The sequence below is a fragment of the Hesperophylax consimilis genome, chromosome 15, assembly GCF_061612785.1.
Source record: "Hesperophylax consimilis isolate HC1 chromosome 15, BYU_Hcon_1.0, whole genome shotgun sequence".
Lineage (NCBI taxonomy): Eukaryota > Metazoa > Arthropoda > Insecta > Trichoptera > Limnephilidae > Hesperophylax > Hesperophylax consimilis.
Genome location: NC_142850.1, coordinates 31,816,882 through 31,888,970, shown reverse-complemented (window position 1 = coordinate 31,888,970; position 72,089 = coordinate 31,816,882). Strand labels below are relative to the sequence as shown.

The window sequence follows — 72,089 nt, the reverse complement described above, 5'->3', positions numbered from 1 at the left end:
GAGCAGTCCGCTCCATGCACCGAATTTTCAAGGTGCCAAGATGATGATAATATCTGACACTTAACAGTCCTAAAACATCGCCCTTGAGATTATTTTTCATAAGAACCGCGCTACACAAAAATAAAAACCATCACCTACCTAGGCGTCTACTGGTTTTGATAAGAGGAGCCAAAATTTTACTCGCGCCAGGCGCTATTAAGCTCAGGGCTGGCCCTAATCTATTGTGTACATTTAAATAAAATTAAATACCTTTCAGAATCGACACGTCGCATTGCGTGAAATCGCCATATCTATATTTTTTTTAGTAATCTGAATCACCAATAATGGTCAACAATCTTCTTCCCCGTGATGGTGATGCAAATGACCATTTGGTTTTGGGTAGTTGGGGCTCTTATGCAATATTAGAAAACACACAACCGTCATTAATATTATTTATTAAACCTATGGCTCCATTGATCCTAAGACCGTGGAGATTCTTTAATTTCAAACGGCGATGTATACATAACGTGCAAAGATTGAATAAAGAAGTGGCTAGATGTGACTAGAAGTGACTAGAAGTAACCAATAGTGAGGCAAACTGGGGAAAATTTGAGTGAAAAGTGGAAGTACATATTAAATTGGAGGAGTTTGCGATGGCCTAAGAACAGGAGAAGAATAGTAAACTAAAAAAATGTTGCGTGGGCCAAATCACACACAGAAGAATGTGATGGACCCAAAGCTTTCTGAGTGAGATAGAGACAACTATACAACATTAAAGAATGATTCACAAATTTATTATCATCACTTTTGGGTCTACAACCCCTGGTGGGTCTTGGCCTCCTCAAGAGTCTTCCTCCACTCATCTCGGTCCCGCGCCAGCTCTCTCCAGTTTCGAAGCTCCAAAACAGACAAATCTTTGAGGACGTTGTCGCTCCATCTTAACCTTGGCCTTCCCAGGCTCCTTCTCCCTATCGGTCTTGAGCTCAGCAGGGACTTTGGTTCTTGATGCTCGGTCATTTTCTCCACATGACCTAGTCACCGAAGTCTTCCCAGTTTTATGAACTTTGTGACGTATAGCTCCTTAAACAGAGTATAGAGCTCATTGTTATAACGTCTGCGCCAAAATCCATTTTCTAGAACCGGTCCGAAGATGCGCCTCAAAATGTTCCTTTCAAAAACGTCCAGTGCTCGCTTATTCTTCTTAGTTAGAACCCACGTCTCAGCTGCGTACGTAAGCACTGGTCTAATTAGTGTTTTGTACACTAATACCTTTGTGGTTCTGGAAAGCAGTCTGGATTTTATTTGTTTTTGTAGGCGGAAATAGCAGCGGTTTGCATTCACGATGCGCTTCTGGATCTCCTCTGTAGTGTTGTCATTGTTTGTTATCAGGGAGCCCAGGTATGTGAATCTTGGTGCCGTTTCAAAATTTTGGCTTCCACATGCGAGAGATGGGGTTTGATGGGTACATCCTACGGCCATGTATTTGGTCTTTTGCTGGTTTACTACAAGACCCATATTTTTGGCAGAGCTTTCAAGATTTATGAAGGCGTCTTGTAAATATTTTTCGCAACTATGTCGATATCATCAGCGTAAGCCAATAGTTGCACAGAGTTGTCAAATATCGTTCCTCTTTTCTCAATGCCTGAGTCACGAATAACTTTTTCTGAGGCTATGTTAAATAAGAGGCAGGCCAGTCCATCTCCTTGTCTCACCCCGTAGAGCGCTTCAAATGATTCGGACAGATCACTGCCAACCCTGACTCTACACGTTACTAGGGACTTTGTCAGTTTCACCAGATTGATCAGCTTACGCGGTATTCCAAACTCACTCATTGCATTATACAATGCGTTCCTATTAATACTGTCATACGCGGCCTTGAAGTCTACAAAGAGGTGATGAGTCTCGACATTGTATTCTAACGTTTTTAATTCGATTCACAAATTAGACAGAACTTAAACAAAACAACTGTTATTTTATTGAACTTGCCAAAAAGATTGTCGACTTCTGCTCTCGTTCGTTTTGTGGACTTTCCGATATGGTTTATAGCAGCCGTTTGCCGCCTTTTGTTGTGCTAGAAATTCGCACACGAAACTGCGGATAATTTAATCTATTTGGATTCTTTGTTACCTTTATTCGACTTGAAGCAATTTAATGAAGTATTGTTTACTTAAGACTGGAATTAATGGAGAACTCGTGGAATTAATTTAAATACACGGGTTTATTATTATGATCAATATGCGAGTGCTAAATAAACGCAATTGATGTTTTAATGGCTGTCGTTTGACAATGGTTTCTCGTACATTGGTTTTTAGAAAAAAACAGAGAATAACCAATTACTTAATCAAATCATTATCACCCGCGATTACGATGAGATGATATAAATATAAATGGGAAGAATAATAACTTTCGTTACTCTTGAAGTGATAGCATGCCAATTTCCTGTTAAATTATTAGGCATTCAGAATATATGGAGAAAACGTGTTCTTTTCCTAATAAATTTCATGACGGAATGCGACTATATCAGTTGTCAATATCAATATCAATTGGTTTGCAAAACGTGTTCCGCCGTCCTTATAAAACATTCACTTTAAACTATACTTTGTTAGGAACCCTGTCAAAAAGCCTGCAGTCCCGTTTTTAACAGGAAAAGGAATAATTTGACCAGATTTTTAATAAATGAACAGTATTTCATATCAGTAAGTTTTGTCCACGGCCTTTTGATAAGAATGAATGTTTCAATGCTGCATAGTTCATTGTGATATATGTTGAGTTGACCGTAACATTCTAGACAGGAATAGCTTTTTAGATTTAGATATTTCAATCGGTCTGTTAACAATGGTTTGTTAATCAGACTTATCGCCCTCCTTCGCACTTTAGAATCAAGTGGGTTTATCAAGTATTTTAGGGCTCCAGCCCAGAGGTGATTTAATTACTTCCTTTTTCGTACAGCTTGAGACTTTTTAAGACTAAAGATCTCTACTTTATTTACAGAAGCCCCATAGAAGTCATTCATTTAACTATGAATAATTTTGTTTTCCTTAGTTGGTATTTATTAGACTGATCAGATGCCACCGACCGTTAAAAGTCCAAGTTCTCATCCCCTTGCAACGGTAATATTACCCAATGAAAAGATTTATTTATTTATAATAGCGTATTACATTGGCAGAAACCACTTGTAAAACACAAAAATGTTTGTTATCAAAATAATCTGGTAAATTATTCGATTGTAGGGTATATTACAATGATAGTTTTCCCGGTCTCAGGTGAAGTTGGAAGCTTTTAAATTGAACAAATCCTTCATTCTTACGAATAACAAGCATCTCTCTCATTCCTTACAAGGAAGAGGATATTATATTATCCTTAATAGGGAATGGACTGTTAGCATATTTTAAATGAAATTATTTTTGAGAATCATAAATTAAGATAAAATAGTTAAGTACCTATTCGAATTATTATTGCATATGGCGTTAGGTACAACACAAAATTTCATAAAATTTAATGATTATCATTGGTTTTTTTAAATGCAATATTATATTTCTATCTTTCTAATAAACGGATTTTCTTTTCTATTAAGTGTCGTTATAAGCCAGAACTACACACTCCAACTAATATATATACTATTTATTTTAGAAATATATACTGTTCAATACACCAGGGCCGCGCGTCGCGTATATTTGTATACGGCTGCTTCACTTACGTCTTTAAGATTCTGGCTTTATTTTAGGGTATCGTCTCGTCTTAATACGTGTTATTCTAAAAACCTTATAGCAAATTTGTGCTCACCTATGTACCCCCCAAACGAATGTAATTCTTGCCCTGTCAATTAATTTCGGTTCTCAAATGTTTTTTAAGGGTGATAATTCAGCTTTGTTATTGAATTTGAATTCAAAGAATAGTTGAGAGCTCTAGGAAGCTTAATTTGAAATGGAGTAAATAATTCATTTTAATGCAATGCAGGAACAATAATTGCCACTTTTACAGACGTCCTTACAAATTGAAGAAGCGTACGTACAAGTGTATAGCCCCATCACTCTTTCCCAGCTTAATCGGATTAATCCCGGAACATTTAATGTTCCCGGGCACTTATAATATAATCGAATCGTGTTTAGTCGATCCCCATTTGTCCCACCCCTAGGGCGGCGCGGCAAGTTGGGGTCGGAGGCTGTTACCGTAAGGAGGTGCCAAAAAGGAAAAGCCCGGGGCGAAGGACGTAGGGCTGCGAACAAAGGCCCATTGAAGGGCCACGCGCCCGAGGAATAAGGGAGAACACAACCCAAAGTTAAGGGAAGGTTATGGTTATACCCCGCCCATGGCCCATTCAAGGTGCATGCAGAAGTGGCTACTGACTAGTGTTAGAGAAATATGCCTCAATACATCCTCGGTTACAGCATAGAGAATGAGGTAGGCACTAAGTAATTCAAAATTATTATGAACAGTTTCATGATAGCTCCAAGTAGAACGGGTACGAAGCTGTCAATACAAGTATAATAATTGAGATGAATCCTGTTAGACGTCTGTGAAGTTATGATCGTGACAATAATTAAGGATAGAATTCAAACAATTCAAACAGATTATTTAGGTTTCGGAAAATTTAAGCGTATTCCTTCGTTGAGGATTTTTTTTTCTATAAATTTGATTTTTTAAAAATATTATTTGGTAATGTGAGCCTCACTGGGTGCTAACCCGTGCTGAGGGCCCCATTTTATAATTTTATGTGACAAATTGAATATATGTCTAAAATTTTCTGTACTGTAATTATGTTAAATTAAACGAATCTCAATGAAATAATACTTATGATATAAAAATAATTAAAGTAGTTATAAAAACTATAGTTCGGTTATGTGTGATGTAGGTATATATTTTTATTCTTTTGAGATATTTTTTTGTTATATATCCTTTTTTTGTTCTTTAATCCTTTTCCTAATTTTGTTTTTGATTTTTTTTATTTTTCCTCATTTTTTGTGTCGATTGTAAGATTTTTAAATATTTTTTAAGTGTCTTTGTCTATATTTGTGTTTTTTTTTGCGCAAATCGACCTAGTTTATAATTTTTTCCATCTACGCTCGTCTAAATGTTCTGTTAGTGTTAATTTTTGTTTGTTGAAATTTTGTGTTTTTGGTCAAAAATATACTTTTTGTGTTTTTATGTATTCAATATGATGGTAGCATTTCAACATAACTCGTACATGAAATGCCTTAGGACTGTGCTTTTTAATATTTCATAACACTGAAACCCTAATCGACAAGAATTTATATAAACACATAAGTCCAAAGTTACTAGTAGTTCTGTGAACAGTAATTTTTTTCTTATAACAGAAATTTTCTCTAAAATCCTTTGATTTGTAAGTAGGAACGTACATACCTACCTACTTTACCAGTAACCATATATTTTATGTTACTTTTTTTTTAAATTTCAAATAAGGAATTATACATTTTGTACAAAGAAGCGTCACTATCTCAATAACAGGTATGTAGAATAACATTGAAGAAATGCGAATAGAAATAAACAGCCACCATCTTAAAACGGAAACGGAACGTACAAACAAATTTACAGACAGACTACATGCAAAAATGTCGAGTTAAAATAGGACTTCGCTAGGTTCAGTCAATTATTATACTTTTTGAAAATATTGATTACCAAAGCAACGCATTTCATTTAACGATACCCATATCAAATTCTCTTAGTGTAAATGCTTCCAGGTAGAAAATACTTCCATCTTTAATGGGCACTTGCCATTTCTTATCTTTGGTTTTACGTTTTATTGATTGCAAGTTTAATGGGTTAAGAATTTATATCGGTGTTACGGTTTAAAGCAACGCGTGACTTTTCTTTAAATTACATTTTGTATGCTCGCTGGAGTCGATAACATTTTTTTAACATTTCTTCCACACAGGATTTAATCTGTCATGTCATCTTAGGGGATGCTGTGTGGAGGGTATTTTTTAAGGTGATGATTATGCAATAAATTGATCCCTGGGCGGCGGTACCCGTACCCGGCTCCCACATTCATAGAAACCGATAATACTTTCAATGATAATATGGGCCTGGGAACAAAAATGGGGTTTGTATTAGTGTAAACAAAATGGAGACGGTTTCTTTTTAATTTCTAGAAAAAGGTCCAATAGTGTTCGAAGTTTTTTACTGTTCATAGACTGTTAAATTGAAAGCCGACTAGAGTTTAGGCCTTGGCGCGCAGTGTCAGTGCAGTCGCTAAGTAAACATTAGGGTTCATAGACTGTTAAATTGAAAGCCGACTAGAGTTTAGGCCTTGGCGCGCAGTGTCAGTGCAGACGCTAAGTAAACATTAGGGTTCATAGACAGTTAAATCGAAGGCCGACTAGAGTTGAGACCTTGGCGCGCAGTGTCAGTGCAGACGCTAAGTAAACATTAGGGTTCATAGACTGTTAAATCGAAGGCCGACTAGAGTTGAGACCTTGGCGCGCAGTGTCAGTGCAGTCGCTAAGTAAACATATTTGGGTTCATAGACTGCTAAACTAAAAGCCGACTAGAGTTGAGGCCTTGGCGAGCAGTGTCAGTGCAGTCGCTAAGTTAACATATTTATTTAAATTTTATTTTTTTATGAATCAAATAGAATATCAACAAAAATAGTCGCCATTTGCGTTTTTTGATGGCACTGACTTAATCACGTGAAGCTTCAAAGTCCGTCGCGTGCCCAGATATTTTCTCTAGTCGGCCTTGCTCTACTACCATTGTTTCAATTTTTTTCATTATATACTAGCCATGTTGCAAATTTTGGTGTACTGATATTTTATTCTTAGACATATTATTGAATTTTTGTTGAAGGACCGATCATCACTCAAAGAAAAGTGTTAACAATAAAGAATATTAACGCTACCTGAAACGCACCCGAAATATCCACATGATAACCACGAGTTCGGGTAACACCAGGGGACGTGACGCGGGTGGATACCGCAAGCACTTTGAAAATTGCACATGCATTTATGGCCGAATAAAATGATAACGTCGCGTACCGAGAAAATAAAGATAGAATTCATCGAGTCGGCGTTTTGCAGTATTATTCCGGATATATTCGGAGTGAATTATCCACGTTTCAAATTTATTTCATTCTTTTGCATGTTTTAGATTCATAGAAACCGAGATACCTACTGGCGTTTTACCCACGTTATTAATTAATTTACTGTCCTGAGATAATTACAAAAAATATCTTCTATAGCTTCTCCGTTCTATATGAGACTCTAAGTTATTATATCGAGGGAACGAACTTCAACTGAGCTGCCAGTTTATAGATCGGCTGTCCTCATAATCATTCGAGTACAGCCAACATGTTATCTCTGTCACGTGGATTTACAATCGCCACCTATGGAAATTTCATTAAACTACGTATCTAAACATCAATAACTGAGATCTACATATTCTACCGACATCTCTTGGGTGGTGTTGAAACTACAACTCGTGAATCGACAATGTATAAAAAAAATCTTGCATTGCACCTACTCTTAAAAGTAAATAAACTCATTGGAATCGTAATATTTACGACCGTTTACCCTATTTGATTAGTTCCAAGTGTTCCTAATTAATATTTCTCATGGCCGTTCATTCAGGCTGTTTTTCGTTTTTATTAGCCGCATGCGCAAGTGCAAATGATTAGAGCGCAAAGTGGAAAAGAAAGTGTAAAGTGATTAGTATCAAGTTAATGTTTATTAACAAGGGCGAGTGATTAGAACCGCGGCCTATTTTTGGTGAATGGTAGCCTCCCGCGCAAGCCAGTTAGTTCCCCTTCACTCGCAACGTTGCCATTACTACAACGCATCACAATCGTCAAAAAAAATAATATGGTCTGTCCTGCGTAACTCTGGTTCAATGAACTTTGGAAGTCTAGTTTTTTTAAAATTTAGGTGTCACTTTTAAGGCTGTAATTGATTGTGTGAAGAATTCAGACAATATATAAACTGCATGTAAATAAATTAGTGAGTACATAGACTAAGTCAATGATAATACATCAATGAGTGATTATAATTTTTAACATATTCTTGAAAAAAATTCTGGATCATTCTACTATTCAACAGTTGCGTTCTTTATGTAAACTTTCAGCTTCAAAAATCCTTATTTTCTAAAAAACAAGTCTGTGCTAGTAGAATTAAGAAATACAAACAATGAACCATAAAATCAATGCAAAGTTTGATGAAGGAGCAGAATTTATACCTACTCTATAATTTCAACGATCTTGCGTATCTCAATTCTTTGTATCACTTTTAAGCTAATTTTTCAACATTCGAATTTTACTCAATTTTTCATACATTTCTTAAGTTTCTGTGATCTGTAAGTATTCTACTTGTACACAAACTGTGCGCTACTGATAAATGACTAGGTAGTTGATCGTTCATTATGTAAAATGCCACCACATGAGTCACCACTACGAGATCTTCATTACACGGTCACAGCAGGACTTTCGAAGATGTGAACTCACGTTTCTGATTTCTAACTGTTGTAACTCCGGATTTGTCTCACAGTCCTTAAATACAACTCCAAGGCTAACAAAACACCTTTTGCTTCAATTGTGATAGATTAGATAGAACAATTAGCTCTAATGCAGGGCCGGCTGAGCCAAACGGCGCCTTGCGCGAGTAAACTTTTGGCGCCCCTTGTCAAAGCTTGTAGAAGCCTAGGTAGGTGATCACTGTAATCTATAATATTCGGAAGATTTTTATTTCTGTGTGGCACCGTTTTAATGAAAATTAATCTCAAGTGCGATATATTAGGACTGTTAGGTATTAGGTATTATCAACGCTAAGGCGATTCGGCGCTAGGAGCGGACTGCTCCATTTGCGCCCTCAAATTGCCGGCCCTGCTCTGATGGCTTATTTAGCAGGCGGTAGGAATTATTCCGGGCATCGACCTTAATGTTGCAATAGTGTTTATTATAGACTCAATCCTTGCATTATCGATAACTATAAGCCATCTAAGAGTAACCTAATAAACTGCTGTTTAGTGCCATCTACGAGTAACCTCTTAAACTACTCTCTAGGACATCACACTAACCATACCTGTTTCACCCAACCTTACCATCAGAAAACATTCGATAAAAGATACAAACTAAAATTCTTCGCAAAAAATAAGAATATTGTGGTCCACGAATGGATAATTTTCCGAAAATATTTTATTCGATTTTCTAAGATAAAAAAGTTTCTTTGACGGATCACTGATCCGTACCACAGCTTTTAGCGAAGCTGTGAAAATATGATGACGCTCTGGTGACGTCTTCCAGCCAAACATGGAAAGGCTTTTGACTGGGAACTAGGAGGAGTGTCTACACTCTACACGTCACCACCCCCAACCAAACACCCTACCTATACCATATTCCCCGTGGCACTCCTAACAACTCACAAGTCCTCCCAAGGATCTTTTTTCTCCGGAAAATGTATACTTTTTTAAAGTAAATCATCTATAATAATTTTATTATTGAATTCAGCAAGAATTTTACTATGTTTATTATTTTGACAGCTGTTTCGGCGTTCAAGGTCACTATTCCTCCCCCATTTTATCTTCGATCGGTGGTTAAGGATCACAGGGGCCTGTCTACATAAACATAGTTTTGAGATAACGCAAATAATGATTTGAATGCTCAAATGCCCAACTGTATGCCTAACTGATATGCCGAACTTCTTAAACAGCTGTATGTTGTGATGGTTTGAACAATCACATAAATAAACGATAAATAATAAACGAACGTGCTCCAAAAATTTTTGTCTAGACTAGCAACATGGGATAGATTACAGGCCTTAAGTAAACACATTCCCACAGGAAGGGATAAAATACGGGCAGTCAGTTCTTGAACGTGGATACGTTGACAGCTCCGAGAAATCAATACAAATCAGAAGTGTTGTGTGAAATTACAGTTAATTAGTGAATTCAAATGGTGTTAGAAAGCTTTGTTGTATATTATATTATATAGGCTGGAAGTAAATATATTATTCAAGATGCACTGCAGAGTATGTCCAGAAGCCGTCCTTTCAGACGATTCAATATTTGTGTGTGCGACGTGTAAAGGCACCTATCATTTAGCCTGTGGAGGCATAAATGAGAATACATACCGTCGATTTACTCAAGAAAGGCGTGCCCAACAGAAGTGCAAGCAGTGCAAAAAGGATACTCGCTCAGCCGCCTCAAGTGCTACTATTTTAACGGAGACCACCAGTGATACCGCAACATTGGAACCATCAAAAAAAGTGACCAACAAAGCTTCAACGCCCACCTACCAACCATCAACTAATCTAGAAGAACTGCAAGAGTTAGTCATTTATAAAACGACTAATTTGGAAAAAAAACAAAATGATATTTTGGACCAAAATAATAAAATTCTAGAAAATATCCAATTCATAAGTGCGCAGTATGAGGACTTTCTTGCCAGATTTCGTAACATGGAGCAACGGAATGATGAGCTCACGAAGAAGAACGCCGTTTTGGAAGCCAGAATTACGGTCCTGGAGAATGGTCTAGAATTTCAAGAGCGTGCCCTCAAAGCAAATAATGCCGAAATAAGAGGCATTCCTGAAATCAACGGGGAGAATTTACAAGACGTAATGTTCAACATCTGCCAGACTACAAAATCCTCGATTCAAACTAAAGATATCGACTCTATCTATCGGTCAGCTAAAAAAAATAATAAACAGAATCATCCGAGAGAAATAGTTATCAAATTAAAGACGAATCTAGCTAGAGATCAGCTGCTAGCGGATGTGAAAAATTACAATAAAAATCAACAAAATACCGAAGACAAACTTAACACATTGAACATTGGAATTGCCGGTCCTCGCTCGCCTATCTACGTTTCCGAACAACTGACCTTTCGATCAAAGCAGCTCTGGTTTAAGACACGCCAATATGCCAAGGAACGTATGTTTCGATTCGCGTGGGTTAAAGGAGGGAACATATATATTAGAAAAGAGGCGGGATCAAATGCTATTCTCATTTCCGATGAATCAAAATTGTCAACACTGTGATAAAATTGTACCAATTTCGCTCTCGAGGTATATTTCGTCTCGCTTGTTTACTATTATATTTAGTCGCTGTTCCCGCTTCATCAAGTCTATTTCTTTCCACTACCTGCTAGGAACTTGTATTATCACCAGCTTCATAGTAATTTTAGGTGTCAATAAAACTAAATTAGATATTGTATTAAAACTTATATTATGCGAAAGTTTATCACAGCACCACGTTAATCTAAAATATAATAACTATGTTACGCAATACTACACTTATTTAAAATATAATAAATATGTTTCGTTTACCATATGATAATTATAATGATTCCGATATAAATTATAACACAAATGTTATTTATGATCTAAATAATCTAAACAAATACAATTGGGTCTCATATAGCCTAAAAATCATTCATCAGAATATCAGAAGCATTTCAAAACTCGATGATTTTTTATTATTTCTTGATCAATTTAATTACTCATTCGATGTTATAATTTTGTCGGAATGTTGGATAAATAAAGAATACACCTCCAAAATTATACAAAATTACTCTGAATATCACACTAACATAAGTTTAAATAAATCAAGTGGAATCGTTGTTTACATCAGAGACGGAATACAAGCACAAGTAGATGAAATTTTATTATCACAAGCAAACTGTCTGAAAATTGTTTTGAACAACAATTTATGTATCTTTGCAATCTACAGATCACCCGCTTTCCAAAACATCGACACTTTTTTGAGCTCACTTCAAGCAATCATCAATAGTTCAAAAAAAATAGAACGTCAAATCATCATAGGCGATCTCAATATTAATACTATTCCCGAATACCATCGTCAATATAACGATTATTTATGCCTGCTTACTGAAAATGGATTCATTCAGACAATTAATAGCCCTACTCGAGAACAGGGCATGAGTAAATCTTGCCTAGACCATATCAATGTTAAAAATGTTAACCTAATCAACTCATTTGTTTTTCACACTACAATTTCAGACCACTACACCACAGCTCTCTGTCTTAAAAACAAACCTCCCACTTATGCTAAAATTAAATATGTCCCTCGAACAAATTACAATAACTTAGTCGAAGACTTGCGATCAGAAAACTGGCAAAACGTTCTAGACCAAATTGATACTGACTCAGCAATGAAAGAATTTATCACAAAATTACATTCATATATATCTAAACACACTAGTCACATACACATAACAAATAATCAAGTAAAACTCACACCTTGGATCTCCCCTGGCCTTGTCAAATCTATTCACAGAAGGAATCAATTACACGAAAAGGCGAAAAGATGTCCTGAAAATATTTTAGTACAAGCTCATTATAAAAAGTATAGGAATTTATGTAAACATTTAATTAAATCGACCAAAGAAAATTATTATAAAAAAATTATTTACGAAAATAACTGTACGCCAAAACGTCTGTGGGAAACTTTTCGTAATATATCTAAAACAAAAATTAATAAATCTTCTGAAATTAAATCGTTGTACATTAATAATATAAACTGTTCAGACCCAAAAATTATGGCAAATTTTGCCAATAATTATTTCACTTCAGTGGGAGTCACTCTTGCGAAAAAAATTCTTGATAAACTTAATACTACTGAAATTGATCTCGCTAAGTTTACTACCTCTAATTTCGGTCATAAAATAGACAATGTACAAACAACGACAAACGAAGTCATGAAAATAATTGACGATCTTAAGTCATCAAATGCTTGTGGTCCTGATAAAGTCTCATCAAATCTGTTAAAACTTATTAAATCCTCAATCGCAATACCGATCGCGTTCATTTCGAATCTAAGCCTTAAATCAGGAATATTCCCCAATCATTTAAAACATTCAGTAGTTATATTGCTTCACAAAAATGGTGACAAATCGCATGTACATAATTACCGGCCAGTTTCTTTGCTAAATTCGGTCTCGAAAATTATTGAAAAAATTGTTAAAAATCGCCTTAGCACATATCTGGAAGATAATAACATTCTTTCTAATAGACAATACGGCTTTCGACCAGGTTTAAGCACAGAAAACGCTATCGCTAACCTGACAAAAATCATCTCTAATAATATCGATGGAGGAATTAAATGTACTGCACTATTCCTGGATCTAGCCAAAGCGTTCGACACTATATCACATAAAATTCTGTTGAAAAAACTACAGTGCGTTGGAATACAGGGTCAACTATTAAAGTGGATGGTTAGTTATTTAGAAAACAGAAGCCAAAGAGTGAACATTAATGATACTCTAAGCGATTCAGCAAATATTAAATTTGGTGTACCTCAGGGAAGTACTCTAGGGCCAATTTTGTTTAATATATATATTAATGAGCTATGTAACAGTTCCCTTGCCGACCACATTATTACCTTTGCAGACGATACGGTCTTGTTATTTGAAGGTAAAAACTGGAATGAAGTTCACAGTAAAGCAGAAGCTGGTATAAACAGTGTTAAACAATGGCTTGATAATAATCTACTCACACTCAACACGGAGAAAACAAAATTCATCCGCTTCAGTGCAACTCAAGCGGGACAACCGAAAGAAACACAAAACATTATTATACACCACTGCAATAACCTAACTACTTGTAATTGTAACACCCTAGAATGCGTAGATAGTATAAAATATCTAGGAATTATGATAGACAAATTTCTGAGATGGGACCTACATATAGACTCAATTTCCACAAAAGTCAGAAAACTTACTCATCTTACGGCATTAGAAATATTCTCTGCATAAAAGATCTTAAATGTTTATATTATGCTCTGTGTAACTCATTACTTGAATATGCATCTTTGGGATGGGGCGGATGTACCAAAACAATACTGGATCCCTTAGCAAAAGCACAAAAATCACTTTTATAGTGAATACCTCACAAGAGTCCCAACTGCTCCCGTCTGGAGCCAGTGAGACTATGGCATCCCCAATTGGGGGATGTTGTGAGGCTGAAGGTAAGTGGGGAAGGGAAAGAGGAAGGTGGGGAAGTACCTGGCTATTCAGATCTAGTCACTAAACACGGCTAAAGCCATTTGGAGCAACGTTTCAATTCTGAATGGTGGTCTTACACCAGGGCGATACTGGTAGTATCTTCCACTCTGGAACGTGCCGCAAATATACTATATATTATTTTAATTAATTAATTGTGAAATAACACGAATTAATCAAATAAAATTTATTTGCGCACGCCGGGTTCGAACCCGCGACCTTCGGAATGGCAGTCCAATGCGTTACCACTGGACTATGCCGGCCGTCAACTGCTAAGGGTCATCCTAAAAAAACCATTTAGGTACCCCAGTGATGTATTATTCAAAGAGATACGAGTTCTTGATGTCAGGCAACTATACATAAAAAAAATTATATTACACACTCAAAAACAACGTCACCACTACCCTTCCATTGATCATTATCACGACACTAGACATTCAAGGAGGAATCCAGTTGTTCCACCTACTACTATGACATCCTTTGCCCAAAGACAATTCTATTACCTTGGTCCAAAATTATTCAACCTCTTACCCGATTTATGGAAATCGAAAAGCATAAGCATTCTGCGTAAATTAGTTTATTATTGGCTTCTAGACTTGGGAAGAGTCGAAAGCGAACTTATGATGACCAACAGATAAACAAAAATGTTCTGTACTCACATTTATTCATTGTTATTGGCAGTTAAATAAAAAATTCCTACCATGCATCTGATTTATACAATGCGAATGATAATTTTTGTGATTGATAATGTTTATACAATATGTTTTCATGTACCTTGTTTATATGTTTCTTGATTATGTATATTATATTATATGTACCTTGATTATGTAAATTAATACACAGCACAGTAACAGCGATCAAATTAAGAAACCCACCTAATATTTTTCTTATATTGTAACTATAAATTGAATTAATCCAATATGTTATCATGTACCCTGATACAGTGTTCCTTAATTGCATATTATTACATGTACCTTGATAAAATTTATCAGGTGTTTTCATAAAAAAAACTAATATTCGGGTGTACAAATCTGTCTGAAAAAGTTTTTATTGTGAAAGTTTTTATTTTGATTACTTTGATAAATATATATGTATATAGACTATATTACTAGCGTAACTATTAATGTAAAGTATGGAAATATAATTCATAACAGCAGCGTGTACAAATGTTAACTAAACCAGGCAATTTGGCTGTCCTAAAACGGGAAAATTTCCTAGTTGGACAGCCAAAGCTTCCTTAATATGTATGTAATTATTTGTATCTAATAAATAAATAAATAAAATAAATATTGAATTAAAGTGAAATATTATTGAACCGGTGTTGGTGTAAAGTAAAAGTGGTTGTACTCAGTGGAGATAGGAACAATTGAATAATTTTTAGAGCGCCGTTTTGTGCAAAATCACCCCAGGGGCGCTAAGAGTTGGGCGATCGCGGTTATAATATAAAATGTGTTAAATTAAACGTGACTTCGTAAATATGTAGTTCAAACTAAATTACTTGTTTTAAAAACATGAAAATAATAATAATAATGATCGCGTTGTAAAACAGAGATTAGGGAGGTACAATTGTATTTACAGAATTATTTAATGACCCTTTTATAGGCGTAGGGAGGGGACCAAAATTGAACAAGTTGCAAGGATTTCGCTGAAATGAGGAAAGAAGCCGATAGGGAGGAGATCGAAAATTAAAGTGATTTAGCTATATAGTGTAACCAGGTAAGGTTCACGCTGAGAATGAGAGATGACTAACTGGGTGAGTTTTTTAATATTATTTATTAAATTCCAGAGGACCCGTTTAAAAGACGGATACAACCGAGGTACAGGAACTAAGTTTACGACACCTGCCGCCCAAATAATGTTATCATTTAAAGGGATGTGCTAGGCGAACCATCTATCAGCTGAAAAAGGGAGACGGGCCAATGACCTTTTCATATATAGGACGAGACGCAGGTACAGTCAGTCAAAGGGGAAGTTTTGCTAGCGTATGACCGCCCGAATAGAAAGCGATCGGATGCAACCAGACAGAACAAAAATGAATACTTTTCTTCTGTTATTTGACTTTCTAATTTAATACTTTTCATCTATTGTTTGACTTTCTAAGTTACGAATTGGGATGCCCAAAAACAAATCTAGAGTCAAAAGAGGGAGATGGTAATCTCCGAAATAAAACTACCATCCGAACAACTTTTCTCAACAGGTACCTTTCGAGAGGTAGGCAGCCTCTTTAAATTAAATGCAAAAATCAAACCAATTATCCGTTTATACCTACTTGAGAGGATAGGTATTCAGTAGAAATTACCCATACCTAATACACGAGGATGCTAGTAACTAGTAACCTCATAAAATAATTACTAGAACCAAATATTAAAATACAGACAGTCCTCATCCTAAATTTGGCATTTCAAGTAGACCTTACATATATCTCACATGATAATTGGCTGAATGGGTAGGCACACAACCTATCGCTAAAAATCAGGCTAAATGTCGACAAGATCGTCGTGTTTTATCTATGTTATTGACCTAGAAAGGGATGTAAATCCTCGACGACGAGGGAGTTACAACGTTTTCTAGAGGTGGCACGTAACTTAGGACCTTACGTGTCACATTTTCGCGACTAGATTCGTGACAAGGGATGTCATGGCTTTCCCCTTCTACACTCAGTAAAGTAGATTATCCTGGAGGTGTATGAGGTTGGAGCAATTCTGAAATTGGTGATGAGACCTGGTTTTCTTTATTCTGGCGTGACGGTTGCCGATTTGGAACAAGGGGAGACCCGGCCGGTTGTGATATCCAGACACGCAGATATCGATCGCCTTGCTCAAATTATCATCCATCGGTTTTGTTTGGTAAAGAGGAGGAGCCAATCTTAACTTGAAAAAAATTCATTTCCTTTCCTCTCCTTCCCCTCCCAAAATATATACATGGATGGCGCCGACAACTAACACCATTAATTTATCGTATGTATATCACATATATAAAAGCTAACACTTTATTATGTTCACATTACCCTACGATAGATAGAATCGCGTAGCTAGTTGGGGGAGCAGGCGACTTAGAAGATAAGGTTTATGAAATGGCTTTAAAACACAGCGGTAATGGATTCAACTCACTCTATCTCAAAAGAACCGAGGGATACCACACATACATAGATAACTAGGTTTCTATACCGAGAAACAAAAAAAACCAACACAACGTTCGGTGAAGCCTTTTTATACTGAACCGTCACGTGAAATGAGTACGTTCAAGGTCGTACGTCACGTAGACAAACTAGGATGTACACACTTGAAGGGGTGTGTAATAAGGAGAAGGACAAAGGCTTGAAAGACGGAAGGGAGGACATTCCTACCCCAGATATATACATAACCAAAGCCTTATGGAAAAGTTACCTATGGGACTTAAGGAAAATTTATCGTAGAAAGAAGAGAAGGAAAAGTTTGAAGTAGAAAGGGCATATCATTACAATGTACGATACACAGCTTCGTTAATAAATTTTATTATGGCATTATCGCAACCAAGCTAACTCAAAACACTATTTTTTTAACGTAGTCATTTACTTACAAAATATATTATGTGAGGTACTTATCGTTATAATTTTGTTTTCTATTAATTGTTTGAATACACACAATTTTAAGTCAATAGCTATTATTTATTACCTGATTATACAATTTATAAGTAAGTGCTTGGTAAATCCACGAATTGTTATAAGAAATTAAATAGTAATTGAGAACAATTGTTTCGCAAAAACTAATAACATCATTGATTTTGATTTAGGTACTTTATATTACAAATAATGTAATAACAAATTTATTAAGTGGAATTGAATTGATAACGACAACACTTTGTTTTGAACAATACATTATATTTAATTACAATAAATACAAATAAAACTAAATAAATACGGTTATATAATAATCTTCTCGTAACTCCGTGGTCGAGGGGTAAGCCTCTCGACTAGCATTCCGAAGGTCGCGGGTTCAAATCCCAGCGTGCGCGTGTAAATTTTTCTTGATGAAAATACACACAATTCTCAAATTCATCACATTTCTTAAATTCACAATACTATATAGTATACTTGCGGCACGTTCCACAGTGGAAGATACTGTCAGTATCGCACTGGTGTAAGACTACCATTCCCGTTGGATTGAAACGTTGCTTGAAATGGCTTCACCCGTGTTCGGTGACCAGATCGCTCCGATCGATCGATCCCTCACCTTCCTCTTCCCCGTCTCCTCCTCCTCCCACTACCTTCGGCATCATAACATACCCCAATTGGGGATGCCATAGTCTCACTGGCTCCATACAGTTGGGACTTTGTATTCACTTTTGTTATTTAAATAACCCCTTTACTAATAAAAGGGGTTTCAAATTTTACACAACCGACAAACAACCATTCAGTATACATTAATGGTTGTTTATCCGTCGCCTAAAAATTTAAACAGGTTGGTTACCACTGTAATTTTTGTTATTATTATCATTATTGTTGCAACATTATTTCCACTATGATCCCTTGAAACTAGGAAGCCTAGCACGATTAATGGATAAAGCCCTATGTCAATACAATATTGATTAAATTCGTCACATATGGTCAGTGTTCCGTCGGCCGATAGACAAATTTTAGCGCGACAATAAGTATCAGATAAACTTCTGTCAAATGTTAATCTACACATTTTTTTAATAGTCTTGCAGTAATTCAAATTTTGCATTATTGTTAATAAATGCAAAATTATTGGATAATTACTGAATGGAGGTTAACTAACGAAACTCTTAGAATTGAAAGAAGCAGTATAAGCGCCATTACAGGCCAATGACACTACATTGGTTCAAGATTGGATAAATGAACCTCATTAACGAATTAACTCTCTTTTAGTGCACAAAAGTATATGCGGACTGTTAATGCATATTTATGCTAGTAATTCTATTATAAGTTATTTTTATCAGTTAATATTGTCAATTTATTAATATTTTTTCGTAACTTTTCGGAATGACAATTCCTAGGCAATACCTCCAGTGTTACCAGATGTATCGATTTCTTATTTGTTGCGTTATCAAAATAGGTCTGGCTACCAGAAGCGCGACCGTGCTCGGGAAACGGGTATTAAATCGTAAGTAGTTACGCCTGTCGATCCGATACTCAGAGCTTTGAAATATTCTTTAAACTGCTAGCAGTACCACAAGACACCACGTTTCTTTTTCAAAGTATGCGATAAACTTGTGCTAAACCGAGTGTTCAAACTAGGTATTATCCAATGAATACTAGTATTATATAGGTCATATTCAGTGTTGCCAACTCAACTACTTCAAAATATGCTAGAGTGATGGGAAAAATATGCTAAATTCCTCTAAAAAATGCCAAACAAAAAGCCAACATAAATTTAACTTAGTATTTATTGAGAAATAGAGTGATGGGAAAAATATGCCAGAAAAATGCTAAATTACTTTAAAAAATGCCAAAAAAAGCTAACATAAATTCAACTTAGAAATAAAATAAGTGAAATAAAATAACAATATCTTCTTCATTAACAGCAGCTGAAGTGGAAGGCTGAGAGACGGAGTCGCAACTTTCTTTGGTCCCAATGCAGCGTAGTACTTTGTCAGGAACAGTGTAAGAATAACAGTACTTTCCTGCTCTCTTTAGGCCAAATCTCACGTACAAAATGGCATTCAGGGTTCTCACCGCCAAACGAATTCGGAGTTTTGTTTTGACCAGACTCATTTGGCTAAATACACGTTCAATGTCCTCATTTGAATGCGGCAATGTTAAAATAGACATTGCAAACTGACATAAATCACCGAAGGGGTTATTATTAGCTGCATCTTTATATTGCATGACTTCATTCCAAAACTCTACAGTGGAAGTCAAGGATTCCCATTTAATGTGAACTATGTTTCTCCACTGAGACACCAGTTTTTCCATCGATATCATTTTTGTTAGTTAAAAAATTGGTTTTTGTTATTTTCATGTTTCTGTAAAAAAAAGCCAAATAAATATGCTATATGCTAAAAGCATAATAGTTATGCTAAACATGGAGTAATTATGCCAAATTTAGCATATAATATGCTAACTTGGCAACACTGGTCATATTTTACTACTATTAAACTTGTCTTTAGTTTGTTTCAGATTGAGAAAAAATTCCCTTTGTTTTGAAGCTAATTCATCACATTAAACACATTTTTCGTGCTATTAAAAAATAAATTTAACAATTTTAAGCATTGGTGGGAACAAACTTTCCATGATCTCGCCTTTACTTTACTTTGTCGGAAAATGTTTTAAGTGAAATAAGACAAAGCTTATTATTTCTTAAAGGAGAGTGAATTTCTAACAGATTAAGTTGAGTGAAATTAGATTGCACTACAAAAGAGCGGAAACGGTGGATTGTTCAGAAACTGTACCGACAACGGAGTTCTCTAATAAACCTTTTATTGGATGATGATACTGCTTTGTGAAAATATGTTTATTATGTGTTTCAATTTATACAACTTTTATAACGTCTTACTTTATTTAATTAAACATTTTTATAAATTGATAATTGTTCTTACAACTTGGATTTTTTTATTCTTCGTTAAAAGCACCCGCTAAATTACCAGAGCAGTTTGTCAGCAAGCCAATTTCACAGTATTAATTGTATAAATAAAACACATATAAAAGTAGTAGCCACAATATAGAAAATAGATAAATAAGAATAACATTTCAAGAAACTACAAAACAAAGGCATAAAATATATACGTAGAAAGATATAACCCAGTCCACATACATCATAGGCATACATACACTCATAGGCAAACAACATACTTAAAAACACTCACAGGCATATTTACACAATTACATGAATACAATCAATGGATTACTAATGTATTTATAAACTGTATCAATGTAGGTAATGTTTCAAAGACCCAATCCTGTCTGATTACGTCTAAAAGGGATCTAAATGATAATCTAGACTCCTTCAACGGAAACAATCTTCCGAACAGGCATTCCATTGATATGCTTGGTGTAACTATAAGTGACCAGCTCAGGTATGGGGGCTCCATCGAAGCCAGAGTAAAGCTGGCCTCTCAGAAGTTGGGCGTACTGTACAGGGCCCGCAGATCAAAGATATTAGAAGAACGAGATGTGCTATGCGTAGTTCGTACTGAGTGGAATTGTTTTGTTCACCAATACTACTGCACACCATCGCTTGCGCTAAGGTATCCGCACTAATACATAGCACAGATTTCTGTGCGTACACGTCCCGATACCGTTCAAAGTACCCTAATTAGATAGTACTCCGGCTACGGTCCGGCGGCCAACATAGCATATCTCGTTCTTCTAATATCTTTGCCGCAGATACTTTAATAGTACACAACTGCTCACCCTGTACAAATCGCAAGTGCGCCCTACTGTCGAATTTGGCAGCCATCTCTGGTCCGGAGCCCCTAAATACCTGAAAAAACCCTTGACTCTGTGCAAAAACGGGCGGTCCGTTTGATAGATTCCCCAATCTTAACAAACGGACTGCAATCTTTAGAGCACAGGCGTCAGGTAGGTATGCTGTCCTTGTTCTATCGGTATTACAATGGAAGATGCTCTGAGGAACTAGCGTCATTGATCCCTTCGGCACCGGTGCGTAGTCGGGATACACGCCAATCGCGCGCCCAACATTTGTACACGGTTGACATTTGTCACATGAGAACGGGTCGCTTCTACGATTCGTTCTTAAGTTCAACAGGTCGGCTGTGGAACGAACTGCCGGCCTCTGTGTTTCCTCCCTCCTACAACATGGGACTCTTCAAGACCCATGTTCACTCCTTCCTCTCCACAAAAAGACCCTCCACACAGCATCCCCAAAGATGACATAGGCCAAAGATGACATAGGGAAATAATTTTCTTCAGGGCCTTCTGTGTGGAGTTAATATAAAAAAAAAACAAAAACTTTGTCACTTAAAAAAAAAAATTTATTGGGTTCAGTGTTGATTTGCTTTTTATATCCATTGGCATCTTATTAACTATAGAAGGTTAAGGCTGAGCAAATATTCGTTGGCCATATAGGGCAAGCAACAACGCTATACCAACGGTGTCTAGTGTTGCGAGCAAAAAAACCATTGATTTTCATTTTTGGAATAACTTAATGAGTAAAAATTCAAAATTTAAATTAAAAACTTATTTTTATAATGTCTTCAATGATTACATATGACAATTCGAAGTTTTACTCGTTAAGTTATTCCAAATATTAAAATATTTATCCTAGACTTGCAAAAACCTCAATAGAAAAAGGGATATATTTATCAAAGACACTATCTAGATTCCATTTACTTCGGGAAGAATCTTGCGATCGATAGATCGATAGCAGCCAATAAAAATATGCATTATAAAATGAAGATAATAGAAGAAGATAATGAAGTTATGATAGCGTTATATAAGACTGAAGGAAATAGGGACGGATTAGCTCAGTGAAAGAGCAGCGCCCCAGCAAGGGGCAGAAGCATTCTGGGCATAATTCTTAGATGTGACCTTTATTTTTCTATTTTTTTCTGTTTCAACTTTCGTTTGTGAATCGCTTATATTGACTTAAATTATTTAAAAGAAAATGGATAGAAATTTAAACCATTATTGCGTTGTAATTAACACTCGTCCAGCGGCAAAATTTTGCAACACTTGTTGCCCATAGACACAATTGTGCCTTCGTAATGTTTTGTATCATAGTTTATCTCAGTGTTGTTATATCAACTTGCCGGAGCATGAAGTCAAAACAACGTGAGACTAGGAAAAACTGCGTGGTTTGCGTGCAATCTATTTGGTATGAACATTCAGTTTCAAAGACAACAACCTATTTCACGTAAAAAAAACTTTTTTCTTCGTCATTATTTCTTTACAAAATGTGTTAAGACACAATTGTACAGGCAATGTAGTACACTTCTTGAACTTAATCTACCAACTAAACGCAAACACATCGGCAATAGCACCGTTCCACGCAGCTCGATGATTTTTTATTTATTTTTTTATTATTTAATATTTGTATTTTTTACAACAAATACACAATGTTTACATGTCATACAGTATTATAATGTAAAACAGAAAAACCTTTCTTCCCCATAAAGAAACAAGACTCTTGTGCTTGGTGAGGGAATTCTTATTGTAAATAAAATATTGTAAATAATAACAAAAAGATAAGTAAGAAAAACGAAAGATTTATCGATAATAGATTTGACAATTCCGCCCGCCAAAAAAAAAACGGAAAAAAATTTAAATCAATTTTGAAATTCATCATGGCCTGGCCAGGCCACATTGCCCATCGGAGGGTTAAATTTGGAACACATGATTTAATTAAAAAATGTGAAAATGAAATCTCGGGCGGTATTCACATTTAAAAAAGAAAAAAATTCACTACAATTTCTACAAAAAATAAATTCCGACAGTTGTGCACATTACGTAGGAACAGTTGAGTGTTAAATAATCAATATTATTTATTATAAAGACGTTTAGGCCCGCTACATTCTTGCTAAACATTTAACTTCTCGATTATTCGCCGGAACTATTCTTTTCTTTGGCGCCTAAATATGTATATGTGAGATCCAATGTGTATTCGAAACATGTAAACTTAATATACAATATTCAAGTAAAGTGTTTCCATCTTACCAAATTGACGTGTAGATAGACAATACGTCGGAAATCCATTTCTATCAGTGCATAGTAAATGTAAAATGGCGATAATTATCTTCTGTTGTTCAAACTTTATTCAAGAGAAAATAGAATACTCAGAAGTTATAACGCAATTAAATCATTTATACCAAGATCCTGAGAAGGTTTTCACATAAGTTTCAAATTTACTTAAGTCAAATATTAGTTAATTTTCCCTGCATACGACAAGTTTTATCCGAACGCTACGAGTCAACTGAAACCACCTAATTCATAATTATAAATAATACTAATTGTTGATGTGTGTCTGTCATGTGTAGTTCTTTTTCAATTAACTTTTGAACTCGAATTTGCTTTGAGTTAAAGTATCATTGTCAAAATTGGATCTGATTGACCGACAAATTTAGACAAGTGGTAAAACACCTACCAATAATATAATATTTTCACAGAAAATTATTTTCAAAGAGGAGCGAGAAGATTCAAGAAGAGGCAAGAAGAGCCAAGAAGAGGCCAGAAGAGCCAAAAAGAGACTAGAAGAGACAAGAAGGGGCGTTAAGACGTAAAAATATGCAAGAAAAGACAAAACGAGCCAAGAAGGGACGAGAATTGCAAAATTATACAAGAAGACCCAAGACGAGCTTTTTTTCTATGGAAAAATTAAATAAAACAATAAGATACAATAAGAGCCAAGAAGAGACAAGAAGAGACAAGATGAACCAGTAAGAGGCAAGAAAATGTAAGAAGAAGGAAGACATCAAGAAGAAAAAATACCGCTCAATCAATTAAAACGTAATACTTAAAGCCACTGAAGACATAAATACTCTTAAGAATTTCTTCGACATTAATTTGCTATCACTAAATAGCGATAAAACATATGTAATTCCATTTGCAATACACACAAAAGACATCCCTAAAAATTTTAACATTATCATTCATGACAATTCCAAAATACATAATAAAAATTACTGTCTCCAAAACTGCACAATACTAAAAAACACAAACACAATCAAATATCTAGGAGTAATTATCGATAAAAATTTGAATTGGAAGGAACAAATATGTCAAATTGTATAAAAAATCAGAAAACTGATATATGTATTTTTAAGAATCAGAAATTTTTTGTCTTTAAAAAACCTATATTTAATATATTATGCCTTGGTCCAATCAACGCTACAATATGGTATCATTAGTTGGGGATCCACATACAAAACTAACCTTACTCCAATAGAAGTGGTACAAAGGTTAATAATTAAAATAATATTACGAAAACCTTCCGATTACCCAACGGATCGATTATTCGAAGAATTTCAAGTGCCTTCATTTAAAGATCTTTATATTAAAAATGCACTAATTCAAATCATAAAAGAAAAAGACAAGTATCAATTTCTAACTGAAAACCGTACTAGACTTAAATATATTTTTCCATGCCCAAAATTAAACACTTCCTTTGCACAAAATTATTACACTTACCGGGCAAGAATTTTTTTCAATCGACTACCTGAAGAAATTAGAAACATTAATGATAACATCAAAATAATAAACACTGTAAAAAAATATTTTAAAGACAAACTCACAAAAAATAAAAATGTTTCCAATTGAATTAATCTTTAGAATAACTCACTTCATGAAAAATAACTCACTTCATTTAAATAAGTTTAAAATCATTTAATTTTTAATTACTTACTTATTGCAATAAAACAATGTACACTCCTCTTCCAGCCACAAGCTAATGCTTCTATGGAAGAGGGGTCCTGAAATATTTTATCTTATATTGTAACAAACAAACAAAAATGTACTTATATAATAAATGTAATAAATAAATGTAATAAATAAAATAAATAATTATTTTATTCCTGCCCATCCTAAATTCAAAAATTGGCTTTTTAGGTTGGGTTAGGTTAGGTTAGGTATGTATAGCGGTCGATTAAACTCCAACCTCCTTCCGATTCATAGGGCACGTGTTTCAAGTCCTAACAAGACAGTGCCCTCTGGTCTACCGGTCGCACCGGGATGGAATGCTCCTGGCTGGGGTGGTACAATTGTAACGTAAAAAGAATCTGATTTTTCGGAAATTCATTACGTCTATTTAGATTAGTTCCTATATTTTCGTGAATATTTTTTCTTAATATTTCTGCATCAATTGTCCTTGTTATGATGTGTTCTTTAAATAAACTTTCAGCTGCACAACGCGACCTGATTTGAGGAATTTTAGTGACAGTAGCATCCTTAATTTTGGGAATGGTATCAACCAGACACATTCAGAGTGGAAGATACTCCAATTATCGCCCTGGTGAAAACACCATTCAGTATCGACATGTTACTTATAATGACTATTATCTTCATAATGTGGTCTACATGACCTTCCTAGACAGTAAGACGTACGCCTTGAATACTTTAAGATTAGATTCACTTAGAATTAGAGGCAATTTACATAAAATAATTAACGGTCATCTTGGTACTACATAAAGTCTTAAATATTGAAATAAATCTTCCCAACTCCTCGAATTGTTAAGACGGTGTAGTATGTTTCACCTGAAGAGTTTTAAAAAATAATCTCGCCTATTTTAGCCCTCTGACTCAAATGTGTTGACAATAAGATTAATATAATAATACAGGGTTTTCCAATAAGAGGTGTTATTTTGATATTCAATCGTAAAAGATCAATAGTTTCATTGCTTGTGTGGCACGTAGCGCCGTTTTATTGAAAGTAAACGTTGTCCAGATCAAAACCATCCAATTTAGACCATTAAAAAAATCATTAATCATCTCTCGATGCGATCCATTCACCGTAACTGTTGCTCCAGCCTCATGTTCAAAAAAGTATGGTCCAATGACTCCGCCGGACCATAAACCGCACCAAACAGTCACGCGTTGAGGAAAGAGAGGCTTTTCAACAATAATTCTTGGGTTTTCCAAGCCCCAGATGCGACCATTTTGCTTGTTGACGAAGCCACCGAGCTGGAAATGGGCCTCATCACCCAAGATGATTTGCATTTGATTCACACAAGTGAATTTTAATAATTTCAATGCGTTGTTGAAGCGTGTATCGTTCCATTTTTATTAATAACGTAGTTTCTACTTGTCACTTGTCAAAAATGACAGCTTCAAAAGTAACATCTACCGAAATAGCGGGCTATTCAAAATAACACCTCTTATTGGAAAACCCTGTATAATTAAGATATTACAAATATTATTTTATTTGCATTAGAAAAAAAATTCCTGCTTTTACCAAAAAATATGCAACAATTGATGAGCTAATTATTAAAAGTTACTCTTATCTCTATTTGTGTCTCCTTTATCTCTTTTCTCTCTATAATATTTTTCACTTAAGTGTATTCTTTTTTAATAAAAACAATTGTGTGTGTAGCCTTTGTCTGAGTATTTTTTTGCATTTTTATCCTATTTGTTAATCTATTAACTGGCTTTCTATAACTGGTTTGTTCTCACGTAAATGTAAAAATGCACATCTGTTAAAAACAATATAATGAAATTAATTACTTCAGCCGTATTTATTTACCAGAGATGAATATACTTCCTTGCTAACTCTTCCCCATCTCATTCCCGTTCGCTACTCACAGTACGGTATTCGCAAAGAGGGCATTCCTACATGTCATAAAAGTCTTTAATACATCTTCTTCGATGAGAGAGCTCACCATCCAAATGTTATATTGTTATACTTTGTGATTCCTTCAACCTATTTAAAGTTATTAATAAGGCTTGTAAATAATATCTCCTCGTTGACAACATAGAGCTGCAATTAGAGGCGCTACTGCGTCTTCGTCGTCAAAACTTGTTCGAGCGTATAGTTAGAGCGTTGGAAGAGTTGGAGGTCAGTTGGAGGTAAAAAAGAGCAACCAATTTTTGGCTTCATGTCTCATCTAAATATAATACATCAATGGTTGATAATCAAAATTTTTAAATGTATTTTCTGAAAAGCACAAATCAAAAACAACACAGAGCTAGTCCTTGAAAGACTAAAAATAAGAAGAAAATAACAAAGAAAAAATATACAAAATATAAAAAAAAAAACTTTTCAAATTTATAATTTTCTTAATTATTATTATAATTATAGGTACTAATTTTCATTTCGCTCTCGAAGCCTTAGTGTGAAAATTCGTATCTTCCTTCCTTAGTAAGTAGTAACATTATTATCGCGTCAAGGAGCGATGAACGAACTATGCATTTCTTTACCGTTTACCGGCGGCCAGATGTTGCGAACGTTGCGCAAACTTTTGCTGTTCAAGTTTCGAGATAATGTTGAAGAACACTCTACATAAAGTTGTTACGTCAAAACTTCTTTCAGTTATTTAAAAAAAACAAGCTTGTAGTTGTTACGGTTAAATTTAATGGAATACAGGTGGGCAAAAATTTTATTACCACTTTGAGTAGTAGTATCTTCTTTGTGAAAGACCACCATCCAGAATTCAAATTGCTTCAATATACTTACGCCGTATTTCGTCATGTGTTCTAAATAGTTAGGTACTTAGCAAACTTCCACATCTATTATTTCATTTTCCTACCACTAGATCAGGGTTCCTTGGTATGTATTATTGTGACAATTTTACTACGGTTTCATGCTCCAATTCTGTAGCCTAAAAAAATTACAAACTACTGATAACTCTTGTGCTATGTTAGCTGATGATTTTAATATGCCTCTATTGAAGAGTAAATCTGTACTAATTAATAACTTTAGCAGTGTATATTTTAGCCTGCCTTTTGCCATGTTTACTTACATAATCTTATGTTTTTTCTTTATTTTTTTCTGTGTGCTACTATGACTGCCAATAAAAATCATGTGTGCAAATTCCATTTGTGCCGTTAATTCTAAATAAATCTCCCCCACTCCCTTCATTCTCACATTATTCTTATCCAACTCGTTCCAACATTAAAATTCCTTCACCGACTTCATCCTCACATTATTATTATCCAACTCGTTCCAACAGTAAAATTCCTTCACCGACTTCATCCTCACAATATTTTTATCCAACTCGTTCCCACAGTAAAATTCCTTCACCGACTTCATCCTCACAATATTCTTATCCAACTCGATCCCACATTAAAATTCCTTCACCGTCTTCATCCTCACAATATTCTTATCCAACTCTATCCCACAGTAAAATTCCTTTACCGACTTCATCCTCACAATATTCTTATCCAACTCGATCCCACAGTAAAATTCCTTCACAGACTTCATCCTCACATTATTCTTATCCAACTCGTTACCGCAACAAAATTCCTTCACCGACTTTATCCTCACAATATACCCCAATTGGGGAAGCACAGACATGTCCGGCCAAGCATGAAGTCACAGGAGCATTTCTGCACGTGTTGATGAATCCGTCCGGCAGACATGCTTACAGAAAAGCTGTGATGTCTTGCTCGCCTGTGAATTCTAGTCCCACTGAGTCCGAGCCGTTCGAACACCTGTGCCGTGTTCACATGAAAAGGAGTTTAAATTTCTGATCTCGCAACAATATTGAGAAATGTACTGTCGGTCACATGGATATAATCACAAGCAAATAAAATGGATTATGTTGTTTGACTTTTGGGTATTGAGTCATGTCGCACTTCATCCTCGTTCTTGAGCGAACGTTTAGACTGTTAATGGACATTGAAAGAAAAAGTTGGCTCATAGGGCATAAGGAAAAGCAATTTCGGCTCAAAACCCGAAAAATCAAACAAAATAATATTGACAATAAAACGCCATTCATTTCAGAGAACCCTTTCAAGAATGTTTCTGATGAAATTTATTCGAATTCCAGGCAAAATTTCATTTCAACCTTTGATCGATTATTATTTTGCTTTAGATGTTCAAGTTAAATTATTCAATAGAAATCTCTAAATCTTGGCTGCCATTTGAAGTCGATTGTTAGATTAATGGGCCTTGGTATCAAGTAGTATCTAATTACACAATATAATAAAAATATGTTGTTTAATAAGATAAATGCTACATTACAAATTCGTACAACTGCGGATGCTGCCAATTTAAGGTGAAACACTTGCGAAAACAACATTGCTCTACGCAAGCAAGGTATCTGTGTGAATACTTTGTTCTGATAAACTCTGGTTGCAAAACCTATGCAGCTTTTATTAGTACCCGGTTTTAACTTAATGGATTAGAAGTTCCCGATTTTTCACACGTGTAGAAGGTTCAAAATTTTGCTTCGACTACCGTTAATTAAAACATATCTCTCAGTTTCTATATTTTTATGTAAAAATATACAATAACTTATATAAAAACTATACATTTTCACAATGAGCATATTTACGGCAACAGAAAAAAGCATTTTAACGCGAGTATCATTCATTATGAATATTAAATTTCAATTTTTATATTGTATTACCCATTGGTTTCATAAAATAATTTATCTTGAAACGAAACAATCAATTCTTGATTACTTTCTTACCTTTCTTCTTTCATGAAAAATCTCTTTTCTACATATTGTCTTAAATAATTTTTCTTTACGTATACATTTTGTTATTTTATTTGATAAATAATTCCAAATTGACCACGAAGAATATTTTGAATCCCTGAATGATATTTATCAAGGTAGAATTTTATCAAAAAATATTTTTGTAATTTTCATATTTTCACAATCAGTAACTTCTTATTATTATTTCTTGATGTGAGGCCTTCTTTTTTTTTCTTCTTCTTCTGGTGGTAAGTTACCAAGATAATCTAATATAAGGCAAATATTTACAAACTAGAGTAGTTAATATTGTACTATCCTAAAATATACACAACTTTAATTCAACCGTAGCTTCATAATTATTCATTGGGCTTATAAGTTTCTGGTCTCAGATGAGAGTGAAGAGGAGACTGGGGGATGAATGGCTCGTCATCTTCATACGTGTCGGTGGTCCCAGTGAGAAGCTGAAGATACTTGAAGGACCTGGACTGGATGGGACAGGACCTGATTTGCTGCCTCCGGTTTGGTTCATAACTGAGTGTGCCATATTCTCTGTAAAACGTGAAAGCATCAACGATTTACAACATAATTTTGCACTAATCCTAGAAAACAGGGAAAAGCATTCACAAAAAACACATGCTAGCATTAAAAAATTTTGCTCAAATTTTCGCTCTCGGATTTGATATATTTCAAGAATATTCGAGACAAAATAACCTTCGAGAACAAATACTTAAGTTGAGAATTCCCACGAAAGATTTATAATTTAAATATTCTGGATCGCAACTTCTCGCTGGAAAATCAGGTAGACAAACAAAAACTGGAACATCTTCAATTATGTAAGAAGTAGTTCGTTAATCATTTCGGTGCGTAGTTACAAATTTTCCAGTTCAATAAACAAACAAAATGTTTAAAAAATCTTTGTTCCATTTATATCAATGTCACAATGAACACTGAAATTTATAGCTGGAGAATCAAGAAAAAAATAAAAAAAATAAAGCTCTTCAATATAGCAAGGTAAAAATTACCGCATGAGGAGCATAGCTACTATTGTTGTAGGTATGTAGGAAATGATAAAAAGGTGCACCAAATTTTAAGCCATTTGTTTTTTATTTGGTTTTTGGATATCACACTTGGAATGAACACTGAAAGGCGTGGTATAAAAATCACGAATGTATGTTTTTTTACAACATTAAATAATCATCTTACCTGGGGATGCTAGGCGAATGCATGTCAGCATAAATGTAATTTGGTGTCTGTCTGAAGGGGCTATTTCTGGACTGTGGTGTAGGGGTTCTGTCAAATGTATAAGGTTCAGGAGAGAATGCCGCACTTGACTCTGAAGAAGACTCCCAAGGATAAGTGTACCCATTGTTCGAAGGAACGGCTGGAGTGCTTGTTGGATTTCCAGCAATCTCCACGGTTATTTCAGGAGTGTTTCTTATTTCTCTGGCAGGAGAACTGCAAGACGATGAACTAGATGTGCTTTTATTGAGGAAGGAATTAACAAAATTTCTTCTCAAGTCTCCAACCTTTTTCCATTCTGGAACATCAACTTCTTTGTCTCTCGACAGATCTGCCTTTCTCTCCCGCCATGTTTTTGGGCGAATGGTCTGGCTCCAGAGTGGGTTTATGACTGATGCCGTCTTGTTGTCTGCATCTGATTTGCTATAGTTAAGTTTGCATGAAGGTTTCCACGGTGGGTCTTCTTCAAAGCTGGTTTCTAATTGTGATGAACCTCTTGATAATCTCGATTGAGAAAGTTCTCTTGGTTGAGACATTCTAGACTCGGATGGTTCTCTTGATACGGACTCAGACACGTCTCTTGACAGTCTTGATTGAGATACATCTCTTGACAATCTCGACTGAGACGCATCTCTTGATAATGTCGACTGAGACATATCTCTTGATAATCTGGACTGTGACATGTCTCTTGATAATTTCGACTCTGATAATTCTCTTAATTCTCGCCTCCATGGTGGTTCCACTTCTTCTCTGTAGAAATCGCTGTCATTTTTGGATTCCCGTTTTTGGTTTGCGATTTCTCGAAGTTCTCGTTTCCAAGCAGGTTCAGTGTCTTCCTTGCTATTGGCATTCACAGGTATTAAATTTTCTGCTGGTTTTGACTTATTCCAAGAATTACTTTGACATAAATCATTAAACTCATTTGACTGTGGTAGTGGTTGAAGTAAAGAATCAATGGGTTTTGCTGGTTTCCACGTACTGTCTTGGATGTCTTTAGAATCACATGACTTTTTACTATCCGACAAGATAAGAGGAACGTCATTTTCAATCAGTTTCCATGGTGGAAGAATTTCAATTTTTGGTGGCTGACTTGGAGGTTCTTTATTTTCATGTCGATCCACATATGACATTTGTTTGACCGTGGATATTTTATTATCTTTTCGGTCAATTAATGAAATTTTTGCAGGTGTTCCGGTAAGTATACTGAAAGCATCATTTTCATTTTCATTTATGGTGGAATTATCCCCTAAAAATGAGAAACGTTTTGAGCATAAACTCAGACTAGGAACACTATCAAGGTCATTGTTGAGACTTTTAATATTTTCAGTATTACGGCGAGAAGAAATTAAGTCACGATTTTCCCTCAAGAAACTATCTTCTTTTTTTACTTCTTTCCTTGATTCCAACATAGTTTCTTTTATAATTTCCTTTTTTTCCTCCTTTTTTTCTTCATTTCTGCCTTCTTTCTTTTCAACTTTCTCTTTATTTAGAATAGGGCTGACGGATTTATTATTAAAGCGGCTAATAATGTCTCCAACACTCACTTTTTCTTCTTCTTCACCAACTGGTAGGTTTTCTTTATTCTTCATTTCAGAAAGCACTGACTCGAAAAGCTTAGTATGTACTCCAATTTTGGGTGTAATATCACCATCCTCGTCAGGTTTATCGAACGTAACATTTTCTGTTTCTTTTGAGTGAGTTATTTCTAAATTCTCTTTAGTTTGTGGGTTTTCTGTGATTAATGTCTCAATATTCGTTTTCGTTTCCTCAATCCTATCTCCATTTAACAAAGGCACCTCATTTTTAATAGGAGATCTGGGTCGTTGTGTAATTTGAGATGGGTGGAAACCATTTTCTTTTATTTCGGAATTTGTCTCTAGTCTAAATGGAGAAGGTGATCTATCTCTGGTCTTATTATTTTGACATGAAAGGAAACTTGGTTCTTTTTTATCACAGGTCGTCTCCAGTTTAAATGGGGAAGGAGATCTATCTCTATTCAAATTCAGGCAAGAAAGTAAACACTGTCCTCCTTTATCGATCGGCTCAATAATTCCTTTTGTATCAGTTATATCTGGTATCTTTGGAATATCTAATACTTTGGGTATCTTAGGAGACTCCGTTTTTTTAATGTCTGGTTTCTTTATTTCCTTTTTCTTTACTTCTTGTTTTTTAACATCTTGTTTCGTAATTTCTGGTTCTGATTCGGAGCAAGGTTTCTCGACGACATCATTTTTATATTCAAATGTCTCTTTTGGTTTGATGTTATCCAATTTGTTTATTGATTCGGCTGTGGGAGTTTTCTCTTCGTCATTAATTTCTTTTGCAGATGTTTCGATGACTCTGTCAATTGATTCGCTTCTGTTGTATGGACCGCTCGTTCTACGTAGCAGGGTTTTAGGGTTCGTAGGAATCTGAATAGCGGGGAATACGGGAATTGGTAATGCATAATAATTCATCGGTGGTTTTACTGGCGGAGTTTCACTAGTAGGAGTGAAAGATGGCTGTGCTGGTTTCTCCTGTACCCCTGGGCTCATTGCGTTTATCATAAGACGTCGTGCCATTTTTTCTGATCTGATTTGCGAGAGGTCCAAGCCGCCGGGTGTATATGTAAAAGGTTTCTTATCCTTGTTCATCATGGCATTCTGTACGCAGGCGGGAGGCTCTCTTGGTGACATGGGCTGAAATGAGAGATGTAGCAGTTAGTTTTTGCAAATTATTGAATTAAATTTTTGGCCTATGATAGAAAGTAAATAGTCTGATTGACATTAAGCCTAATTTATAAAATATTTCTAAAAATTATTTGTATTCCTGTTAAAAACGGGATTATAGGCCATTTACAAATGAATTGATAAGTATCCTAAAAAACTTTATTTTTTTCCTGTTATATGATTAAGAGCAATGCAGGTGGATAAACACAATTTCCGATATTATTACTAATTTACCAAAACTTTATCACGAAACGGCTAACAGTCCCATTTTTAACAGGATGACTAATAATTTTAAGAAATTTTCAATAAATCAGCATTACTCATTTTTCTCCGTGTAGAGCACAACTGATCAAGATATAAACTACTATTTTCATTTTAGTTAGACTCTCGACTAGCAATCCAGAGGTCGCAGGCTCTAATCGCGGCCTAAATAAATTTTATTTGATTTTTTTTAGTTATATCAAAATATACTAATTTAATAGTATATACGGTACATTTTCCGAACGTTTCAAAGTGGAAGATACTCTCAGTATTGCCCCGGTGTAGAGCTGCTGTTCAAAATTGAAACGTTACTTAAAATGGCTTTGGCTGAGTTAGGTGACCAGATCTGAATAGCCAGGTACTTTCGCACCGTCTTCTTAACCATCTCCTCTCCTCTCCACTACCTTTAGCCTCAGAACATACCCCAGTTGGGGATGTAATAGTCTCACTGGCTTCATGTGGTTGAGAGCAGTTGGGAGTCTTGTGGGATTTCACATAAAACAAAATAAATTACAACGAAAATTTGATAGCATCGTAGTTCAAAACAAAGCCCTCAAGTTACAGTTTTTCTTTTATGATTATCCTTCTTCAAAAGGTACTTAATTAGATTTAACCATAAAGAAATATAGATAGATACAATAAAGCAATGAAAATGAATATTATATTCCCATCTATACGGTGGGGAGGTGCTCACCGGGCTTTTTAGGTCCCCCATGTCCGACTTGTCAAACCTCGTTGGGCTGAAGACGGTGTTCCTGTGGGCGGGGTTGGGCATAGTCGGGTACTCCATACTGAAACAACACAAACACCATTAAAGCCTTTTAAAAAACGCTTGCCTGGAAAATATTCAAATTTATTACCAGTTTATTCATAATACGATATCGAAAATAATAATACTTGAGCACAAAAAACTGATATTACAAAGAATTATTGAAGGCAAATATGTATAAAATGTTCGGTTTTTTGCCTTAAAACCATTCCTTGTTATTTAAAAAAAATACATTAGAAGTATGTTGGTATCGGGGGATTTGAATCTGAAATAATTGTTTAGTTTTAAAATGAAGTATTGATGCAAATTGAAAATTAAATAGTTTTTGTCGATGACACGGAGAAAACTTACTGATATTTATTTATACGCCTGAAGGGGCTTTTACTTAAAAGTCATACAAGAATCGTGAACCATGAAGTCAATCGCTTACCCATTAATCAACGTGAAGTAATTAAAAAGGGGAGTCAATAATTATTGTTAAATCGTATTCCATCTTATCTCTAAATTGTATTTCACAGCACCACTTTTATGGTATCTTATGGTATTTGATCACAAAGTACCATTAAACCAATCGCTTCCTCGGTGGAAGATACCTAATCTCCCTTGTTCCTCGTTCGCTCCCTTTTGTTGGTAGATACGTATCGAATTAGCCTATCTCCCAGGAACTGCAGTGCAGGGGGAGTTGTTTAATATTTTATCGGCAATTATTCCAGTGCAGTCTGAATGCATTTAGTGCACGCATTGCAATCTTGCTCTACCCTTCGGATCTCAAACAACCCGCTTCCAAGAATTCATTCACCCTATCGGAGAATTAATCTATGGAATTGTACTGGAACACCTTCATTAAATTTTAGACGGATATCTATATTATGGGTAGTATTTAGTACGTAGGTACTGCCGTACTGACTTATCGGAATTTGAATGATTGAAGTACGTACTAGAATCTTCGTAAAATGTCTGAATATTTTTTTTTAAATATTGGAAACTAGCTGTTTCCCAGCGTTGCCCGGGCTCTTCACAGAGATTTTCAAAATCAGATGTAGATATTAATTTTTCTCTTATTTTGAAAGACAATGTGAGCAAGAAGTATCAACATTCTTGATGGGGTGGATAAATGAGATGAGGTGGTTTTTAGAAATATCGAATAGATACATTATACACAGTGACCTTTCTCTTGTCTTGATTGTAAATTGTACAAAATTTCATCAATGTAGGAATAAAACTGTAGATTTTTATTAAAAAAACCAAGTCAGGCGGCCGCCCGCCACAGAATATCATCTTTATATACGAGTATATAGATAATAAAAGCATGAGGGAATTAATTGTATCGAAGAGGTACTCTAGAGGTACTTCATCGGTTGGACGTAAAAGTAAAACGCGCTATTGTTTCTCTAACAGACTGAACCAAGCAACGCGTGGCAGAATACAGCTAGATTGAAATAACTCAAAACTGAGTTTCAAGAATCTACTATGGAAAATTTTAATAGAATTCGATAAATTATTATAATTTTGGTCTCTAATTGATTTTTTTACAAAAATCATCCAAATTTTTACGAAATTTTCGTCATTTATTATTATGACCAGTATTACACAGTGGTTATGAATCCTATTTTCACGACCAAATTTGGATGTATTTCGGGTTGTTGAACCAACTTTTCGGCAGTATTTTGTTTCGTAAATGCCCAATAATGAAAACTGCAAGACGGCCAGCATAGATGGGACACGCGACTCATATGAATTTGGTATTAGTTGGGGAATCACGAAAAGTGTTTATAACATCAAGCTGATATTTGTCGGGATTTCGAAAGAGGTTGAGACATTTTGTTGGCATTTAAAATTTAATTACCTAGTGCCCTGGGGCAAGTTGAAAAATAACAAGAAAATAATTATTACCAGATGTAAATGGTTCAAGTTTATGTAATGTCAACTATTTACTGCTTACCAAATCATGTTAACTGTAAATTGATAGTAGTACTCATGAATTGAAACTAAATGTCATTTTAAGTTAATTTAAATAAGTATGAATATACATACACTTATAATATAATATATTCACTCAATATTTTTGTTAGACCAATAATTTCGAATTTGGGTGAGTGCACCGGTAAAGGCCCTTTTATTACTTTTTATCCAAATTATAATGTACTATTTTAAATTTGTTTCAGTATCCCAATTTATGTTCTCTGGAAGAGTATTGTTTAACTTGTTGCAGTGTACCTAGCATTTATTTTACCAAAATTAGTATGCATTACAGGAAGTAATAAATAGTACAGCGAGTATTGAAAATTTTTGTGTATTATTTTTGTGTTGTCAACACATTCATAATATTAAAGATTATGTTCGAGTCTGTAATTACAGGTAGGTACATTATTACTAAGGTATTTTTGTACCCGTTACTACTAAAAGTCACCTAAAATGTTTTAACCGTTATTATTCCTTGGCCCTGACAGTTCACGTATAAAAAATATGTTTTATTCTTTCGGAACTGAAGGCACTTAAGAAAAACATTATTAAACTTGATTTTTTTTCAAATTAAACAAACAATTAAATTTAAAAAAAATAGAAATAACTTGTTGACCCTTTCGAACACTTAACATATTATGACAAAATGATACATGTTATAACTTTTTTTATATATTTATTGATCTGTACCGTTAACGTATTTCGGCTTTAACATAAAACAAAAACTACAATATTATAAGAAATGAGAATTGCGTAAGTAATAGAGTACGCTAAATGAGAGTGTAAAACAGTAATGATTAGAAAATTGAAGTTAAGAACATGTTTAAATAATAACAAAGCAAACATTGATATTTTTTAAGTTATACAATATTTCAATAATAAAAAATATATGAATATATTTATATAATCTAATATTTATCTAACTAATGTCTAAATAGTATAAATAATGTCACTATCCGTGTCTGTCTGTTTGTGCCCTTAGTTCTTCTAAACTACGAAATGGATTTTGATATTGTTTTCACCATAATTTAGAGAATTTTCTCCGGAAGGTTTATATATGAAAAAAATGAGTATTATATTTGTATAAAGTAGAGAAAAGTCGATGTTTTGTAATGCAGCGTAATTTTTTTTCGGGCGCTTACATTGCTAACGCTGGCTAAACCTTATGAGATACATCAAAATAACGTATAACGGATTTGTATATCCTAAAAAGGACTACCAAAGAGTCCTTGATGGTATATGTCTATCTCCTCAGAATAACCCCCAGCAACGCCGGGTAATATAAAGATGAGGCACAAAGTAAATTATACGCACGTATAAAACTAAAGGAATATCTGTAAGCTGATAAAGCAGTAGTAGCGCCTATTGTATGTTCCAGTATTTAAAACAAATAACTATTAAATGGAAATAAAAAATAAAAAAATCTGGTCGTGAGGGTTTATAACACTTATTTAAATCATAAATTTAATTACTCAATACATTATTACAAAAGAGAGAGATCATAGATAATCTCGGTACATAAGGATCCTTAAGAGTGATTATTTTTTATATGTCACGATCAATTTCAAACTAATTATCGATTTCACGAATGATGTTCAAGTTTGCTAAGGTACAATCCGGGCACTGGTTAGTAGAGATTGATTTATATAATATTATTCTGTAAACTGCAACATACCTAATTGTTAGTTCGTGAAGATAATAACATCAATAGTTTCTACTGCAGATTGCTGTCCTTCCTATTGTGCAGTCTACCTCGCCAGTCCTACCGAATTTAGCAGCCTCGCTTTGATCAAATCTCTGCAATATTCCACCATTTTGGCATCAAAGGCCGGCCTCATAATCGCCGCAATCTAACTCTGGTCTTCCGTGATTAGTTGTATTTAATCTCCTCGTCACGGATCCGGAGACATAAGCGGCTAGGTATGGCCAGGCTAAATTATCCCCAATGGATTTCTTGGAATAGGTTAAATCAGATGATTTTCGAATGGTGATGAATTTGAGGTATCTACAATACTAGTTCAAGGTAAATAGGGCGTCAAAGAGTTTCACGAAGGACTTTTATGTACCCTTTTATATCATGTAAAAGCGTGCGTACTAATATTATATTATATAATTGGTGTTTATATGTTAACACAATATAATATCACGACATGTGTATTCAGTGATCGGTGCCGATAGTTTTTCTGACTCCAAATTATAAATGAAAGCTTCGATTGAAATAAATTGAACTTTATTGTTCATTTTAATTTATACGGGAATCAACGTTAATTCATCAGAAGGATTAGGAAATAAGAAACAAATGAACTGTCAACGAAGACGGTTAGATCCAGAATCATTCCAGAATAATTAAAATAGCCTTTCTGCCAGCGCTTCGTTACTTCGAGAAGTGTGGCGATCCTCTAAATATTGCCAGCGGCAAAAAGGAATATTACGCGTAAATCATTGTTAGTTCTTATTCCCTACAATGATAAAAAATGTCGGGACAAAATTACACAGGTGTGAATTTCACGTACCTACGAATATTACGAATATTTACACTACAAATATAACACCACAAAGAATCACACCTACTGGAATTACATACATCATTAAAATTTAAAAATCTGTTTTAATAGGTGTAAATTACACATTATATAAGTAATTTCAGTAGGTGTAATTCTCTCCATATGTAATTTCATCGATGTGTAATTTACATCCGAGTGAAATTCCTACAGTGTAATTTCATCAATTTGTAATTACATCCGTGTGAAATTCTAGTAGTGTAATTTCATCAACGTTTAATTAATTACAACCGTGTGAAATTCTAGCAGTGTAATTTCATCGACGTGTAATTACATCCGTGTAATTGAAATTTCAGCAGTGAAATTTCATCACGCAACTGTAATAAATCATAGTCATCACCAGCATTTAAAGTTATCAATGATGATGGAAAATTTTGAAAATGTTAAATCATCAATTAAAAATACAAAGGTACATTATTTTAAAAGTTTAATAAATTACCAAGATAAAATATCTCAAACCCTACCTATATATATGAAATCATAATATACATTTCTTAACAAAATTCACTGTTCATTTTACAAAATAAATCTGAAGACGACTACATAATAACACGTTGAAACCGGTCCATTCTACCAAGTAAAAGTGCAAAATTGTTTTATAAAAATCATTTCAAGAGAATATAAAAATGTTTCAAAAATTCAAAAAATTATCTTTCAATTATTTAAAAGAAATATTAAAACCAAAATTCTTCGAACAAAAAATGATTCCATTCATCATTTTAGAAAAATAAATCTTTTGTAATACGTGAGCTAGCCTTTGTTTATTGTATTATCAATTTATTGCGGCCCTATCCCATAACCTTGTGGGTCTCTAATACCAAATAGAAGGTCCAGGTCCAGGGGCTTAAAGCAAAGCCTTGCAGCTTATTATTTACATTGTTTCCTCTTGTTACAGAATCGTGACGGGCTTGAATATCGGGGATTCATCTTGCAACTCAGTACACAATACACAATACGAGTATCAACTATCTTAAGCTTCGAGGTTCCGAGGCGGTGAGGCCTGTCAACAAATTGGTGTTGTGTACAATGTACACTGGGTGGATCAAATCCACGTCTCGTTAAAGGGGAGAATTGGAAATAGAATTTAAATTTAACTCTTTGAATTTGTGTCAGAATACGCAATGTGTGCTTGTGATTAGGGGTATTTGATTTATAGCTGACATTATATAATACCTACATTCCAAGGGTAACCCTCGCCCGAAACTCTCGACAAAGAAAATTATGTGAAAGTCACATATTTGGAAAGATTTTATTTATACAAGATTAATATTAACGTCTTATTAAGGAAATTAGCTACGATTGGTTTCTCAACAAGACTTTTTTTAATTTCTTCATACTTCAGAAATCTTTTTTGTTCCGTCTCGTTCTGCTGAATTCTTAGTTTTTTTTAATCCCCCAAGGATCTATCTTAGAACCGGTGTTATTTTTGTTGTTTATTATAATATTTACATACAAAACTTCCACTTTTCGGAGCCATTCGAATTATGAAATTACCGTTTAAGGATGTTGTGAGGATGAATGAAGTGTTACTGGAGAACGATAGGGAAAGTTAAAGTCGAATTTTAGTACCTGGCGATACAGATCTTAACCTTAAATGAATTTAAATCATGTTAAACAATATATCGATTCCGTTTTTAGTTTTTTGTAAACATGTCTGAAGTTTTTCTTTTCTGAACCTTGCTTGAACGTCTCCATATAGTGGTGTTGTGTAATGAACCATTCATAGGTATCGGCGCCGATGATTGAATGATCTCTCAGACTTTGTTAAATTAAGTTCAGTCGGTATCTTTCAACCATTAAATTAGGTATTTATAAAAGAGTAACTAATGAAAAACATGATAAAACTTACGTGCTCGGAATTATTCATTATAAACCATTGAAACCTTGTCTATGTACGACAATATTCATGCATAAATGAGTCTATTTTTATAGTCCCAAGAACGAAAACGCATGTAACATAATATACAAAACAAACAGTGAATAAATAAAAATTTTAAAAAAGAAGATAGGTCGGGTTAAAATGTAAAAATGTCGGTGGGTGATTTAATTCGCATGTAATCTTCGGCCTCGTCGAACTTTTACAGTAATAATTTTGTTCCGATTCCTAATAATTCCGAGCAGATAAAAGAATTCGAATAGCCGAGACACGCACCTATTTATGCACCCGCAAGTTTCTCAACCGACAGAGCAGAGGGCGCTCTCCCGACACGTGCCGCCATCTCGCGTCGTATCAGATGGACTCGCCACGCGCCAATTTCCTATTTGTCGTTATCATTTGACACCCGGCGCGGATATTGCCCGCTGAATTTGTAATTTTATGCGAATTTTATTCACCCATTCCGCTATGTACACATAAAACCATGCTACTAAATTAGATAGCCCAAATACAATGTATCGATGCGCCACTGTGCTAGTTATTTAGTGTTTGTTTTCTGAAGGGGTAGCAGATATGAAAATATACCTACACGTACGTAGATTCTATTTGCGTATGATAACCAACGTAAATAAGATTTTTAAACTCGTGTTTTTAAACTGTGGAGATACACAAAATGTGTATGCAAATCAAAACAGTGTCACAGTATCAAAAGTAATCCCAGAGAGAGATCGTACTTAACATCATCGTTCAAGTATCTTCTATCTTTTTAGTTTTCACACAAGACGTATGAGAAGAAAGAAGAAAATCGTATTTTTTTGTTATTTGTTTTTGGGGTATTATGCCGTGTTGCGCTAACTCCTTCCTTAGCCAACGTTTCGGACAGCATTGCAGTGTCCATCATCAGGGCAGATGTGTGAAGAAAATCGTCGATTACTAACGTACAGCCTCTCTCCGCGACTATTTCAGGTACACTTCATTTTATGGATACAGCCGCCCGGAACTATTCATTTGATAACCAACACCTCTCACTTATTTCACAACAAGTGGTCTTTGCTAAGTTTGGTGACTTAAAGATCGATACAAGTAGCTTCGCAATCAATGGTTAATAAAAATCGCTTGAATCAATTCAACTATTTATTTATACATAAACCTGTGTATTTCTCATAGATTCCCTTATTAGTCAAATAATATATTCTTACTAGCAGATAAAATCCTGCATTCCAAGTTTATAAAATTATCTTTTTGACATTTTCTCATCTGAGATGCTGTTTGAAAACTTCAAAGGTTATTTTTGAAAATAACAGAGGGCGCCACTTCCGTTTACAGTAATCCTAAACTGTACAATCATTGGGAAAATAATACTCAATTAGATTGTTAACATGTTGCCGATGCGTTAAATCTCTTGGCTCTATCTCAGAAATCACTAAATAACTTTAGGGTAAATTGAAAAAGATCCGTTCAAGTTTTAAAAAAAAAATTAATTGTCATTCGAATAAAAAGTCGATCAGAAAACGTGAGGTGTTTTATTATTTCAGCTTGTATAATCATCAACACGAGGAAGTCAAAATGATTAAGTATTATTGATGTAAGTAGTAACATCTTACCCGAACCAATGTATAATTATTGGAACCAGGCAATTCTGGACAGGTGACAAATCAACAAACTTTTGTAAGTCATGAAAAGCGTCGAAAAAAAATAACAGTTTACGTCAGGGAAGGTTTAGGTATAGGCTAGTTTTTTCTCTTCTTAATGTTCTTCTTTATATCAAGAGTGTGTTGATTTCTAATTGCCCTAAATTGTCTCGGAACCAGATTTTTTTCTTCCGGAACCGTGACGATAATAGTATAATTTCGCTTTGCGTTGCATCACGGATAATTTTTCAAGAGGAGATAATAAACACTAATTTGGCAGCTGGCCGGAGTCACTGACCTAATATTCTCTCAAGCATATTGATGAGCGCAAGAAAGTTTTGTTTATAACTCTGAGGTTTTTCAACTCAACGTTCAAAGCGCAGCTTTTAGAAGTCACTTAATTCCACATTCCTCATTTCATTTTCGTCAAAACAAATAATTTTCTTTCAAATCGAAGTTTTCTTTCAAATCGAGTTTACCTATATTTTTTCTTTATTCAGGAGAGAACACAGATGCAGAGGGGTTTTTTATATGTGATTATCGCACAAGAGTCACAACAGCCAATTGAGATGTATAGTTAGGCTGAAGGTTGTGAAGATGAAGGAGATGGAAAAGAAGAAGGTGAAGAAGATCTGGTCACGAAACACTGCTAAAGCCATTCCAAGCAACGTTTTGGTTCTGAAATGTGCTTATGCAAATATACTAAAATTATTTTTAGTGAATAAATTTTGAAAACACACACATTAATATGAAATAAAATTTTCTTGCACACTCCGAGATTTGAATCTGCGACCCCCTAATTCATAACCAAGGATCGTAACCGTAATAAATAAACAAAAATTATAAAAATGTTTAAAAAAAATTGCTTGCATCAATGCAACCATTTATTTATATGTATACCTGTGTATTTCTCTTAGTTTAATTTATTATTCCAATAAAATATACTTACTAGCAGGTAAAAACCTTCATTCCAATTTTTTTAATTATCTTTTTGACAATTTCTCATCGGGGATGCTGTTTGAAAACTTCAAATGTTATTTTTGAAAATAACAGAGGGCGCCACATCCTAAACTATACAGTTATTGGGATAATAATAATTCAGATTGTATTAACATGTTGCCGATGCGTTAAATCTCTTGATTCTATCGCAAACCACTTGCCTATCTTTTTCTCCTTTGTTTTCCTCCATGATTCGAAGCCAGCTACGGCAACGGCGTCCAATTTGGGAAATGTTCTCAGGAAGTGGGGTTGGAAATTAGAGTAGATGAAGTTTGGGAATAATGTCTATTGAAATACATCTCGACGCTGATCGTAGTTAAAACCATTTCAAGCTGTCTCTGTTCTCACTACTGTAATTCCATCAACTTCATCAACCATACGAAGAATAGAAGACCCCTGCGATACTGAAAGTATCTTTCTTACTTTAACAAGGTGCAAGTCCGCGACTTCTGGGTTCAGAACAAAGGAGCTTACAACTCTGTCACAGAGGTTTTGTAACAATACAGTATTGATAACATCGACAATATTGATAGAAACTACAAGCAATTTCCCATGAAACCTTATAATTCTGTTGTGATCTTTTGGCGGCGCGCCAAAAGATAAAACCAACTCTTGCAAGCGTGGCAAGACGGGACGACGCTCTTGCTCTTCATTCAACCAGCCTTGGAACTCGTCGGCTCTTTCCGCCCGGCTGCCAAAAATTTATGCGGTAAATAAAACCCTAGTTTCCTTCAGCAAAAGATTCCATAGTGAAAAGGGCTTGCATTGCCTGACGAAATGTGTGCACGCTTTTGAAGCGTTGATCGCAGGTTTGCGTGTTGGTTGATTTTTGTCACCTGCATCGCGTGGTACACCATTACCACACGAGAGTGCAAAAGTGTTAAGTGAGGCAGCTATCCGAAACTTCAGAATATACCATTTATCCATTACACTTAAATCTTTTGCTCAAATTCGTGTTATGAAAATAGTTACCGGTCTAACAACCCAGTTAGCGTGTTAAGTTCATTTAGTGTTTTTTTTTTTAAATAAATACCTTATAGTTTCAATGTTTCTCAATAAATGACGTTAAGATATATAGTTTTAATGTGTTTTCATAGGTGTCAGTAGTAGTACTATATGATAAAGACAATTTTCGGACGTTTTGATCTTAGTCCAGGATGTTAGTCCAGCTAGATTTTCAATATAAATATGATATGGTAATAAACAGACCATTAATCTCAAAACAAACCGAGGTGTTATTGAAAACTCACGATCATACAAATGTATTGCTAACCAGAGCTAAAATAACAGGACAACACATTGGCTCAGCCGGTAGGATAAAAACCACTTACTGCATTTAGTTCTTCATAACTATGAGACTAAAGGTAGACTATAGGTATCCTGGTATACTGCCCTTAGTATTAGCACTTAGTCAATAGCGGAAAGTCTTACACTTTATCTCTGAAATGTAATTCCCACGTTCCTGTGATTGGACAAGTCATCCTTTCCGCTCCATGAAAAAATAAAACGAAATAAAGGTTAAACGCCACGTTCGTTATAATTTAATTATCACAAATACAATATTAGATTGAATCACTGGTATATTATTGTATCTGTATGCCTTTCTTGGAATAATTAAGTTTTTATACGGACAAAACTGTTTATTCATATTCATACTGAAGTACTGGCGCAAACAAAAAAAGCATTTTAATATTATAAAGTATAATTGCACAAAATGTATTTTAATAAAATAATTGAATTAACGCCGTCTATGAACAAGTAGATTATAATAACCCCGCGTTTAACCTTAAGAAAACTTTAATCAACCTTATTTATTTATTTATTTATTTATTTATTAATTTACGGACAATATGTCCATTAAAACCATAATATTGACACGAATAAAAAAACATAGATGACAGTGAATGGAGAGTACATGAATGTGAAGGGCAAAGACAATGTAAAATAGAAAATGTTCATATAGAAAATAACTACAAGTCATAGCATCAATAACGATTAAGTTGTGAAAAATTGTGAAAAATTACATATTACGTATCGCTTTTTGAAAGTCATTTAGACTTACACCAAAAAATTCAATGCTCTGACTTGAGTTTACAAGTCTCGACATTCTGGACAAAGAAGAATGGTACCCATAGTTAGTTGAGTGGTGATTGAGGAACAACAATTCATTATTTCGGAGTCTACGGGATGGGGTGTTGAATTGAATGAGTTGTAGCAGTTCAGGTGAGTCGGTTATACTGTTGATTATTTTAAATATGCAAATTAGATCGGAGTCTTTTCTACGTTTTTCTAATGAAGATAAATTTAAAATCCGCTCAATTTCCTCATATGAGTAATCGCCTCTTTCAAGTCCTAACCTCCAAGCAAAGAACCTCCTTCCTTATCGAAAGTAAATTATTTTTAATTAATACATTCATATTGCTGTGTAATTATATAGAACAATATTTCAATTACATCAGTTTTGTATAAATTCAAACGAAGTTAAAGTGAAAATTCATTGCTAAAAGGTGATTGAAAATAGCATTTACTCTAGAGACACGATGTCCAACATAGACCATAGAACAATGAATAAATCTATAATATTCATCTTTGAACACGTCTAATGCACCTGTTTCTAAAATCCGTATACTTACTCACTGCTGTACTAAAATACATTAGAAAATAATTTTCGCAAATAGAATCGATTAAATCTGTAATGTTTTCCGCACGTCCTAATTGATGATTGGCAGTTTGATTTCGATCTCAGTAAATTATACTATCACCCATACATCTTGTTACTAATATACATATACATCTATATATATGCGGCACGTAGCAACAAATTTGTACTTTATAGGTGTAATATCTCTTGGCCCGAGGCCAAATCTCAGTTGTAAATATTCGACTGGCCATGTCTTATGCAACTAACTGAACTGAATTCTGTGGAACTTCTCCGGTTAAAACCGTTCGACGTAAACTATCGATACAAAAATCATTCGAACTTTGCATATAAAGTTACCAAAAACTGTAAAATTTAACAAGCTTTTAATAAGAATTTGAAAAAGATACATTATTTTTTTGTTTGGCTACGGTTCCGTGATAACTCAACGCAATTACAACTTTTAAAGAGTGATATAAAGTCATCAAAACCGATAAAAAACTAAGATAAACCTAACCTATTTTACTTAGTTCTCGTTTAACCACTTTTCATGACTCTTTTTAAGGATTTGTTGAGTTGACATTTTGATGAGTTATCCGGTCACCTTCTCGTTCAAAGTTCCATATCCCATTTCATTAAGTCAGCATTTATCGTCGTGTTTTCCACGATATGCACTCAATGAACGACATTCCATAGTCCACAAGTTTCTCGCATCTTATATAAATGATCATCTCTCTATGTACGAATGTATGAGCAGTGGTGACGCAGTGTCACCGCATTCAGCCACCGGGCACGCAGCATTCATCAGTCACCAAGAGACTTTTTATTCACAAATTATTACGGCGAGTGATACTCATTGCTGTATTTTTGGCATCAAGTTTTCCGTGATGAATAAATAATTCTGTAATATTCGACCGACAGCTTTTTTGCGAATGAAAAAGTCAAATTTCTAGAAGGATTCAGAGCGTTTTTAAACTTTTTTTAGGTATATTTTTAGTGAATTGAAATAAAATCTAGACATTGAACTAGATGAGGTGGCTAGGATTTTTAGCCAGTTGTAGACAATAAGACATTGTTTTAGCAATTTTAGAAGGAGACGTCCAATAACGTCCAAAAACGTCCAATAACAGGTCGCCCGGACAATACAATGCCAATTTCGGAGGAGGGTTTGGGTAATCAACACCTCTAACATAGGTCACCAAGTGGTTCGCTACGTTTGGTGACTTAGAGGGGGTGACCGGGTTTATGGGGTTAGGTTAGGTGGCGGTGGACAGAGGCCACAGAGGTAGTATAAGATAAGGATTCTTTTTTTTGCATTAATGCCACTAGGAGGTCCGCACATTTTCATCAGAGTCTGTCATCTTTGTGTGGTTGCTGTGTGGATGAACTTAAAAAAGGATAGACTGAATGAGAGAGAAATCAATGTAGCCGGATATTTTTTTTTGCAACCTAGCATAAGAGAATGACTTATAAAATTTTGTAAAACAAACACAGTGTTCAAGTTTAAAGTGTGCAATCCTCATGGAATCAATGGTTTTTAGAATGTGTCCTTATAAAATTAATAATCCTAGGATTATAGAAAAGTCCATATATCCAAATATGTACCATATAAATAATATTGGACTAATAATTGGCTAATCCAAGACACTATGTAGGTTGTAAAAACATTCAAGTAGAACTTTGAATTACACCAAAAAGATGGCTGTACAAAATATGGGAAATATTTGAAGATAAAGTTAGTAATAATTCAAAAATGGAAGTATGAGTTTGTTAGAAATGGTTAAATGAAAATAGGTGGCAGATGCAACCGTTGCCTTGATATTATCTTCTTCAACCATAAAAAAAATTAAACCACAAAGGTAATGGTTGCAACTGCCACCTACTTACTGTGCAAAAAGTGCTTATGTTTTATCAGAAAGTAATTACCTATTTAAAGTGCTCTAGATTGGTGAAATTATGATCTATCTAATATAGAAGTCAAAATATTATTGTGTCAGCATTTTGTATGCCAAGAAATCTATAAGCAATCTTCATTCCAGAGCGATTTACAAATTTGACATATGCATTTCTGGCATTAAACAAAACATAATATATGTAACAATGTCCCATACGGAACCAGTTCCCATTGTATATTCCTTTTGCAGGAATATCATCAGTAGCCCAGTTGACAGAGTACTAAAACAGTAAGCTGGATTCCGGCTACTATGATGGAGCTTTCAGTGTTGCTGGCTCGGTCACCAGTCATATGGAATGAGCTTCGTGTTAAAATTCAGAGCTTTTTAGCAGATTTTTGGAATATTTTCTAACAATTAGTTTTTAAAACAACGTGAGTCTGACACCATTAAGCAAATTTGCAAAATTAAGGTTTACTTACCTCTTTGGTCTTTCTGTATAACTTATGATGTGGTAACTCCTAGCTCTTATTGTGACGTCACTGCTTTTAGAGGTATTCTATTAATTTTGTATGCAAGCTTAAGGTTGCTCTTTCCCGTGTGTAGAGTAATGCATTTTGAAAACTGGATATAGATTGAAATTATTTTTTTAATACATTTGTATAAATGAATTGTAATTATAGTGCAGTTTTGTTTAACTTCTACGAATATTTAGCTGGCTAGCTTTATGTGCCAGTACGCCGAACAAACAGTAATGTGGGTTTAATGCACTCGACAACGATGAAAGAGCTAAGAACTAGCTTGCGATTCTCAAATATTGCCGTAAAATGTACTTATATACTGATTGAATCGAATACGAGCGTTAATTTTTAAGTTTCTTTTTAATTATACACTAATTTCAATAAAGTGACTAAAACAAAAGTTTTTTTCAACAACCAAACATCTGACTAACGAAATCTGAGTGACGTACGTAAAACTTTCTGAATTTCAATATATTGATATTTGTTTTGAAAATCTCTTCAAATTATTGGTAATCCGTTCAAAAACGGGATTGCAGGCCCTTAAATAATAAACTAATATGTGTCCTGATTCCTGATAAACTTTTGTAAAATAGGAATATATTATAACGATGTAGGAACACGTGTTTATAAAATACTGATATTTTCGTATTTGATAATTATATATTACCGAGAAAATTGCAGCTGCATGAACACGTTTTCCGATATATTAGTAACTTACTAAAAGTTTATCAGGAAACGGCCTGCAATCCCGTTTTTAACCGGCTTACCAATAATTTGAAGAGCATTTAATAACCCATTTTTCTTTATATGTGGTAATTGAACCATGGGGTTCCCGATCAATGTGTAAACCTCAAATGTGTAAGACGTTAAGTTACAAATGGAACGTGAAATAGTTTAATAAGAATATTTTCTTCATCCTGTTGCTTCCTCTTATACTGCAGCTTTAGCATCAACCCAACGATTTTAACGATTTCATGCTGGCTCAGCAATTATATGGCTTTCAAGTGTGTAAACTTCATGGTCATAGCTTCATGGTCATAGCTGAAAGATACATTAAGTACAATCGTTACTCGCCATTTCCCGAACCAAGAATCAAGTTTAGTGCAGAGCTGATTTTGTTTACAAGAAGCATAAAATTATTGAATGAAATAATAACACATAAATCACGGATAAAAATGTGCACTACTGATTAATGTGAAGAACCAAATTAATAAAAAGGTAAAAATGTACCCTACAAATTAATGCTTCCAACACTATTGCTTCCAACCGTCTGGAGCAAATGAGAGAATGGCATCCCCAATTGGGGTATGTTGTGAGTCTGAAGGTAGTGGGAGGGGAAGGAGATGGGTAAGAGGAAGGTGGGAAATTACCCGGACATTCAGAAATGGTCACTAAACACGGCTAAAGCCATTGAAGCAATGTTTTAATTCTGAATGCTGGTGTTACGCCAGGGATACACGGAGAGTATCTTCCACATGAGTACCTTATATTATTTTGTAAATCTAAGTTTGTGGTATTGTTGATAATAAATTCAGCCTAGTAAAGAAAGCCAAAATTGTAGTGTAATACTTACAATTTATTTTATAACTACTTCCTAAAATCAGAAGAACCGGGCGCATGTGGAATCGGTCAAAAGCCAAAACGAAAGTGAATTGTTTGGTCGTTCACAGTTCAAATAGCACGAAGCAATGGAATTGCTTATAAGACATTAAACCTTAATAATACAAGATTGATCATTCTGTATAAACCGCAAGTGCTCCTCACTGACGAATTTAGCACCCACCTCTAATCTAGAGTCAAATATACTTGAAAAAACCCTTGACTCCGTGCAGAAATAGCTTGATGGATTCCCCTGTCTTTACAAACGGGTTTCAGTCTTAAGAGCATAAGCGTCGGATGGGAGATCCGTCCCTGTTATATCGGTATTTCTATAGAAATGGATCCAAGGAACTAGTGTTATTGATCCTTTCAGCACCGATGCGTAGACAGGAAAGACGCCAAACCTGCGCCCAATATTCATGACAATTGTCACATGAGAACTGGTCGTTCCTAGGACTGTGGAATGATTTACCGGCCTCGTGTTCACTTCTTCCTCTCCTCAAAACGATCCTCCCACAGCATCCTTAAAGATTAGGGCCTAAGCCCTGTCTGAAATGCGTGGACTACTTCTGTGAAGTTGTAGGAAAAGTAATTAGAAAGGATTTCTGCATACTATGACAATTCTACATACAGCTTACTGCATACATTTCCTAGGTGCTTACATTGTTCGAAATATGGAATCTAACATTTCGTACAAGGAATCGAATAACATATCGACCGTATTCAAATCTCTCCATTTCATTATGCAGTGCAACATGCAAGCACCGCGAAATGCGAATACCACACTGTTGCCTAGCGGGAACACAATCTCAAAGTTTAAATAGAAATGTTACCCGTTCGAGACCACAAGCAGTGCTGTTTGTCTTAAGGGATGGCCACAAGTTATTAATGGCGAGTCCGCGGTTCAAATAACAGGTAGCTCAAAAGTTATCAAAAACTAAAGCCAGGTGTGATGAAAACATAGTAAACATAAAATTCGTAGGAATTATGCCAGGAGAACAAGTTTTGATTAGCTGGTGTCATTTTACTTCGTCGGCGTACTGTGATTATTTAACTGCATTAGTTACATATTGAAAACAGAATGGCTTTTCTACTAAGATTGAGGAAATACAAAAAAAATCAAATGAAAATGATTCTTTAGATAAATATTTTAGAAAAATGGATTATTTTTTAATATTCATAAATTTGGCCTCCGTGGTGGAGGTGTAAGGCTCTCGACTAGCAAGCCGTAGGTCGCAAGCTCAAATCTTTGAAAATTATTTTTATTTTATAAATTTGTATTATTTCACAATTTACTCAAATAAAATAATATAAAGTTTACTTAAGACACGTTCTAGATTGGAAGATACTCTCAGTATCGCCCTGTTTTGAGACCACTATTCAGAATTGAAAAGTTGCTTTAAACGGCTTTGGCCGTGTTTGATGTCCAGATCTGAATACCCAGGTACAATCTCACCTTCATCTTCCCCATTTCCTTCGCCTCTCACCACACCAAGAGGGGATGTCATAGTATCACTGGCTCCAGATGGTTGGGAGCAGTTGGGACTCTTTAACGGTTTCACACAGAAAAAAAAGTAAATAAAATCTGCCAATAATTTTACGATTTTAAGTAGCGCACATTGTTTTGACCGTAGAATAAAGAGTTCTTGATTCTGTGATTTGACGAATTTGTAAACGAATCTTCTTTTGTTTTTCGAACATCAAATCTAATACTGGTTTAAATTCATTTTAAAACATATAGAACTCTATTTGATATACTTAATTTGACAGTTAACTGATAGCCAGGCTGTATGGGTACGTTTGACAATTCGACATTGATAATGAATAATAACAATCCGTCTGTCTGTGATAATTCAGAATAAAACATTTCAAGCTGTGCTGTCAAATCATAGCGGAAAATGTTCAAAATAAAATCTTTATTTTGATATCACTATCTTCAGCAAAAAGGAAGAGAAGAGTAATCCATTATTACATAGTCCCTCAGATTCCTCGTTGAAGTAAATAGCCGCCTTTCATAATAAATTAAAATATTTATTATGTATGCTGTAAATACCAGCCAATTTATACGAATTATTCCTTCCTAAAACTATCCTTAAATCCTTGTAATTGCACGAATTTAGGTTAAGACTTCCTTATAACGTACTCCTAAGAACTAAAGTAATCTACGTGACACACACAACACAGTTTCCCAAGCAAATTAATAATTCGTGTGAGCAATTATTACCAGAGCGTGTCTCATTCAGTTTTCCAGTGTCGTCATCCCTAATCCTTTGTAATCTTTGTCAAAAAATAGCTTCGCACGCATGAGATTAGGGCGTTAGTTTATATAAGGACCTTCTATGAATAAGATTTTATTAGGGGAACCCTTCACTAGATTGTGTTTGATTTTTGATTAAAAAGTGCACATTTAGTGGAATAAAAATAATGTACACGCCTAGAATTAATTCAGTAAAATGTATTTTACTAGCAGATTGGGAATAGAAAGAATGCTACTCTCTGATCCCTTCTTAGTAAAGATGTTTCAAAAAGGAAAATTATATATTATTATGTAAGTATCACTAATTGCGTGAGTAAGTTTCAACAGCTATTTTTAGCTATAGTTCGATCGGTTAAAAGATTTTTATTCAACTCTTCTTAATCGGTATAAAAATAGAATGTCTGATGTTTTGATCACGGGAGTAATATATATATATATATATATATATATATATATATATATAAGAAAACCCATTTGAAAACCAAGTAAGGTTGGTGGAAGGTATTAGTGGATGACGTCCCAACTCAAAGTATAAGTGACTTATACGAAGCAGCTTAAAGAAAATCGACAATTTTGATTAATCCACTATTCAAAAAAGTACACAGTTTTATTTACAAAGCTTTTTTTTCAATTTATATTGTTTGTTTAAAAAGAACACAGGTTGTTTTCACGTACAAAGCATCCCCGAATTGTTTTTTATTAAAAGCGACAGTTGACAGAGAGCGAATGATCAATGGGGCATGTTGAAAAGGCCAAAGGCCGTTTCCGAGTATTCTGTCACTGGTCCAAGGCTTTGCGTACATGACTCTGTACGGAAGGTTTTATGTACTCGGACGCGACCGTATTTTCTCTCGGCTCCCGTACAAAGCTGCCCCATTAGCGTTAATGGGAAAATCGTCTTGAAAACTCGGCGTATTCATGACATTCTTGCTGTAAATTTTCCTGAACATTTTCACCCTTCCGTCGGTGTAATTACGGGCGATGTATCAGATTTCGTTGTACAATTAAATTGATACCCCGAGAGATGCGGCCTCATGTGAAATATTACGGGAAATAGCTTGAATCTTGATTTGAGGGTGAGATTTACATAAAACGCAATCTGCCCGAAAGGATGTTTAAAAGGACTGGTTTTGGGAGGCTCCCCTACAGTTGTACACATCTCAAAAGTTGACAAGGAGTACATACATGATGTTTTTGGAAGAAACTCATCGTTGAAAATGATGACTTCGTGTTTGTTTATTGCGTTTGTTAGAATTTGCTCTGAGTTTCAAACCAATTATAAAATGAATACAGATTAACTGATTAGAACATGGATGTCGCTAGGACTAATTAGCACATAATAAATTGTTGTTTTATCCCTTCTCTACGGGCAGTGAATACACATTTGAGGTCTGAATTTAATTAGAGAACTTCACTTCTTCTCGATATTTTTGGCTTAATAAACACAAAGTTCTTATTATATTCGCTGTTCGTTGGTTGAGTAATTTAATCACAGTGTCGGTAGCAATATAAACTTATATAAATCGATAGAATTCAACTTCTCCAAAGGGATTTATTTATAATGAAGAATCTACCTTCTGTTTACTAAGTCCTAACTTTTAACAGCGTTCAATGATAAGCTGTCGCAAAATTTACTATACGAGTATAAAACAATTTTTTTTAATAATGGGAAAATTGTTGATTTTTTACAGAATTCGCATCGTAAAGTGCTCCCGTTAATATCTGTAAATGATATATGTACTTATGAACGATTTTAATTAAATTATTTAACAGTTTGATAGTGACTTTCATGGCTGAGCGGTAGGATACTTGGCTCTTTGTTCAGAGGTGACGAGTTTAAAACCCGGTGTAGAATTTGAACATTACAATGGTTTCACGAGTAGCGGTTTCCAGATCTAAATTCCATAGTTCTTTAAACCCTACCTACTTCCTTTTCGCGTTCATAAAATTTCCCAATATTTGGTTTGCCTCACCGGTCCTAACAGTGGAACTCTTGTTGGAACATCACACCTAAAAACACACATGGTTATTTCAAGCCAACTGGCACGTGCCCTCATTTTATTAAATATTTATATCCCATGGATTAACATTTTCATTTCTATATCTAAACCGATTGATGTCTGCATAAAATCAGAAAATGTAACAATGCAGTAATGCTTTATCATTTCTACATATAAAATGAATAAGTCTACGGTTGTTGGGTCAACCCGTCAAGCCAGCTCTATGCATTGAATACAGCGTTCCATCACATTGACCTATTTGGAACGGTTCCTAATATAATGATAAATAAACTGTCGGTTCTGTTTTCTTTTCTCAGTTTCCTTTTCTCAGTTTCCTTTACTTATGTTATCCATGCTAGATCCAGTGCTATTTCCATTTTTTCTAGTGAAACATATTGTGTGCTATTTTCGTGAAGACAATGGAAAAGGTTCGCTGATCTAGAGTGCAACAATAGATTTATTAATTTCTATTTTAACAATACTTTGACTATCTGTTGCTTATCATTCGATATATTATGACATTTATATTGTTACTTACTATAGTTTTCATTTAACAGGTATTTTATTTACAATTGTCCGGTCAGTGGTTGAGTGGGCATAGCGCTTGGGTCTCACCCGAGCGTCGCGTGTTCGATTCCTCGGCTGGCTAAGTCCTCCATCACAACACAAGCAACATTTTCGGCTTTCTGTGGTGGTAGTAGGAGATTTTCAAACATTGTTGGGTTATTCGTGACCCGGGAATGTTTGTCTTTCTTTTTAAAAAAAAAAAATAATTGTTAGTTTTGTTTGTCATTCTTAAACCATAAAAAATAACTGTCTGACAATAAATATATAGCTACGCAATTAATGTCACATGTAAATTGATGATCATTAGGGTTATTTATGGTTTGTACAGATTGGCATCGTTGGCAAAAAAAATCGTTTAAGTCATTGTTAATACAAAATAAAAATAATTTTCTTTTGTGCTATGTTTTATTATGATTTATTCTATATTCTTAACTTAATTTTATATTTAACCTTTATACTTTATGCCTTAAATCATACTTTCAACTTTATACTATGAACTTTATTCTTTGTGCTGAATACTTTATTATTTGTATGTAGACTATTTAGCATTATATTTATGTTAGTGGCTCATTTTGTGCCGTTTTCACTTATAAATAAAAAAATCACTTTATTAATCAACGAGTGTTCTAAAGGAATTTCTCTCTTGAATTCTTCGTAATCTGAAAAGCGTATTAATACACGGATAAAACTAATGAAATAAAATATTGCTTATTTATTAAGAATCTTTTCAAAGTATTCATATTCCTAATATAATTTAAGATTTTCACGGCCAAAAGTATTTTTGCTATTTTTTTTTGGAGTGTTAACTAACTCCTTTTTTAGCCAACGTTTCGGACAGCATTGCAGTGTCCATCATCAGGGCAGATGTGTTATTTGAGGTTGTGTTAAAATGTGAGCTTATGTATGAGGTTGTGATACCGTGTTGCCAGCTCCAACCCTCTGAGCTAACATTAACGTATATTTTTTTATTTAAAGTGGTTTTCTTCGTTTAACTCTGGTGTAGCCGTCAATTACCGGATACCAAGAACTATTGAGCTTAGCTCCATCGTCTCTATTAATGTTTACGGGATTTTTTTGAATTTCAATGGCCTCCGTAATCAGCCGTGCTCTATAAGTTTTGGGTCTCCCCAGGATTTCAGGAACAAATCCAAAGTAATTCCCGGTGTCAATCAAATGCTCGGCAATTGCCGATTTGTCAGGGTGGCCGAGTTTACAAGCTCTGAAGTGTTTTGAAATCCTTTTGGAGATAGTCCTCTCTGTCTGGCCTACATAGACCTTGTCACATCCGGAACAGCTGAGTTTATACACTCTATCTGTTTCCAGAGGAAACTTAGTCTTTGCAGACCTCAGTAAGTCCTGTATCTTTGTTGTTGGGTAACCGTTACGCTCAGAGGCGGATTTGCCCTTAGGCCTATGTAGGCCCGGGCCTAGGGCTGTCAGATATTAGGGGCGGCCAATCGTGACAAAAAAGACACAGATGATAACAAGAAATTTCTTCCTAAGTACCTAAATATTCTACGTACGAAATAGCGATATGCAAGAGCGTGTTCACACACAACACATAGCGCGCCCCCACGCCCCGCAGCCGCCCTCGCCACACCTATGATGGGCACTAAGAAAGGGGCGGCTACATGGTCTGGGGCCTAGGGCGGCCAAGACTGCAAATCCGCCTCTGGTTACGCTCCAGTGCATCAGTCAGTTAAAATCGGAGCGGAACTTACGAAGCTGACCGATGCACTGGAGCGTAACGGTTACCCAGCAAGTCAGACAAGGCAAATCATAAGAGCCAAATCTGCACCAAACGAAGACAGAATTGAACAAGAGTCGAAAAGCTGTGCCTTCCTGCCTTATGTGCACAATGTGACAGACAGAATTGTCAGGCTATTGATAAAGGAAAGTATCAAGGCTGTCTTCGGAACAACTAGATGAATCTCGTTGTTCGCTACATAGGTTATTGTTGATCGCTACGTTAAGTAAAATACCAATGCTTTGTCACGATGTCCGAACTTCAGATCATTATTCAAAAAATTTCGCCATTATTCAAACAAACGCAGTTGGATAAAGAAGTGTTCAGTTAACTGCGTTTGGTTTAATAATATATAATGGCAAAATACGAAAGGATTTTTATGAATAAGTGTTCCGACATCATGACAAAATTTAGAACTAAAACTTTATCAGGAAACCTATCAATTTATTCGTTAAGATCCTGCAATCCCGTTTTAACCGGATTACGCATAATTGAAGGGATTCCTAATAATCTAGCAATATTTTTTATCAGTAAGTTTTCTCTGTGTGTCATCGTACGATAAAATGCCAAACTTAACTTATTTACAAAATATATTTCTAGTGATTTCTTATGCTTATATTTAAGTTATTTGCACCCTTGGGATGATTTTCTCACGAAAACAGCGCTTTACAAATAATCCGATAAAAATTATTATTATTAACTGTGACATGTAATCATTGTTTATGGTATATTTGCACCAAGCGCCAAGGGAAAGCTCTTCCACAAAACTGCTAAGGTCATCGTACAGTAATTACCTAATAACAAATCATACTTTACTAACTTCAACTCAAAATTGCCACGTGCATAATTCTGAGCACATATCTATGTAGATAATATTACTATATTATAATTCACATTTTTTTAATCTTCTGGCTTTCGTTCTTTGAGATAAAACGCATTAGTGGTTTGCTTTCTGAACCAGAAACATTGCCGTTACAAACCAAAGTGAATTTGCATACATAAGCCACGGGCGTTTGTTTGATTTTAATTGAAAATCTTCAAGTTTAGCTTAGATACTACCTACTTTAGAAATTTATGCCTTTCCACGTTCTCAAGTAGAAGTAGGCTGTCGTATTGTTGTTTCCTCTGAACATCTCATTTCATCACTGCGGAGTTGGGTTCATGCGCTACAAACTAATATGCATTTTAATTAGTCAATTAATTCATCAAAAGAGAGACATGTTATAATGACGAAAAGGTAAGGGTAAGGAAGTTTGTATGTATTTACTTTATGTAGTTTGTAAGTATACGGTGGTGCATCAGTTTTTATATATTTACTACAAAGTATACGGTCGTGAAGCGGATATCGCAGGGGAATATTGGTGAGAGACGATACTGTCAATAGGTACACGGAGAAAACATACTGATAAGAAATATAGTTAATTTATTAAAACACTGGTCAAATTATTCATTTTCCTGTTAAAAATGGGACTGGAGGCATATAACGAAAGATATGACCAATTTCGTAACAAACTATTGGTAAAGCACGAATATGTTGTGAGGAAGTCGGAACACGTGTTCATCAATATAAAAATAGTTTCGCATCTCGTTCATTAATTTTAATCGGACTAGGGTACCTGCGTGAGCATATATTCAGATATATCCTGAATGATTAATATTTTCTTGAGAACTGATCATGTACTCGCTTATTTTACAGTATCTTGATAAAAAAGTTCTAGTCATTTTTCTATGTTTATGATTTATTACTGTTAAAAAAGTGATCATGCATAAGTCGTTGTCTTTTTATTTATTTATTTATACGCCCATAAAAGCTTATAAAGGCTTAGGCGTATTTATCAATACGCCTATAAAGACTTAGGCGTTTTTACTTATAGGTACGCCTGCATGTTTTACGAGTATAAATAAATAATTTGCGATTCCTACTATACTACATATATTTTTGGTGTTACGTTCAATCGTGCGGCTTTACATTTAGCCGCAAATTATGAGAATCTCATAATCATTGAAAATTTCGCATGAAATGCGTCAATTTGTTATTTTGTATGTGTAAATGCACGTAATTAAACAGATCTGACAGCCGTAATTACCATCAGTATTCAGTAGTGCTTGTGTTGAGTTTGCGGAGTATATTAGTATTATTATATTGAGTCAATGTTGCTTTCCCATACCTAATAGGAAAACAAGAACACGCTGTTCGCTGAGTACACTATGAAACTTTGGGGTATGCGTTACGCGATCATGAGAAATTTGAAGACTAAAAGCCTAGTTACACAATAATTTTAAAAAAATTCTATTATTATTCGCGTGGTATTCTATTTACCCCTAACTTAAATACATAGATAGTCAATACTAATAGCCTCAAATTAGATGTTATGTATGGTTAAATGCACCATTACTAAGGATGTCGGGTTGTTTCATAGGCTTTGAACAATTCATCAAATTACGACGTTCATTTGCGGGCTACGTGAAAGTCCTATTAAAGTTCTGTTATTATATCACCATACGCCAAGTACGAGAATCGCTGTTATCATTTGCGTTATATCTATCCACGCCATTTAAGATTTTAATAAAAAATAATTAAAAAACCTAAATACGAGTATATTGTTATTATTATTGACACAGTGTTATCTAGCGATGCATTTGAAGAAAGTAATATTAATAAAAATAAGCCTAATCTCGCATATATTGTACGGTTATTATTAATGAACTACGTAGTCCGAAGTGTTCGCATCATATCATGTTGCGGCCAAGTACGAGTATTTATTTATTTATTTATTTATTGGATGATTTATATAGCGCCGCTTTTGTGAGATATCACCTCAGGGGCGCTTAACAGTTAATGCAGATATTACAAAAAAATATAAATATTACAAATTGAAATTGAAATTAAGTTACATAAAATGAAGTACAGAAACAGGTGACACGAAGATGGAGAATCTGCTGCAAGAATCCTATGTGGTGAGGAAACTGGACCAGCTGCTGCAGCAAGAAAGTGCACCGCGTCCACCAACAGTGCCAGCACGAGGTTATCCCTATTAACATTCGCACGGTGTTATATCTACGTATTTTAAGTTTGTAATCAATAACAATAAAAAAGCTTTATTTTTTATATTTAGTTCATGTTGCGGCCAAGTACGAGTATATCGCTATTAAGTTTAGCCGCGCGGTGGTATATCTATCTACAAACACATTTTATGATTGCAATCAATAATAATAATAATAAAAAACCTGATCTCGCATATATTGTTTGGTTAAATGCACCATTATTCATTTCCGTAGTCCGTAGTGTTTGCGTTGTGTTGTGTTGTGGCCGTGTTATATTTAGCAAAATCAGTAATAATAATAAAAAAAGCCTAATCTCGCGAGCTCCGTAGTGCTTAGTGCTTGCGTCATGTCATGTTGCGGCTAAATACGAGTATATCACTATTAACATTAGCGCAGTGTTACTTATCTACTTTTCAATTTTAAGTTTGTAAAAAATCTTAATCTAGCATACATTGTACGGTAAAATCCACCATTATTCAGTTCCGTAGTGTTTGCACTGTGTTGTGTTGCGGCCAAGTACGAGTATATCGCTATAAGTATTCGCGCTGTATTATATTTAGCCGCGCGGTGTATATTTAGCCGGGAGATGCGGAGGCAGTGCAGAAGCCAGCGTCACACGGCGAGGCGGCGTCATGCGGACACTTTATTGCCAAAGTTTTGATATCATATTACCGGCGGCATGTTTTCATTAAAAGTAACTTCGGGCGAATCGAGACATGCACTCACGCGGAATGCTGTTGTTTAATAGTGCACTTTGTATGCAGATAGAAACCTTTTTGCCAACGCAATGTTGGAAATATATTAAAATTTAAATTTTATCACTCTAAAATATTTCATTTAGTTAGCATAAATAGAATACAATCAAAATGCTGTTTTTCAATTGCTCCCATAAGTTACGAACCTTTTTTTTGTTTTGTGTTTAAATTATAATTAAATTATTTATTATGAGCGATCAATACACTAATTCAAACAAGTTAACATTTCCTCTGTTAGTAATAGTTCTGTGGATTTAAAAAGTATATTTTAAAGTTCTCATGCCTAATAAATTAAAACAAAAATTTCAAACAAGGAATTCTAAATTTTGTCAAAATAAATCACCATCTCAATTACAATATTTTTATCTATCTTTCTTCAGGTTGGTAGGTACCATAATATTGATTGCTCCTATTTTACAGCTCTTAGTAGGAACCACGATCATGCGAACTCTCCCGCCATCTTGATCCGGAATTCGTACGTTACAAAAAAAAATTACAAATAGATGAAAATTCAAATGGTCGAGATAAAATAGGATACCAGCAAACTAGCAGAGCCGACACTATTTTATTGTATTGCCGAAAACATGTAACTAGTTACCGAGTTACTGATAATCTAATATTTATAATTTATATTTATATTTATATGTAAGTATACAGGGTGTATCGGCACTAACCCGACAAACTTTAACCAGCTATTCCTTAGCACATTTGGAGTAAAAAATGTTATGGGCACTTTGCTGTCCGGTAGCATTTTTTTTTTCAATTAAAAACAAAATTTTTTAAAATTTCCACACTACATCACTGTCATTGGCATGCGTTTCGTGTTCAACAGCTGTTATAAGCAAGTATGTCAAAAAGCGTCTTCGCTCTTTCGCACACACTAAATAATAATAGTTAAAAATGAGACGAATGGTGCCGTGCTATTTCGTTGTGACTGTAAACGTGCGCCAATATAGGTACACACGTGCATTATTCAACGGAATTCGAATAAAATATTTGCCAGATGGGTTTTCAAACTTTGTCAAAGGATAAAACAGTGGTGACATGTGGTGAAAATATGAATAATAATTTTTTTATTAAAAATAAAGGTTACCGGACAGCAAAGTGCACATAAGATTTTTTACTCCAAATATGCTAAGGAATAGCTGGTTAAAGTTTGTCGGGTACGTGCCGATACACCCTGTATATTATTGATGTTACAACAATAAATCAAATATCAAAAATGTTAATTCGAATCATTATTATGGCATCATTTGTCTGATTTTTTTGGGTTTACTCGAAATAAATGACATCAAAATAAGTATTTTCCAAAAACGCGTTTTAAAAAAAACGCGGACTGATTTGGACGTTGTAAAATTTATTCCAGCTATTACTGTTGCGCGTTGGTAATCAACCTGGGTAATCATTAATCCATAGGCTTTTCAACGGATTTCTGATGGATTATTTACAAACATGATCGTTAACAGGAAAGAATGTGAAACAGATGCACACGATATGTAGACATTTTCAATTCATTGGATAATAACAAAATATGGTATTTTTTGGGTTTATTGCAATGATTTTCCCGTATTGAACTAGATTCAGGTGATTGAAGTTCGTTGGCCAATCTACAAAATCAAAATCAAAAGCCTCAGAATCCAGTTCGGCGCATGTCATTAATATTTAAATGCAACTATTGCAACAAAACCATTGTATTCAAATTTAGTAAAATATAATTGAATTAGTGTAATGCTGTTTTAACTAGACCATTTTGTATGTCGCTTGTTTGAAAATATATTAGAGCGTTTCTTTTCCGTTATCAAAAATGTACTGTATGCATCTTTATTTAAACCAAAAATCACAATGTTCCTTTAGAATCTTCGGGAATCTCTCCCATCTTCTTCAATTCAGATTCAACTCTCGGTGATTTGGTTTTATTAGGTAAGTGTTTGATTTGTTTGCTGCCAGACCAATTATAATGCATATTCAAGCAAGTGAACGGAAGAATAAGCCTGGAAAGGAAGATATAAGTGAAATAATTGGAAGATATTCGTTAGAGTGAATGAGTTAAGATTGCATTTTTTGCCCAGGGCCTCGATTCTCGATGAAGTCATTCCACTCGTTGTTCGCGTGGAATGACTTTAGACGATTGGCGTATGTAAATATGTACCCTACGATACTCAAGCATAATAACATCGACCAATGTATGTACTTTCGACTGCGATTGCGAGCGGTCAGGATTTGAGAATCAATACACAGAATGCAACACCAGATTGAACGACCATCACATTTAAATCCAAATAAGTGCAAAACTCTTTTATATGACGTATCTTTAAAACTCACAATGCCTTACAAAATGTAGAAATTTTCAACTGTAACTTGAAATCGTATAAAATTCAGCTCGCTTAACTGATAATTAAAAATACTTTTATTTTGGGAAAATTATGATAACAGTTTTAATTGTTTATAATATCCATGGTTTATATTATTGTTTTGAACAATATAATCAAGAGAAAACAATATTTTTTAATTGTTTATAATATTATGTTTTTCTTACAATATTTATCTTTTTTTCATTCGTAAATAAATTGTGTGGGTACAAATACTAAATCAATAATTTTATTGGTCTAGAGCAAGGCTGCCCAACCTTTTTAACAGTTGGGCGAAATTGAAAATCACTAGCGGGCCACTGTCTACTGAAGGTTCCTATTTTTGTTACATAAGCTTTTTAAAGTCTTGTTTTACGCAATAAACAAATAAACACATTGAAAATTTACTGTCGTTTATTAAAATAATAAAATAAATAGCATCTACTGCCAAATAACGAAACAACATTTTATTTAACAAAAATCTAAATGCAAGTAATTGGTACAATCAATGTGATTTCTGACATTGTTTTTGTTTTTGTAATTCTCCTATGTTAGGAGTCAGTTCAGATGTTGACAGTAGCAACAAATTAGACATATATGTTGCTCAGATAGAGATGTGCGGTATTTATTTTTTACAACATTAAGATTAAAAAAAAAACCATCAGTGTAAATAGATATTAATTTGTCCCATGGTAAACACTGCAACGCCTTCCTTAATTATCATAAAAATTTCTTTTCCTTGGCTAGTAGTTTCCAGCTGATAGTTTCCCTGTTTCAAATTGGCGTGTATTTTGAAAATGGTTCACGCGGGCCACTTATAATTCGTTCATGGGCCACAATGTGGCCCGCGGGCCTGGGGTTGGGCAGCCTTGGTCTAGAGTTATAGAGCATATAAATAATGATCGTTTATATATTAATGTACGACTGTTTGTTTTGCTATTAAATGAATAATTTTTATATTGTCAAGAGTTTAACTAACAAAATGAATGTATGAATATTGCTGGAATAAGTAATGTGTCTGCAGAAAACAAATTTCTGAGGAAATCTATACTCTCTGTCCTACCCCTACGCAGAAAAATGATGGTTAATAATGAATTCAATATATTGCTGTGACTTCCCCAGTCAGGATAATTTTGTCATTGTTGACAGATTTAATATTAAAAAGAAAAATGTCATCTGATTTGAAAATACGGCCGTAGTCGTAACCATGACTTGTTCAAGATACCACGCTGCAGAACAAATATTCTAGCACAGTACAGCGTGACAAGGGGAATTGTACCGTTGAACGAAATTTCTAATTCGTAGAAATAAATAATTACTCTTTAAAATATCTTTAAACTTTTTCTATTAACGTCTTCTTCCAAAATGCTAAGAATGTCAAAATAATTAATCATGTACACGGAGGAAAATGAGTACTGCCAATTTATTAAGAATTTCTTCAAGTTGTTGGTAATCCGGTTAAAAACGAAATTTCAAGCCTTGAACGAGTGAATTTACAGATTTCCTGTTTAACTTTGTATCGTTTATTGATATTATGTATTGATAATTTGCGAATGTATTATCGATGTCGGAACACGCGTTCGACATGAATGTATGAAAGCATATTCGCGTTTTGCTAAAAGTTTATCAGGACCTTTTAATTCATTCGTTAAAGGCCTGTAATCCCGTTTTTAACTGGTTTACCGATAGTTTGAAGAGATTCTTAGTAATTCTCATTTTTTTCCGTGTAAATACCGTAAATGGATAATAATTGAACTGTCGTACAATAAATAAAATAAGTTAAATACATTTTGTACGAACCCATTTTTTTTATAAACAATTGAGCAATCAATTAGACCTGAAAAAAAAGTTTCGCCTAATAATTTATCTTTTTACCGCTTAATGAATTATTTCCAATGTCGCCTGGGTAATAATAAAAGTTTCCGTGTTTATTTCCGAAATACATTGCGAAGCCTTCGTGGCATTACGTCTCCGTTTCTCCCATTAACCTCAGGTGTATTCCGAGGATCCAAAGCCATGTGGTCTGCGTCTAATTTAATAGGTGCCTTGAACTGAGGTCTATTCTAGTATTAGCGCGGCCAAACCAACATAATATACACTTTACAGTTTCCATCAAGGCCGAGCGTTTTGAAAATCTTTTGGTATTAATACTTTCGCCTAAAAAACTATCAAAACCAATTGGTAAGATAGTATTTATTCATTTATTTATGCGCCTAAAAATGCTATTACATAAAAGTGATATATGATAGTGTACATAAGATAATATCTCTAATATGTAGAAAATAATTACAGCATGTAGATATTATCCTTGCCTAGATCTTTAAACCAAACAGTTGGTAATCGTACTTACATGTTTTTAAAATTTCATTTATAGTATCTGCGCAAACCCTTGAAAATTATAGGATGTTAAATATACGGTTATATGTGATATTTTTTTATGTGAAACCTTACAAGAGCGCCCCTATCTCTATAGTGTAAAGACAGGGAATTGTGTCGCCACCCGGTTTAGCAGTATTGTGAGGCAGATTAAATTAAAAAGAAAAAAAAGATGCCGGTATCTCGTTCCACACAAGAGCCGTCTTCTAATGAAGTGAACATCATCTGTGAACGGGTGTTCCTCTCGTATACGCCGTGCTACGGTTCACCGTGATCAATGCTGCTAGCTGATTAGAGCAGGCTCCGTTAAAATACTAGTAAAACAGTCTCAGCATGCCCACACTGCGTCTGTTCATCAGAGATGGCAATCGGTCTGTTAACAATAGATTGTCAGACGGACCGCTCTCCTTAGCACAGAATCAAGAAGATTTATCAAATATTGTGGGGCTCCAGCACAGAGGTGGCTCCCAAATTCAATTGTTGGGTGTACTTGCGAATTGTACAGTGTTAGCAACTGGTTACTATTGAAGAATCTGCTAGCGTTATACATGCAATTAATTACCTTTCGAATGTGGGGAAATATTTTTTTTTAAATTAAAGATACAGATTTCGATCGGTATTTTTCTATAAATTTTTATCTGCCAAACATTTAAACATAATTTCAAAAAACGAATTATTTATTATGATTAAATAATTTTGGTGCCAATTTGATCTCTTTTCTGATATGAGTTATACTTCGCAGTTACAAATTGTAATATAAATAGTTGATTAAACTTGAATGGTTTGTTTTACGCATTACGCAGGAATTCAATTTTAAATCGCGCATGCACCCAACCTAACCTACAACCGATATTGGTATGTTTCGTTATTTGGGTACTTTGTTCTGGTGTTACGTTGCATACTACTTGATAAAAAATGTTTTCAACTTTTCAGTTTTCTTACATGGATTGGTCTGTATTTTTCAAACGTAATAATATTTTTATTATTTATTTAATTTTAGGCAGTGACGTGCAATTCATAAAAGAGTCCGTATAAAGTGATGCCTTCAACTAAAACAGTTAATAAAACCACAATTTTCTGATCGAAATGATTATTTGTTATTGGTATTGAGGCCCATGGTAAGATTTAGTTCAAACATTTAATATGCAGTAATATAAAATGTGAATTCAAGAATAGGAATGAAAAAGTTTTCATATCGGAATCAAAGAAGAAACAATATTAATCGTGGATTTGATAAATTACCTACACGGAGAAAAATGAATATTGCTAATTTATTAATAATCTTTTCAGTATTTTGGTAATCAGGTTAAAAACGAGATTGCAGGCCTCAACTAATAAATTAACAGATTTCCTGATAAACTTTTAGTAAATTACGAATAGCTGGTATGTTATCACGATATCGGAACATGTGTTCATGAAAATCCGAATAATTTCTGCATTTTGTAATGATATATTATTATACACGACGATTAGGTAGGTACCTATGTATTTTTTAAATACAAACCAGTTTCGGCATAGGCGTAGAAAATTGTTGTGCTGAAACATTTTGTAGCAAAATAAAAATTTCTACACATTGTTACAGCTTTTCATTACTTTGCTATTAATTTTTTGTGTAATTTTTACTTGTTATGTTTTGTTCATTTAGACTGTGCACGCGAGTGTAAAAATAAGTGTGTGTTTTCAACAAGCGTTATATTCAGCAGTTAATAGTGCAACAATATTTTGACAAGTGGATCATTAACACGTCGTTAAAAACACATGAGTAATGTAGAGATGTTTTAGAAAAATCTACAAAGCAGCAAAACAAGATAAGTCATAACAATCCAAAAATACTGCAGAAAATGCTTTCAAAGATTCTAGAATATTGTTTGAATTTTTAGTCCCAAAGTACAAAGGTTCATTGCTTTCACAAATATTCAATTATTTCATTTAGAAACATATTGAGCGTTTTTCTGCACAGTTTAATCTCGGAAAAAAAAATCAAATATGTCGATATTTTCAAACCCTGTTAATCCGAATTTTTACCGAAATTTAAAGTAATGTAAATTGAAGTTTTTTTTTTATATATTTCATTTTTTAAAGATAGACTCTATTTAGGTGTCGAGTTGACTCGGAAATTGTATGAATTTCCCGTGACAGAAAAAAAAAAGCAAACAATTTTACGAAAATTATAACAAAAAATCTGTTTCTGTTCTTTGACTTTGAGGGATTTTTGCTATATTTTATATAAAATCGTGTTTTATTATTCATTTTCACAACAGTCGCTTAGGCCTTATTTATATATCTCAGTATCAAATCATCTTCTGTGATCTTCTTATTTTTTAATCCTTATAATGGAGCTGTATTCAATTAAAAACTATTGTCTAACGTGCCAAAAAAGATCTTTGTAATTTTTTACGACATTTTTCTAAATAATTTCACTCTGCTGTGTAAATAGTTAATACCGATATCGGTAAAATTATTGAATAGTTGTTCTATGAAATGGTTATAACATTTTTCTGTTGTAGGACACTATAATAATAAAATGCGTAGCAAAATTTTTGTATTTTCCAAAACTATAACCTACTTTTACAGATAATACTATTTGTACTAAACAATAAATTAATTAGTCTAGAAATCATGAAAGAAATTCACTACAACGCCCCACTTTCCTTCGTCCAATATATTATTTTTAAGTTTGTGCCATCTCATTGTTCTCAAAGTATAACAATTAGTAGATACAATCTTGTGAAAATAAAAATAAAGATAAATAAATAAACAGAGAAGAATAAAGATTCTTTTGGCCCTGTCCCAAAAAGATTCTTTTCAGCTCTGCAGTAATTGTATTTCAAATATATTTATACTTCGTTACACCTCATTCTAAAGATTTATTTGCTAGGATGGACTGGAAGAATTTTTCATCAGTTTTGATAATTCTTAATTTCATCACTATAATGCAAAATTTAATATTCTTTTATATTTGGTAAATGTATGGAAAGAATTCAACACTAAGAATAAAAGAAAACAGGGTATTATTGCATTAAGAAATAAATCATTTAGACTAAATGAAAACTAAGAATCCTCCTAGCTAACTTACTACAAGTTTTACAAATAATTTATAAAAATTTAGAGAAGGGAACAAATTAGGTACTAATGTTTAAAATTAAATGAATTAATTAATTTTAAATATTGTTTAAAAAAAATCATAAATGTATTATTTCGCTTACCAGTTCTGAAGAAATAAATCTTGATGAGTTTTAAATGTTTTGCAACCAAAAAGTTTACGTTTTTTGCAGTATTATGCATTTTCCTTAGTTACAACAATTGTATACATTAGATGGGCATATAAAATCATTTTTTACTTCGACCATGGCACTTGTGTTTAGTCAAAAACTTCCGTTTACAAATACGCATGGGGGTACCTTAAGCATGATTGTTTTTAAAAATACCATTTCGATATGCTATAGATTTATATAAGTCAATGTGAAACCATAAGAAAAATATATTCCCAATGATACTTCAGTTTTAACAGTGCACATAAAGGGTAATGTCCAAGTTATAAATTAGTGTGAAGAGAACCACGCGCACCTGAATGATATCTTTTTTTAAATTACGAAGTTAACTCAAAGTTACTGCTTTTCAAGAAATAAACACCAAATTATCCTTTTAAATGTAAAACACAAACCAACTTACCTAAGCGAGAAATATGGAAGGTCCCTTAATTCAAATTTACCGCCAAGAGCCCTTCACAACTGGCGAACTTTTCAACAAGAATAAATCAAGCGATACAATAATTACTATTATTTGCACAGTGTTAAAAAGTTCTCGTTATATTCTGGAAATATAGCGGACTTTTATCATTCAACTTAATTATTATTTATTCCGGATGAGATATCAGGACGTTAGAAAATGAGAGGAGGTGTTTATTTAGTTGATTTTACACTGATTTCACAAACTTTTGGGGTTTTCAGGTGGTTTACGTAATTTCCCGTGTTTCCGGTTAGAGAGTTCCGGGCGGCGTCGCGGCGGAGCACGGAACACGCAGCCTCCGTCTCGACGTCTCTCTTCTGGGCCGGTCCACTGGACCACGGCGAGAAACGCTGCAGGGGAGTACCAGGAGACAGAGATATCGCTTACACTAAACGAAAAAACAAGAAGAAATAAACATGTTATGATGGCGTCATTTTGTCTGCGTGGAACTAACGCATTACAAGCAACATATTTCACAATTGCTATTACCTCTGGGAAATTTTTAGCATTTCAAAAAGAAAAATAAGGTATAGTCAAAGCCTGTTACTGATTTAAAGAATGTTTCTTAACAACACAAAAACCTTGCTACTCATAGAATAAAAAATATTCTAACTAAAGCAATCTTTTTACTGTTCATATTCTAACAGTAAGATCTGTTCTAGCAGAACATCTGTTTTTCTGTGCCATTCAAACTATTCAATGCATGGTATTATGAAATTTGAACTATTTATGATTGGCACAATCCAATTGTTTTCAGCTCGATAAATAACTATTCATGTAACTCTCAAAATATAATTTCGATTGTTTAAAAGGGGCATAGCGGTGATACGGATGATTATAATGATTGTCAAAGGCACACATGTAAGTAATTTACGTGGTGTTTGAAGATTTGCTATAATGATTATTAGGCAATTTTCATAACGTCGCGTCGTTTACCAAAGAATATCACCTCAAGGGCATTTAACAAATATATTTTTCACACTTCGGTTTAAATTCTTCGATTTGTTAAATTATAAATATGTTTTGATTATTTGTCAACACTAACTTCTGAATTGAAACAATAAAGACAATCACCCTACTGTCGAATTTTTTGAAGTAAACCCTAATTATTCAAAGAACTTTCAATATAAATTTCTAACACTAATTCATTTTAAACTCAGCATTCCCAATGAAAACATAAACTATAATTATTTGATGAATGAATTAAATATATTAAAACTCCCAGATCAAAGAATTAAATATGTACGATCGAAATTGCAAATGGTAGTATAGACAGCATGGATTTAATTAACCTCGTTGGATTTCATGAACCTACGAGATCTACTCGTTCCAAAATCATGTTTAAACGTAATAATGTACCTAGAATACATGAAGTTAGTAATAAATACGAGAATCTATTTAACTGAATGGAATTTAGGTACAAGAAGGCTATACTATCATATATTTTAAATCAAAATTAATTTAACATAATTCTAAAAATAAGTTTTGCATGTATTTGTATCTCTGATATACTTCTAGAGTTTATGTTCATCTATACATTATTATATCATTGCAAATGATTTATTGCTCATGTTATATTTACATCGCTGATATTAAATAAATAAATAAACATTGTTCTCAAAATCTATCACAATAATTTCTCTTTGCCAAAACAATGTTACAAAATTCAAATCTCAAACAAAAACCGTAAAAATTAAAATCATTCAAATATTCTTGCAGGTACAAAGAGCATAAACAGAACAATATTTTTTCATTGACAAAATGAATTTTCTGAATTAAATTCCTATTTTTTTTTATTTAATAAGCTTAAAGCAACAGGCTACACCCGTAGAAATCGAAAATAAAGTCTACTCCACGCATCTATTTCAGGCCCAGTGGAGATGGTAGGGGCAGCAGAAATTCGTACGCAACTTGCTGATTGCAGATTAAACAAATAAGTATATACGCAGTATTATACAACAATGTATTCAGCGACTATTTCTGATAGAGTCTCATAATGAACTATTCATATTTATATGATTTATGGAAATAGCTATTTAAGATAACATCAATGCGTAGAAGAAAATTTAAAAAAATGTATTTTTTCTTGGCACACACTCCTTGCCTCATTCACATTCATACATACTCTTCTATTATTCTGACTCTTTACATGGCCCGACTCTCTTCTACCATTCCTCCTTACAATATTTTTTCCTTCATTTGCTCTACATGCCCAAACTCTAATTACGCTTACATTTGCCTTGCTCTGACCCTTGAAAAATAACGGGATATTTTGAATTCGGTTAAAATTTTATTTCATAGGTAGATAATCTCTGGCTTGTCTGAAGTCTTAACATCATTAGTTCCAATTTTTAAAATGAAATTTAAATTTAAAACAAAGTCTATGATATAAGTCTAAGTATATGAATGTATAGAATACTTGTGGGACGGGGCAGATGTTGTCCTACCACAGACCGCCTTCTATGGGGGGATGTTAGAATTTGTGGTTGTATATAATTTTGTATGAGAAATCAAAAAAAAAAATCTTAACAACAGCGCCACCTATCAGGTCAAAAACTTTCCTATATTTCATGCTGGAACTAACCATGCCCATTCACAAAATTTAATTGAACTCGGTTTGGCGGTTTCGTAGATTAGCATG

At 34.2% G+C, this 72,089-nt stretch overlaps 1 protein-coding gene across 2 annotated transcripts; it reads right to left on the bottom strand.

Annotated features, from left to right (window-relative positions):
* Positions 1-29,265: 29,265 nt before the first annotated feature.
* On the bottom strand, positions 29,266-69,777 carry LOC149417637 (uncharacterized). Of its 2 annotated transcripts, none has more exons than XM_089640478.1 (4): positions 69,392-69,777; positions 34,871-34,967; positions 31,172-33,885; positions 29,266-30,517 (listed from the first exon to the last, which is right to left on the bottom strand). In XM_089640478.1, the coding sequence occupies exons 2-4, from the start codon at positions 34,964-34,966 to the stop codon at positions 30,325-30,327; spliced, it is 3,003 nt and encodes a 1,000-aa protein (XP_089496604.1). In that variant the 5' UTR covers position 34,967; positions 69,392-69,777; the 3' UTR covers positions 29,266-30,324. The 2 variants fall into 2 exon arrangements, with proteins under 2 accessions (XP_089496604.1, XP_089496605.1); XM_089640479.1 differs by having other exon boundaries at positions 29,266-30,499.
* Positions 69,778-72,089: the final 2,312 nt, after the last annotated feature.

What these genes read in the sequence shown, in the direction of transcription:
- LOC149417637 (XM_089640478.1), bottom strand. Translation starts at nt 34,966, where the DNA reads ATGGAGTACCCGACTATGCCCAACCCCGCCCACAGGAACACCGTCTTC. An exon ending in TGGGGGACCTAAAAAGCCCG is followed by an intron (nt 33,886 to 34,870) that starts GTGAGCACCTCC and finishes CTCTCATTTCAG; the next exon opens with CCCATGTCACCAAGAGAGCC. An exon ending in CATTCGCCTAGCATCCCCAG is followed by an intron (nt 30,518 to 31,171) that starts GTAAGATGATTA and finishes CACGTTTTACAG; the next exon opens with AGAATATGGCACACTCAGTT.